At 37.7% G+C, this 71,921-nt stretch overlaps 5 protein-coding genes and 1 long non-coding RNA gene across 9 annotated transcripts in view; 3 read left to right on the plus strand and 3 right to left on the minus strand.

Moving 5' to 3' along the window:
- Positions 1-1,598, plus strand: part of LOC111798001 (S-adenosyl-L-methionine-dependent methyltransferases superfamily protein) — a 4,080-nt gene extending 2,482 nt beyond the window's left edge. The window contains exons 4-5 of the mRNA XM_023680934.2: positions 786-904; positions 1,074-1,598. Of these exons, the coding sequence (XP_023536702.2) occupies positions 786-904; positions 1,074-1,272 (318 nt within the window). The 3' untranslated portion in view covers positions 1,273-1,598. The remainder of the gene's footprint in view (positions 1-785; positions 905-1,073) is intronic.
- A 4,334-nt stretch (positions 1,599-5,932) lies between these two features.
- LOC111784364 (vacuolar protein sorting-associated protein 41 homolog) lies at positions 5,933-29,030 on the minus strand. 4 transcript variants are annotated; one of them, XM_023665084.2, is made up of 21 exons: positions 28,789-29,030; positions 28,061-28,172; positions 27,153-27,487; positions 23,702-23,971; positions 23,440-23,619; positions 21,994-22,257; positions 20,815-20,947; positions 20,637-20,727; positions 19,437-19,539; positions 18,072-18,175; positions 17,909-18,002; positions 17,657-17,812; positions 17,522-17,584; positions 17,354-17,419; positions 15,927-16,127; positions 8,216-8,293; positions 8,035-8,154; positions 7,860-7,940; positions 7,696-7,781; positions 6,767-6,848; positions 5,933-6,681 (listed from the first exon to the last, which is right to left on the minus strand). In XM_023665084.2, the coding sequence occupies exons 3-21, from the start codon at positions 27,408-27,410 to the stop codon at positions 6,238-6,240; spliced, it is 2,874 nt and encodes a 957-aa protein (XP_023520852.2). In that variant the 5' UTR covers positions 27,411-27,487; positions 28,061-28,172; positions 28,789-29,030; the 3' UTR covers positions 5,933-6,237. The 4 variants fall into 4 exon arrangements, with proteins under 4 accessions (XP_023520852.2, XP_023520851.2, XP_023520854.2 ...); XM_023665083.2 differs by having other exon boundaries at positions 28,784-29,030; XM_023665086.2 differs by lacking the exon at positions 28,061-28,172.
- A 2,862-nt stretch (positions 29,031-31,892) lies between these two features.
- LOC111784360 (large ribosomal subunit protein eL34) lies at positions 31,893-33,148 on the minus strand. Its single transcript, XM_023665079.2, has 4 exons — positions 32,990-33,148; positions 32,755-32,834; positions 32,219-32,328; positions 31,893-32,137 (listed from the first exon to the last, which is right to left on the minus strand). Exons 1-4 carry the CDS (start codon positions 33,066-33,068, stop codon positions 32,044-32,046), a joined length of 363 nt encoding a protein of 120 aa, XP_023520847.1. The 5' UTR covers positions 33,069-33,148; the 3' UTR covers positions 31,893-32,043.
- A 1,753-nt stretch (positions 33,149-34,901) lies between these two features.
- On the plus strand, positions 34,902-37,801 carry LOC147791885 (uncharacterized). Its single transcript, XM_087125583.1, has 4 exons — positions 34,902-35,033; positions 35,998-36,589; positions 36,859-37,052; positions 37,367-37,801. Exons 1-4 carry the CDS (start codon positions 34,902-34,904, stop codon positions 37,799-37,801), a joined length of 1,353 nt encoding a protein of 450 aa, XP_086981709.1.
- Positions 37,802-40,805: 3,004 nt separating this feature from the next.
- Positions 40,806-43,138, plus strand: LOC147791886 (uncharacterized). The gene is made up of 2 exons (XR_015421758.1): positions 40,806-41,234; positions 42,727-43,138. It is a non-coding gene; the product is annotated as an uncharacterized LOC147791886 (long non-coding RNA).
- Positions 43,139-68,305: 25,167 nt separating this feature from the next.
- Positions 68,306-71,921, minus strand: part of LOC111784365 (uncharacterized) — a 6,404-nt gene continuing 2,788 nt past the window's right edge. Inside the window, exons 4-8 of the mRNA XM_023665087.2 lie at positions 71,077-71,221; positions 70,774-70,992; positions 69,709-69,928; positions 69,418-69,613; positions 68,306-69,166 (exon numbers count right to left, since the gene is read on the minus strand). Of these exons, the coding sequence (XP_023520855.2) occupies positions 69,058-69,166; positions 69,418-69,613; positions 69,709-69,928; positions 70,774-70,992; positions 71,077-71,221 (889 nt within the window). The 3' untranslated portion in view covers positions 68,306-69,057. The remainder of the gene's footprint in view (positions 69,167-69,417; positions 69,614-69,708; positions 69,929-70,773; positions 70,993-71,076; positions 71,222-71,921) is intronic.

Below are 71,921 nucleotides of genomic sequence, written 5' to 3' on the forward strand. Positions count from 1 at the left end.
CTCTTAAGAGCCGCTAGTACTGCAACAAAAATTTATTTTAATTCACTATTAGCCTAGATGATGAATTTATTATGTCTAGGCCTTATGCGAAGAAGGAAGACTATGATATCAATGGGCATCTATTGTTGAATTTACCTGACCCAGTGGTACTCTAATGTAGTTGTCTAGTTGTATTCTTCAAAATCCATGATGACTGAACTGATGGGGCTGAAACGTGGATCATTTGTCTTGATAGGCTGAGTTCTCCATTCAAGAAATTTGTCAAATTGATTGACAGATCAGTAGGCAGAAAGGGCAGTGGCTCTTCTTTTCAACTCCTTTTATAGGGGCACGCGTACTGTGAGATCCCACATAAGTTGGAAAGGGGAACGAAGCATTTCTTATAAGGGTGTGGAAACCTCTTCCTAATAGACGCGTTTTAAAACTTTGAGGGGAAGTCCGGAAGGAAAAGCCCAAGAGGACAATAACTGTTAGTAGTGGGCTTGGGTTATTACATGTATACTCACTAGAAATGCAAGGATTTAGAAACACTCCTTTCTCAATAGTTTTGCTATACTGTTTTCACCTCAATTCGAAGATGTTCATTGTGGAGGTCTTCATAGCCGTAGTTATAACATAAATACTTCCATATAACAGCCTTATTTAACTGGATCTGTTCACTTTCTAAATTAATACTATCTATTCAAACATTGTTTATCTTCCTCAGTTCTGTTTTCTTTTCTTCACATGAAATGCCTTCTAGTTTCTTGGAGATATTGCATTCTAATTTCTTGGAGAAACTACAGTATATCTGGGAGCAAGCTGAGTTCGACATCATTGGACGTAAAACAAGGATTAGCCTCCATTTTGATCTTAAGAAGCAGCAGAAGAAGCTTCGCCATGCATTTTCATACAGCTGGAGACTGTAAGGAAACCTTTTCTCTTTTCCATGAAATCAAATTCCATATTTGTAAACCATAATCAACTTGACTGCTATACCAAAATTTGAAACTATACGTTTAAATTTCATAGCCATTTCTTTATACCATATCTAGTGGCCAAAATTTTGAGATGATCTTTGTACATATGAACAGGTGGTCATTACCAGAGATCAAAGACTGCTTGGAAGAGGCTGGATTCAGATCCATCCACATTTGGATTCGGCAGATGCCGGACACCGAAGAGATTAGAAGTATAGAGGGGTTTGGCACAGGAAGTGAAGTGAAATATGAGGAGGTCGAAACTTTTCAACAAAAGGATTCTTGGAATGCATATATTGTTGGTGTTTCATAGTTTTGAGCACCCAGAAATTCTATGATCTTGGGCATTCGATTTTCATGTCGTTTTCGTTGGTGTCGGAAACTGCAGTTCTGCCTTTCTATAAAACAAAACTGTAGTAGCAAGGGAGACAAGGTAGGCAAATAAGGTATTTCAAGCTCATCCCATGATTGCTAATGTTCTCTTTTTTAGTTCTTACAGTTCATTGGTCAAAGTTCCTCCAATATGAAGTGATTTCTTAGCTGCAGTATGGTATACCTTACCACAGTTCTAACTGTGATTTTTCCTCCACGGTTCTACCTATATAGCTGAGTGCAAATTCTAATTTTTATTTTTTGGCATCTCTGAAGTCTCGTATAGTTTTGTTTATTTGCATTGATAAAATTCTTCACCTTTAATGATTGCTAAGGTTGTTGCAAATTCTCCACCTTAATGTGCAAATTCTCATCAAGGAACAAGGACAACCTAGGATGCATTGTTATATGAACCTTGTGCAAGTGGGTCACATTTTGACCCAATTAATTTATAAAAACAAATGTTTAATTTATTTATTTATTCAACAAAATCTAAAAAACTAAACTGATTAATGAGTGGAGGGGTAGGCCAAGGAATGTTAATGAGTGAAGCAGAGATGGACATGCCTTTTTTTTGTCCCTGTCCTCACTTCCATTTATTCCAAAATTTTATGTTCACCACCTGGCTTTTTAGAACTCCAGTGAAGCAGATTGGGTTCGGTTCAAGTGAATCGGTTTGGAACGATTCACTCGAACCAATCCATCTTCACGACCGCTTACTCTTGCCCAACTCATTCTTTCTCTCATCGGTTCTTCTCCCATAGGCTCTGATTGCTTTTGTAACCTTCATTGATCTTGTAGAGCTCCTCATGCTGAATCCATAGAGACAAGTATTGTTAAGTATCGTGGAGAATCGAGCAAGATATTAACATTTGAAACTCACAAAAACTCAAGATCTGTACCTTCCAGCTTCGACCCTGGTCTTCTTTCTTGCTTGTTTTTACCTACTAATTCCTTCTTAGAAAGTGTTCAACCCACTCCCACGAAGAACTCATTGTAAAGGGTGAGATGATCTTTTATGTGGCAAGTTCTACTCACGTGTTGCTGGGACAAGTTCTTGTTTTTGATGTGGCAAGTACTACTTCTAGAGCTTGTGTGGGTGAAGGAACTAAATAGGGGCTATGATTGAACTTAGGCTCCATGACAATTCCTATGAGATGGTGAACTTGCAAGATAAGAATAAGACTCATATACAAGTGGGATTGTATGTTGTCCTAGTTTCTCAACAAGGGAGGATTTGGAGCCATGTCAAGTCCAAAACCAAATCTTGATACACGATAGCTTTGAAACAAGATTGGAGCTTTGAGGCATGCTAGACAAGGTTTGGAGTATGCTTGAACATAAGTAACCAGATTAACTCTTTCATAAACTAGGGTTGAATTTTAGGAATTTCTTTTTATTTATGATCCTCGACTCATTTTAGGACTTCTCCAAAATATTTCAAGAAATTTTGAGTTTGAAAAGTTCCGGAATCAAGCTGCCAAACACGCCCCAACATGTAAGTAATTGCTTAAACATTTCTTGAAGAGATACTTGTAGGATCAACTAGGACTTGAGGGAAAATGACTATGAGCATGTTATATCTTGATTAAAGCAAGAAATTAAAGATCTCATTTGAGCTCTTGTGCTCTTAAGACTTATGCTACTTTGATTTTGATTTTGATTGTTTTGAATGATTTGTTGTGATTCTAGCAAAGTACGAACAAATCTATCAGGTTGATATGCATGTTTTATTCGGAGAATTTTCTTGTTTAGATTCTCTAGAAAGCATGTTAGGATGTTGGAATACCCCGTTATGCCCATGATTGCTTGATTGTATTATAATGTTGTGTCCTGAGTATTGTACGCCTAAGCCTTAGCCTATGTTTTGCTATGCTTTGGTTCTTGAGCCACATTTAGAATCGTTTATAATGGTATACTATGTAGGGACAGTTAGAACACAACACCTGATTGTGAACTTATCTCGACTAATGAAGGTTTGTCTACCGAGAGAGTTTCAGTTATGCTTAATAGGAAGTCTGTCTTGTACTATTTAGAGCCTGGAATGACATAAAATATAGAGCCTATTAGGTGTCATTGAGGGAGCTTCTAGTTAACATTTAGTAGTAGACACATATGGAACCTATTAGGGAGACCATAGCGAGGTTGCTAATAGAGATACTTGATCCATACTTGTACGATCCACCTTAGAGCCCGGGACTTGATGAGGGCACCTTTGGCTCGTACGCCCATCGCGTATTGACTTGAATAGACAAAAAGATTAGATATCATGCTTTTAAATAGGGTAAATATGAATTATGTAGAATGTCTAGGCTGTACAATTAGCTTTAATGATGAACCCTCTATAACCTATGTTTAGTTCTAAGGGTATAGCCAAGCTAAGGACCACAAACAATACAACGCCAAATAGCAAAGTACCACTCCACATAATAGACCCAACCTTGCCTGGTATGTTTTAGTTCGATCTCATATTTTCTTCACTTCAATTTGTGGATGCCTTGTTCTGAATAGCGGAATTTGACCATGTCGCAGGGGATGTAGGAGAATGTTGGGATTGTCATGGGGCCGAATCTAGATTCCAAATCTTGAACATGGATGTTATTAGGCTCACGATATTATTGCCAACTATATGGCCTAGCAATTTATCTAGGGGAGTGCTTTAGGATAGAAGTAAACACCTAGATGGGATCCTCATTCCATGAACTCGTCTTGAGAGGGACGAGAGACCACAAAGATATATAGACTCTCAGAAACAAACCTTCATGTATGTGTCTTTTCGTGATCTATGTTTCGAATAGCTCGAAAATTAGATCGTGATATGCAAATAGTAGATGGTCGTGGATATCTCTCTCCGTTTGTTCTATCTTTTTTCAGCCTCTTAACCAACAACAATGCTACAATTGAGAGTAGTTGGTAATGGTTGTTGGTTACGATGAAGAAGAAGCCTTTAAAATATTAAAAGAAAACTTTTCAACTTTGAACTAAAATTAATGAAATATTTTATTCTTAAAATTATCGTTTCATATTAAACTAAAATCTCCCACCCAAAATTTAAAATTTTAATTATCTTAATTAAATATTCTTATATCTAATTTACTCAAACTAAATTTCAAACAATATCTCAATTAACTCAAAATTAACTCATAACCTTATAAAGAATTTGTGAGTGGTCAAAAGTCTACCATAAATTCTTACTTGAATCCAAAAACGGTGTAGATTTTCTTAATTTGAGAAATTCTAAAAAGGATTAAAAAAGATTAAAAAAATAAAAATAAGCACTTTCAGACCATGTGTAGTAAACACACTCAACCCCCAACTTTCATCCCTAGTACAAGTATGAGTAGTGAAGCTATAGAGATTTGTGGTTGGTTGTTGACCAACGAGAAAGAAAGATGCACAAACGAAAAAAAAAGGGCGATGCCACAAAGATAGCCAACTCGATTATCAAAAAAATAAGGATACGGGTGAAGATTTGGCACCAGATATCCGGAGGTGTGGAAAGAGTTGCTGTGAAAAGTGGAAAAACACCTTTATTGCATCAGTTAAGAGTTTGTTTTAGTGGTTTAAATTTATTCGACATAATTTAACAAATTTACGTTCTCACATAATTAAGAGTGTGTTTGGAATGACTTTCTAAATATTAAAAATATATATTTTTTTAAGTGTTTTGAAGCACTTAAAAAGTCATTCCAAACAGATTCTAAGTCGAACTCACAAAAGTAAATCTAGTTTTTGAAATAATAATTGAATCTATCCTCTTCTTCTCGAGCTACTTACTCTCTCTTACTATTGGTTCAGTTCGAAATGTGGATCAACCAAATTCAATCAAAGAAGTGCAAAATTGGCAAAACGATTAGTCATTGTTTAGATCCGTCGGAAATCAAACTTAGTAACGAAATCAAAGTAATATCTTCCCTTTTGTCCCATAGTAGGATAATGGACATAATTGGGCAAGTGCATGTCAAAGAAGAAGGCAAGTAGTAACTCCTAATCTACCATATATTAGGAGTATGCATATACCTTATTTTCTAGCCCCGTTTAGACTATCTTCTAGTTTAAACACTTTATTATGTTTATTTTTTTTAAGTAGTAATAAAATGTCACATAATAACATTTTTCAAAAATATTTTAAATAAAAATTTTGTTTGATTATACTAGAAAATAATAATATTAATAATTTGGTAGGATTTTATATTTTATTACATATTTTAAAGAACTTCCATTAATCCCCTATTAAGATAATCCATACCTCAAATGTTTCTTTGAAAATAATTTTTAAATTAATCTAGAGCATTTTCATTTATTAACATTTCAAAAGAAAACACAAATATTAATCGTCTAAAATTACTCAATAAATAACATTATTAATAAAATTACTCAATAAATAACATTATTAATTAAATTTAGTTCTGATTTCTATTCAACCTATTCTAAACATTCAGACGTGTTCGTAGCTTATTTATTATAAAAAGTAAAAACTTATTTATTAACAAGATCAAAAGTTCAATGTCATATCTGGTCACAAATAAGATATACGTATTATTGACGTTACAAAAAGTTAAGTCTCATAAGAATTAACGTGGAAAAAAAAAATAGTAAGATACAAATGTCAATCACCCTCAACCCAACTCAACTTTTATTCACACATCTCAACTCCGAACCCGAGCACATCACAGCTTTGTATTTAAAAAAAACAAAAAAAAAAAAAAAAAAAAAAAAAAGAAAAAAGAAAAAGAAAAAAAGAAAAAAAGAAAAAAAGTCACTACAACCATCAAAACAAAATCTTCTTATCTTTAATTATATGAACATCGACAAAGAAATATAAATGGCAATACAAGCAAGGGATCGTAGATAGATAGCCTGTACATACCTGCATGATGATCCCAAATATGCATACAAAGTGCTTTCAACTCTTGGAAGCAGCAGTAGTACATAAGATACAACGCATTCTAGGACCGCCCGCATCTGTATCATCCTCATCGTCGTCCTCAAATTCTCCGTTATCATAATCGAAGTCCGATGTCGAATCATGCCGAGTCTCTCCACTCCCTTTCTTAGCATCAAGATTGGAAGTAGATTCTATAAGACAAGTCTCATGGTATGCATGACAGCAAAAGAACACAATGACTGACATATTTTGTATAGAAAAGGGATTAAAACATATGCAGCATCGAGCGCCTCCCCGAGTTTTCGACTTGACCTCCATCATTCTAGCACTCACAGATTCCTGAATAGATTGAAAAATCTTATTTTCGCTTCTTTTCCCACGTATTTCATCTTCTTCGTTGCTCAAGTAAATTCCATGTCTGGCCTCATTGTAGTACTTAACCAATAGATTCACAGTGTCAGCCTGTAGAAAATCACCCATTACTTACTATCCGCAAGCACAAGGTTCAGTTCTAGTGATGCAACAAATTTGTTTAGCATGAAAATACCTTCAAAATATCATTACATCCATGTCTAAGACTCGTTTCCGTCCTGTAGTCGGTAATGATTTTAACTAGCCGATCCCTAAGCCTGAAATAGAAATAATGAAAATAATTTAGATCATATTTAGATCCAAATGAAAAAAATGGTAATAATTTTTTTAAAAAAGTAGAAGCACTTTTAATGTGTAATGCCTCAAGCCGGAGATTCGGACTAGGATTCAAAATTCAAATCAACCATCCGACGCCCCTGGCATTCTCCTGCAACTCTTATGATCTGGTCACCCTACCTACTTGTATGAACGGCTTCTAAGAGTGACGATTGTTCACACAAACCAACTCAAGCTCTTTCAACATGTTTTTTCCTCGCTTATATGCTTTCTATTAAGAGATTACCCAACATAGATTTGCTCCAAGCCGATCACAGTTAAGTTTGGAGTTCCTACGATTGAACCACCAAAAATGAAAATGCACTTTGTTCGTATAGGTAGTAACTATCAATTCTTTGAAAACTTTCTTAACCAAGCCTTGCATAGCCTGTGGATCGATTGGTTTGTGTGAACAATCGTTCACTTTTAGAGATTACCCAACATAGATTTCTCTAAGCCGAGCACAGTTAAGTTTGGAGTTCCTATGATTGAGCCACTGAAAATGAAAATACATCTTGTTGGTATAGGTAGTAACTATCAATTCTTTGAAGACTTTCTTAATCTGCCTTGCATAGCCTTTGATCCCTCTCATTTGAATGTGGTATAAGTTCTTATATGTACCCCTCCTATACTCTAAATAATGTCTCAACAATCAACTAATAAACAACTTGGCCAGCTTAAGAGATCATATAGAATGAGAGCATAAGCACATTACAAAAATATAACTAGATAAATAATAGCCGTATGAATGTGTAAAAAGCAATGATAACAGCAGAAATTGAAACTAACCGAGGTATCTCTAAACCATTGGGAACCATGTTGACAATATAAAGAGGATCTAAATTACCAACTGTGTGCTCCAATAACATACCAACCTGTGAATAATGGAGGACAAATCATTTAAAATAAATCAGTGTATGGCAATTTATGCAAGCAAAGAGCATCCATTATACCATTTCAGCCTTGTGAAGACATAGCTTTATTAATTCTTCCCAAAGTTCATCATCATGCTGCATGCTAACAAACTCCACTGCCTGTCCATGATTAAAACAAAGTCTTAACCTGATCTCAAAAGTGAAGAGATTTCAAATGGAAATGAGAAGTTTCTATCTGAAAGAAGGGAAGTACCTCTTCGATATCTCCTAATTTATCAATGATGACAGACAGGGCTTGTTTTGCGTTTCCCATTCTACCAAGAATAAAGACTTGCTCCCTCAAAAGATTTTTTTTAATGCAAATTTCATGTGCCTGAGATGTTCACAAAGTCATAAACAGACGGAGAATAACCACTATAAACAGAAATTCTAACCTTCTCAAGCGTATAATGTTGACTACTACGAAGGAAAGGAAGCAGCATCTTTATGTCATAGTCAGCATAAAGCTCCACCTACAAAAGTTTTGGAGGTAAAGAAGAAGCAATTTATTAAATAGGAACAAGAAAGCTCTAACTACAAAGAAAACACTTATTTTGTTTATAAACAAAATGAGTCAATCATCTCTCCACTATCATTTCTTCAAGTATAAACAAAACCCAAAATATTAATTCCACTGTTACCAGACAACTAATCTTTTTTCTTTTGTCCCCCACCCGCTCCAAATGATGGAAGTCTGATTGAATTCTTTAGGCAATTTTTCCGTCAAATTCTAGGTGAGAAAACTTTCATCATATTGGAATCAACATTTTCATCGTGTTAGTATCAACAAATCTTGGTTAAAGGCTAGCTGGAAGACAGAAACGTTTCATTTGGTTGGCCCATTTAGGTAAACTAAAAACATTGTTGAGAATTGGTATTTGAATTCTGTGGGAATATCTAATCTCCAGTTTTCGTATAGTTTGTCTTTTGCTAATGCCTCTGTTTCTTATACAAAACACACACCGTGACCAGAATCCCATTAAAATACCCTACAATGGTGTTCAATAATTCTATAGATTTGATTTTGTTGTCAGATGAAGAACAATCTCATTTATTCCTAGGTTACACCTAAGGTGGTAAGATTTGGGAGCTGCTTTTCTAGACTTTAAATAGTTCATAGGAGAATACAGTTCAACTTGTGGTGTGTGTCGTTGAAATGCAGTCAAAGATGTTCTCCAAAGAATATGGTTCGCAAGAGCCCAAAACTTTTAAAGAAAAAGTCCGAGACCAATTGATGGATTTTGCTAAAAGTAATGCTTCTTTACGGTGGATTTTGACAAACCAATTGTCGTTGACCCTAAATTTCCCTATTTCACCTAAAGCTCCTGCAAAACATTTAACGGGACATTTAACGTGGAATTTAAGTAAAAAACCCTTATCATAAATTCAACATTAATTTCATACCTCATGGAATAAACAAATACAAAAAAATTTCATACCTCATGGAATAAACAAATACAAAAAAATTTCATACCTCATGGAATAAACAAATACAAAAAAATTTCATACCTCATGGAATAAACAAATACAAAAAAGAGGAAAACATTACTGAATTATATGCCCTATACTAACGTATGACTTATTAAATACAAATACGACTCCATCTATACTAACCTATATTTTATTAAATACATATACAACTCAACTTATACTAACCTATACTATTACTAAATGCAAATACAACTCAACTTATACTATTAAATTTGAAATGCGAATCTATCTCATGCATGTATCACGATCTCGGGGTTGCGGTGCCTTCGTCAGCCTTACAGGGGCACCTTGCCTTTATCTGAAGAATATATTCATGAGGCTTGAGTATTTAAGAATACTCAGTAAGCGACCCCCTATCGGGGTTATGATGCAAGAACATGCAAATGCAATGACGGGATCTATCATAACAGTTTATTTCCTATGATACTATCCTAACGGGCAGTTGGATGTGTACTTTATACTCTACACACGGCCCACACGTGTGAGTGTGAACCCACCAGAGCATGCTCGCCCGACAAGGAAAGGGGCTCAACGGTGTGCGAACCGACTGGTGGGTCCATACTCACACTTGTGGGCCGTGTATAGGAAATGAATTACACATCCAAGCTGCCCATTAGGATAGTACTGTAGGAAAATAGACTGTTATGATAGGTCCCGTCATTGCATTCACATGTTCTTGCATCACAACCCCGATAGGGGGTCACTTACTGAGTATTCTTAAATACTCAAACCTCGTGCTACTACATTTTTCAGATAAAGGCAAGGCGCCCTTGTAAGGCTAACAAAGGCATCACAACACCGAGACCGTTACATGCATATGATAAATTCGCATTTCTAGTATAAGTTAGTATGGGTTGAGTTATATTTGCAAGTATATATTGAATTGTATTAACATTTAATAAAATATAGGTTAGCATAGGCTGAGTCATATTTATATTTAATGAGTCATATTTATATTGTAATGTTTTTCTTCTTTTCTTTGTAATGTTTTTCTCTTTTCTGTGTGTTCTTTTCTTCTTTTACCATCGAATTTAAAAAAATAAATGAGGTATAAAATTAATGTTGAATTTATGATAGGGATTCATTAGAGTAAATTCCGCATTAAATGTCCGGTATATATACCGTAGTACTATTAATATATAAATATACCGTAGTACTATTAATATAATTAATATAATCATTACTAATTGAGGGCTTTGAAATATTCAACCTCGGACTACATAAACTCAACCCATTTTTTCTACCCAATTACTAATCATTTAAATCAGAATCATGAATACTTTTTTTCTTTAACAAGAAATCAAACTTTTCATTGAAATAATGAAAAAGATGGTTAATGCTCAAAATAAAAACTCCAACAAAGGAGTGAACAAAATAATAACAGAACATGAGCAAACCATGCTAAAAACCGAGCTACAAGAAATTACTATAAATGAAAACAAGCTAAAATCCAAACTACAATTCAAAGACTAAATAAAAAATTATGAACAATATAAAAATGCACTCCAGTTAAGATAAATATCTTGGGTAGAAAAACCAGCAAGATGATCCAAAATGGAACTTTAGGAATGTAACGGCCCAGACCCACTGCTAGCAGATATTGTCCTCTTTGGGCTTTTCCTTTTGAACTTCCCCTCAAGGCTTTAAAATGCGTATGCTAGAGAAAGGTTTTGACACCCTTATAAAGGGTGTTTCGTTCTTTTCCCCAACTACTGTAGGATATCACAATCCACCCCCCTTCAGAGCCCAGCGTCCTCATTGGCACTTGTTCCTTTCTCCAATTGGTGTGGGACCCCTAACAAATCTACTCCCCTTCGGGGCCCAGCGTCCTTACTGGCACACCGCCTTGTGTCTACCCCCTTCGGGGAATAGCCTCCTCGCTGGCACATCGCCCAGTGTCTGGCTCTGATACCATTTGTAACGACCCAGACCCACCGCCAGCAGATATTGTCCTCTTTGAGTTTTCCCTTTCGAGCTTCCCCTCAAGGCTTTAAACGCGTCTGCTAGGGAAAGGTTTCCACACCCTTATAAAGGATGTTTCGTTCTCCTCCTCAACCAATGTGGGATATCACAAGGAAGAGGTCTTAAGGCGAGATGCTTCAAATCTTTCGGACCAAGAAAGTTGCTTGTGGTGAAAATCTATTTGATTACTTTTCATCCATAACTCAGAAATAATTGCCTTCACCGCATTTATGCACAAATAAAATGAGCTTTGGAATTCACGACATTGTTCCTCAGCGTAAAATGGAATACCCACTCGACTTTGAACAAAGCAAAAACAGCCAAGAAACATAAAGAACAAACTGAAGGCAGAATGGACTTGAAAGGTATTTTTCTTTGCAACACTTGGGTAAGACTGCTACCTTCTAGCATAACCCACAAAAGAATGTTGATTCTTTTGGGGCATTTGAACTTCCATAAGGACTTATAAAGCTCCTTCTCCAACGGACTTGAGAATATCAAACAAAGATGAAACCGAGAATGTACCTAAAGGATCAAGTGACCAGGTTCTAGAGTTTTCAACCAATAGTAACAGTAGAAAGTTTACTCAAAAAAGTCCGTAAATATCCAGATTCCTCATCCTTCAAAGCTCTTCGAAATGTAATGTGCCATGAACTAATTTGAACATCCCAATGTAAAGCAACCCAACCATTTCGAGTAGAATTAATAGAAAAATAACCGAGGAAAGCAATACTCTAAAAAGAGTTAAATAACCAGTGAACCTCCCCAAAATAGAATCCTTTTCCTATTTTCCAATTTAAAATGAGCAATGTTTTCAAATGGAACCATGTTTTAGAAACATTCGACCAAGGGCTGCACAAACTCAGACTATTTAATCAACCGGAATGTCAAATATTAATATCAGACCCATTGATACAAAATAAGACTTCTTAATCATGCCACAAGGACTTAAAAGGTGGATGACGAGATTGTACTCTACATATCCCAAGTTGACAACAAAATAGAGTTGCATAAACTGAACTCAATTACAACTCATGTTTCATTAAAAATAAATCAAGCTTCATTTCTGTAACTAGAACTCAAGCTACTTCAAACTGCCTCAAGTGGACTTCAATTACTCTTCGATTGGATAGGTTACAAAGGTTACTTGATTGAAATATTAAATCTCATTGTATTTTTCAGTTTTAAAGTATTATTTTTTATATTTGGAGTTATAATTTAATTAGTGACCATTATGATGGGCATGAGAGTTACAATCTTCCAATTGACTATAGGTTAGGGTTCATTTTCAAGGCTAAATAGTCCTTCATGTTGCTGTTTTACCATTAAGATTTTGGAGATTTTAGAGATTAAAATGAAAAATGCAAATTATGCTTTTTAGGTCATGAGCTTATTCCTTTGCATTTCTTGTGACTAGATTTGCATATAAAAGTCATTCAAGTAGTCTTGATAAAGCAATCTTGTGGAGTATTTCAAATGTTGAGTTTAGAAACAAGTTTTCTTTATACTAGATATTGCTACCATGTAAATTTGGTATATCTTCTTCCTTGGGATTAAATCATCTTGATTTGGGGTTCTAGCATTTATGATCTAGGGAATTGCATATTCATAAGGGTTCTTAGATCCAATTGGCTGGGATTTACAAATCATTTGGTATCAGAGCTACAGGTTATAGATCGAACATGTCTCCGTCCAGACTTGATTTGTTTCAACTTCACCTTCAATAGAAAACTCTTCATCTTCCATAACCTTATAAACTCCTTTTAAATCAATTTCGTTAGCAAAATCCTTTAACTTAAAATCACTATGGACCAAGCTTGGAAGAACTAATGAAGCAATATCCCTAAAACGAAGAGAAAAATCACCAAGCTTCTTATCTGTGACCACAATCTCCACCAGAAGAAAGCCACAGTTTGGAAAGAGATACTGACTAATCCCCAAAAGTGTTTGCCAATTGCTTCAAGCATACATCGTTCCAAAATGGCAAAGATAAATTTTTTATAACAATCCAACCTCCATACCCTTCGATAAACCTGGGATGAAAATGGCATTTACAGCATTTACACACCCAATTTTCAATTTTCAAATGAAGGTTTCCAATGAATCTCCATTTTCCATCAAATTTCATTTTAGAGAAGCTGTCGTCTAATTTCACCAAATGCTTTGTGATCCATAAAAGGATTAAGAACAATCTTAGATTGAAAATATTCTTCCAATGCTGGTCTTACTTCCATCCATGGGCAGTGGAGCAAACATCCCAGAACCCCACAAAAATCATTGAAACTCATTCCCATCAATCACTTCTGTATTTTTTTTTATTTTTTTTTTCTTACCCAAAAGGAAGATTTGTTCATCTTTATCTTTTGAGCATTTAAATCACGAGAAGCACCTCGTTTTGAAGACATCACTTCTGCATAATTTCTAACAGATTGCTTGCTTTTACTTTCATCTGGCTTTGATGTCTTCCCCAACACCTCTTGTATTTGCATCCACCTTGGATGACTCTCCAGCCACAAACTGCTTGGAACACACATTTTCCTCATATTTGGAGAGAGTCTCTGATCATTTCCCAGAAAACTGACTATCCTTTCTAAAACAGGCAGGAACATGTGTTGTTTGCCTTCTTCCACCAGATAAAGGTCAAATTTCACCCTCAGAAAACCAACCTTGGAATGGTCTAAACTTGCATACATAATGGTTCCATCAACATTTCTGTTTTTCTTCTGAAAGAACGAATGCACTGGAGATTGCAATAAATCTACTAAAAATGTCTTCAAACCAACACAAATGGGAAATGGAAAGTTGAATCTTCTGCTAAGATTTAAAATCTTCAACGATAAACATATCATTTTCATACCAAAAACAATAAAAATATATTTCAAACACTGCAGCTCTTAATCTCCATCATGAAAAAAAAAAAAAAAAAAAAGAACACACCCTCCAGCTCAACACCACCAAAAGGGAGAAAGAAAGGAAGAAGAATTAAATAAACTAACCTCAGTCAAGAAATTGGCAACTAGAAATGACTACCGAGGACGATGGAAGATGAAAAAACGGGGAAAAGAATGCAGGATGGACGAGACGAGAGAGGAGAGGGCATTTCTAGTCCTTCTCTTTTCTTTTTCTTTTATTATATATATATATATATATATATATATATATATATATATATATATTGTGTGTGTATGTGTGTGTATGAAGATTGTTATGATGGAATGTTTATTGCTAGTAATCAGAACCATGAATACTAACATGACCTTCCTCCACAAAGAAGAAGGCCCGTGCATAATGCATCATCCCCATTTAGCTGCCAAACTGAAAGATGCTTCGGATGTCCTAACCGAAGACCCAAAATAATTCATAGGTAACAATTCAATCTTGAAGAAAAATGGAAGACTCCATACAAGAATTAAATGGCCACTGTTAGGTTGCTCTACATAAGGATAGTCAAATCTTTTCTGGAAGTCCAAATGTCCCAAAAGAATAATCAATCTTTTGTGGATCATGCTTAATGGTCATCTTAATACTTCAGAAGTTTTGCAAAGGAAAATGCATTCAAGTGTATAATGCCATCAGTTCGCTCTTTATGTTTTGTGGCTGGCGATTCCCTCAAACATGTGCTCTTCGGTTGTTGCTATTCCAAATTCTGCTGAAATTTTTTCGTTGTTCACATTTCACTTTGAGGAACAATGTTTTGCAACAAATTGCAGGCCTTTCTTTGAATTCCAAAGCTAATTTCTTTGGATTAAAGCTGATTTCTTTGGATTAATGCAGTTAAGGCTATTCTTTTCGAGCTTAGGTTGGAAAGAAAACAAAGGGTCTTTCACAACAAGCAACTTCCATGATTTGAAAGATTTGAAGCTGCCCAAGGCCTCTTCTTGGAGTTCTCTATCAAATCCTTTTGCTGAATTTTCTATTCAAGACATTTATCTCAACTGGAATGCTTTTTTATATCCTTCATAGTTCCTTCTTATGCTTTTTGGTTTTGGTTTGGTTCATCCAGTGTGGTTTTTGTTGTATCTGTTACTCAAAATGGTCTTTGACGTATTTGTTATTTCTTCTCTTTCATACGCTCCTTTTGGAGTTTGAATTTTTGAGCATTAGTCTCTTTTCATTATATCAGTGAAAAGTTCTATTTTTGTCTTTGGTTAAAAAAATGAATTAGGGGCTCTTTTGTTAAGATTGCATTGATTGTCGTTAAGAGTGGTGGGGATGTTTTCTTTGTATGTCTCCCTTAGTCAGCAGTGCAATCATTTCTTGAATCAACGGAAAGTATTCCTTGTCAAAAGAATAAATATGATGACGATAATAAAAATAAATGCTTATTTTTTCTATATTGACTCGTTTATTTAATTTCTCTTTTCCTGAAACTGATTGTGGATGTTCCATTTTTCTCTTTTTATTAATGTCTTAATGGCAACTGACTATGGAGCTGTTGATATGAACTTTTACTTCTTAAGTATGCATGTTTAATGCATGACATTATATGAATGTATGGTATGTGCCTTCTCAAATTAATGCTAGATGTAATTTTATTAATATCACTCGCAAATTTGTCACATCTCACATTAAGGTGGAGAGATTCATCATCAGCATGTGTGAAAACATGAGAACCAAGTCACTGAAAGATAACTTAATTTTAGTAGTTTGTACCTGAATATCATGGAAATCCTTTCCAGCATGTGGATTTACTTCAAATAAGGAGTGCAGATATAGGTGCATGAAATATCTGAAATCACACTTATCACCGGCTTTGAAAAGTTGTGAAACAACTTCGTTTGGAGGAATTAATTCCTTGTTCTGGATAAACAGTGGAACTGCACGCTTGCAATCTAGCATCATGAGTTGAACAACCTACAAAAAGTGGGTGAAAATAGAAAGGCCGTCATACATTTTAAAATGAAAATAAATAGAACAGTTAACTAATGCGACAAGAATTGTAAAATTGTTCTCTCTAAAAACAAAATTTTTGAGCACCAACAATTTACTAAGGAAAAAAAAAACTAAAGCACAGACCATATTACCAGACTCCAAAGCCAAACTCTCGAGTAAAATTGTTTTCAAAATTTTGGACAAGAAACAATGGTACAAATTACAATAAAAGGAAATGAAATCCACATCCAAAATTTAAAAAAAAAAACCCTCCAATGGGATAAAAGTGAGCTCGTGTTATAATTATTGAAAGAGAAGGCGTGCTTACACCAAGTTATAAACAAAAAAAGACAGGTGCATAAAGAGTTTCAGTCATCTCTACTTGACTTGAAAATTTTCATGGTTTCGCTCATTACAGAGGACCAAATAAAGGCTATATTGCAGTGAAGCCGAAGGATCTTCTTTGAATGATTAAAAGGGTGATACATAAAGATCAAAGAAAGCCAATCTTTCATGTTGTTTGGTAGAACCACCGTCCATCCAAAGGATTATACAAACAAATGAATATAAATTTAAAACAGAAAAATAAATTTAAGAAAAAATTAAAATAAAAGAACTCTTAACAGATTTTTCAAGTGACAAGAAAAATAATTTTGAATCCTTCCTACAAATAATGTTTAAACAAAAGAAATTCAAAAACCATATAATATCATCAGCCCCTAAGAGTTCCATCACTTTGAGCTAATGTAAAAATTGATTTTTCTAATTAAGAGAATAAAAGTGATAAAGGAATGTGACAACATTATCAAGAATTGTTCATAGAACAATTCCATACAACCTCTTTTAATTAGAAGATTCTTCTTTTTTTTTTTTCTTTTATATTTGTATGTAACCGCGGCAACTTGTACATATCTCAATTGATCTTACAAGCAAGTGCCTAAGCATAGTATATTTGATTGTCAAGAAAACTGGTAGGAGATTATATTGTAGGTAAGATGGTCACCATGATTTGAATCTATTCCCTTAAAGCTCTTTACTATTTTCACTGCCCCAATGACCACTCGCCAATTTATGATGGTTAGAAAATCCTATCTTCCAAGATGTGTTACCGGAAAACTGGTATTTTATAACATTACCACAAACTTAATTTCCTATTTGAAGAAAGCTACAAGTAAACTACAGGGTTGCCTAATCTTGAATTCTCATACCTTTTCACGAATGGCCTCATGTAGATTGTACTTCTCAATAAAGTCAAATATATCTGGCTTCAGAAGCTGAAAATAAGGGCAGAATAATTAAAAATATATTGATAAGGGAAAAGTAGTAAGATCGAGATCCAGTTATTTAACGGCGAGAGAGCACAAATCTGTACATACATCAGCATAAAGCAAAAAACCTTTCTCATACTGCCCATCTATGACGTACAGCTCAGCTAATGCCTGATGCAGGAAAGAAATTAGCTTACTGCAATACACTTTGTGTATAAAAATAACAGAAAAATAAATATTTACTTCTTTAAGAGCATCAGTCATAGAAGAAGTGTTGAACTGAGGTTCTATGGCGGAGATAACAGGCAAGGCCGAATAAATCACTGGTGGCCAAGACTTAACAGTCGTTAATAGATCCTTATGAAACAATGGATTCGAAGCAAGAGAAACGAGAGCCACCTGAAATTACAAGGGAAAAAAAAGTGTCGTGTTCAAGTGGGTAATAAATAAATCTCTTAAAGAGAAAAATATTAGAGAAATTTTCTTCAGACTAACCTCATAGGCAGTATCACGCAATCTGGGGTTTTCTGTTGGTATATATGGAACCAGTACAGGAAGTTGACGCAAATGAGCAAAGTGGAAAACCCATCTGTACAAAACCGGTTTCTGTAGTTATGCCAGTCAATGAAGAATGGTATAAAGGCAATCAATTAATTACCTCTCCCACGCAGAAACAGAGCCTCGCAACAATTTGGGACACAAAGATGCAGCTTCAGCATATTTTCTCTCCACAATCAAGTGATCAAGATATCTAGACCCCACCTAAACTCGAGATGAACAAAAAAGTATTACTCTCTCTTTTCTTTTCTTTCTTTTTTTCTTTTTTTCCTTTTTCTTAGAAAGGCAGCAGAAATTTTTCATTGATAAAATAGAATTACACTTAAACTACGGGATCCAATCCAAATGATTATAATTAGCTGATAACTACAAAAAATTCGCCAAATAGACACTCATCAAGAAGCATTAAATCTCACTCCATCCCAAACCTCTTTTTGTGACCTCTCCACCCATCTATAAATTTTACTGTTTCTCCCGATCCACACTCCCGCAAGATAGCAAAATAACAAATAGCCACAATACCTTTCGTTCATCACAATAGGGCGAGTTTATTACAATCTCTTCAACAAAAACCAACAGTCCCTACTTGGCAACACAACTACTTCAAACAAACTAAAGCTCTGAGTCTAGAGGGAGTAAGCAAACTACCAAGATCCTCTTAAATCTGTTTAACGTCTACAAAGCAGACAACATTGTGGAAACCAAGGAAGAGTGTTGGTGGATACAATCCGGGGTGTTCACTCTACCATGTAAGACTTCTTATTCTCTTTCTTAGGGACTTAACCTTCCACAGAGAGGAGAACACTTAGGTCCCAAAATGGGAGAAGATGAACAAAGGGTGGAGAAAATGAGTGAGTAGAGAAGCCCCCAGACAGATTAGGATCCCAAGCTCACAAATCCCTTGTTCCTATGGCAACACCCACGAAAAACTTTCAAGATATGGCAAATAAGGCTTCCAAACACGAAATATATATATGTGTGTGTGTGTGTGTGTGTGTGTGTGTTTGTGTATTATACCGTTGGATAAGACTACCTTAATATTAGCAACAAATATTATACGGTTGGATGTTGAGGGCTTCTAGAAAGATTGAAATACCAGGGAAATTACAAAGGATGGATTTTTTTTATTTATTTATGAGAAATGGACCTAGATAAAAGTTGTCAAAGAAGAATAACAACCTAAGAAGGGCCTTAGGGATGAGGAAGGATCCTAAGCCTAGCAAGAGGAGTCATATAAAAGACCTCCACCAATCTAAAGATAGGAATAGAGGCAATATTGGGGCTTAATCCATATGTTACAATGACTGGATGCAAGCATCCCACTGGAACTGCGTGAGTATGCAATATTTCAAATGCAGATGAAGTCTTTATATGACAGAGAGAGCCAGGAGTTCTTTAAGAAAACGAAATAATGATATGTATGCATGCAAGGAAGAGGAGAAATAAATGGGCTGAAGGAAGGTACCTCGTCAAGGAGTTCACTTCTTCCTTGACCTGCTTCAACTGCTTCCAAAGCTTTTTCATGGAAGCCATGTTCAAGAAGCCAAGCAATATGATCTTCAGCATCCCTAAGAATGATTAAAACATGCAATCGTGAAATCAAACAGATGCAGTGTAAAAGATAAATGGTGTAGGTTTTTTCTCCTATTATTTAAAATGACATGGTGAATCTATTAGAAATGTTGCAGTTGAGAAGGATCGAATTACCAACATTTTAGAGATAGTGTACTACCATAATTTCCGGTTAAAAATCAACAAAAATGTTCCTTGTTTGGGACAAATCTTTTTGATAAGAAACAGAAATTATTTCATTGATGTATGAAATATATTACAAAAGGAAGACCTATCTTTGACTAGTTACAAAAAAAATACCTCCAATGGGTCAAGTATGTAAGCTATAATTACAAAAAGGTGGAGAAAGTTTACTTCAAGACAAAGCAAGAGAAGATGTAGCTCCATAAAATAATGAATGTTTTGTTGTTTATCTTTGATGACACGGCCATTTCTTCCTAGCCATAAGTTCCAGTAAAAAGAATACACGAAGGGGTTGTTTGGGGAGTGGGGTTGAATTGGGTTGGGAAGGGTTTAAAACCCAACGCCTTGTTTGGGTTGCTGATATAATAACTCGGGGTTTAATAACCCATCACCACCAATTTAAATAACCCAGCTCCACTAAGCTCTAAGCCCCACACGTTTCCCTCTCTCTCCTCTCTTCCAACTACGCGTCCTCCCTCCACTGGGATCCCAATTCTGTATTTGCTACCAAACACATATCTGAAAACATGAAATACAACTCACATATTTCATCGTACAATATCAAACCTCATATAGCAACATATTTCAACTCACCTTTCAAAATATAAAACCTCATACAACATGTTGTTCGTTGAAATACGTTGAAATATGTAAAAAAAATTGGTATATTTAAATGAATTATTTGGCATCCTAACTTAGACTTAAAAAACAATTTTTTCAAACTTTCAAGATTGGAGGTGTAATGTGTATTAAAATAAACTTCTTTGGAATATTAAAATAAACATTTTGTCATTTTTGTTTCAGGAACAACTCTCAGTCATTTTTTTAGTATGGATACCCAAGAACTAATAATCATGTTGACAATCATTACAACCTCCCACTTACGAAACAACACAGATTAAAAACGAACCTGGGCTTCGCAATAACTATATCTTTTGGGGATACAACATAGTACAGAGGTTCATCACCAGCAGCCCACTGACCACCAGCATAGCTGCTGCCTACACTGACATAAATAAGTATTTGAACATTTAAGGCAATTTACCTTGTGCTAAAAAAATAACATTCATCCATAGATATAAATTAACCTGCGAAAGGAGCATGTGCAAGGGAATAGTCCTTTGCCTTGTAATGCTCGAAACCATGTACAGGTAGGGCATCAGTGGATAACTCATCATTGTTCCACGTCACAATACGAACTTCCGGTCTTTGGGCGTTTCCCTACTTGAAAGTGATTTTAAAAAGTAAGATTACAATAACGCAGCAAAGGGAGTAACCAGCAACTTCATGAAGAAAAATGAGTAAGCGATGCAATCATAAAATACAGAGCTCTGGTCATGCTTTTACATAAGAAACACATAAGAGGAAATATGAAATAGAAGACAAACAATAAACGACAGACAGTTTAAAAAATTGTTTACACTCACTTACATATACCATTCACTCAAGTACAGTTAGACAGAAGAAAGCAGGATATGTAACAAAATAATATACTCATTGATATAAAATGAAAAAGGCCTTTGGTTTCTCATGAAATTTGACAAACCATGCCACTAAACAACTACCAAGGAACTAATTCAAATAGGTTCGTCTCTGATTACAGAATCTGTGATACAAGCATAGCACAAGTTGTCTACTAAGCTCTCAATCATAGTACATGAGTACAATTGGAACTAACTAGAACAAGAAAAGTCACTAAAAATGTGATGTCCCACATTGGTTGGGGAGGAGAACAAAACACCTTTATAAGGGTGTAGAAACCTTCCCCTAGCAAATGCGTTTTAAGGCCTTGAGGGGAAGCCCGAAAGAGAAAGCCCAAGGAGGACAATATCTGCTAGTGGTGGGCCTGGGTCGTTACAAATGGTATCAAAGCCAGACACCGGACGATGTGCCAGCCTTCTCGCTGTTCCCCGAAGGGGGGTAGACACGAGGCGGTGTGCCAGTAAGGACACTGGGCCCCAAAGGGGTGTGGATTTGGGGGGGTCCCACATCGATTGGAGAAAGTAACGAGTGCTAGCGAGGACGCTGGGCCTCGAAGGGGGATGGATTATGATGTCCCACATTGGTTGGGAAGGAGAACAAAATACCCTTTATAAGAGTGTGGAAACCTTCCCCTAGCAAACGCGTTTTAAAGCCTTGAGGGGAAACTGCTAGCGGTGGGCCTAGGTCGTTACAAAAAACTTGTACAAAAAATAAAATTAGAACACATTAAAAGCCTTGTGCTGGTAAGACTGGATAGATGTACATTCAGCTTGCCGTGAACGCACCTGACGGGAAGGAGCAGTTCTACTAAAATCTTTTTCACCTTCTTCCCCGGGAATATAAGCGAGAACAACCAGGAAATCCCCAAATGGAGCCATTCCTGTGATTAAATAGCTGGTTTGAAAAGATGCCACTATATCAACCCGGTTCATGCTAGACATTGGAACGAGCCTACTACTCTGTGTCCCATTGGCTGCTCTATTCTGATTTGTTCTAATTGATGCAATCTTCACTGATGTTCCCCAACCAATGACCAACAGAGTATCATCCTGAATGAACATTAGAGAAAATACAGTAAGAAATGATACTAAATAAAAGATAGTAAAGCTAATCCGATGCCGAGGAAAGCACCAAGTTATTTTTTCTATTCTATTGTAAAGAAAAAAGGTTCAATAGTCTGTTTATTAAATACCTAGGTTTTTTTCACAATTAAAATACAGGAAATAATTATCCATGTACATCATTTTTTCTTTTTAATCCTACCAACAGGGTTATTTTATTCTAAGAAAAAAAAATACGTTAATTACAAGTATTTTATTACTAGAAAATGAATAGTTGGGAGGAGAACATAGTCATTTTTTCAGTCCCAATGAACTAAATGTAGCTATTTGTAATTAATTGTTGATGAACAATACTGATCTTTAGTCTGGTACTATGTAATAATAATATATATGCATCGATAAACAAGAAACAAACTTCTTATTGATATTTGAAAAGTTCCACTGGCGTTCAAGAACAAGAAGTTCTTTAGACATATACAAATCTTTCCTCGAACTAGAACTTCAAAAGACCAGAATTTAATTATAAAAAAAAAGCACCCCAAATACAACTTACGGTATTAGCAAGAAAATCAGAAAACTGTAAACTTCTGCATAAAAATGCGGCTATTGTTTCTGTTTGTGACGTGGCTTGATATGAAACCCCATCTTTTGAAAATAAGGAAGGAAATGAGGAGGAGATTGTAGACAGTGCAGTTATTTAGCTTCGAGATGGCGACCCTTGTCTAAAATATTTTATGTCATAGTTATCAATTTTCCTTTTTTACAAGCCTTAAAAAAGATAGCATCATAGCAATTTTATGTGAATTCATACATATATATCTATCCATATATACATATATACATGTGTGTGTGTGTGTGTGTATATGTATATATGTATGTATATGTATGTATATGTATGTATATGTATGTATATGCATGTATATGTATGTATATGTATATATGCCATGTATGTACACAAATGGGCGGCATTCTTGTAAATTCCTTTCTTTATTTTCTAGAGGATGCCTCAAGCTCCCTCATGATTTTTTTAATTTCTAAATACAATTTCATTTGTTAAAAAAAATGGGGGCGGTAGCTACTGCAGCCCTCAAGCACCTGCAGTAGCATCCACTTTAGTTACTTTCTTGATAAAGTACAGTATGGCAACAGCATCATGAAACTTTAACAAACCTGCCAGACTAACTGAGGGAGCAAAAGTTCAGGACGTGGACTTCCTCTCGGTCTTTCAATAAATGTAATTCGCTGATCATTTGCAGCATCATAAACCTTAACGCCAGCATCATTTGCCCAAGCAATAAGGCTTGTTCTCCATTTCACTGCATGTATTGGACCTTCACCAGAATGCAAGACCTGAAAATGTAAGCAAACTTAGCAAGTCTGATACAATACATATTTTCTCAACAGAGTGAAAAAACAAAAAAATCTTAAGAACCTGGTCTTTAAATCCTAGCCATTTCTTTGAATTCAAATATAAATGGCCCGCTAGACCACCTGCTGCAAATCTTCTTGAAGTTTTCTTTGCATAGTCTGGGTCCAATGCAATTGCCTTCATAGGGCGATGATACTCAAACCTCATTTTCTCATCAGTGAATAGACTATTTATTACAACGGAACCATCATCCGAACAGCTTCCTACATATTCACCTTCTGTATCAAAGCTGAGATCGTTAACTACAGCAGTATGAGCAGGGAATTCCTTGACCTAGGAAAATTAAAATCGAGCATGATTAGCTCGTGTGCTAATAAATCTATCAGCCACCAATGAATACTTTCCATTCTGATGCCCAATCAAATGTAAAAATCACGTGTACATCTTAACCACAAAAAGTCAGTGTGATGATTCATAGATTTTGTTCTTTACCACAAAGTATAATCTGATGATGGATAATTGAGAAGCAGCAAGTACAGATAGGAATAGGAGACATTGTAAAATCGCAGCGCAGGTTTTTAAGACAGTATCTAATTTGGTAGCACAAAATTGAGCCACATCCATGAACGAACTATCATAATCTCAAATTTTGCACAACTCAGAACTGAAGCCAATCGCAAAACCAATTCCCAAAAGAGAAAACTTCAAATTTTTCCATCGTATCATGGCTACAAAGAAACGAAAGAGTACCATCATGTAAATTCTATCCACACAAGGCAGAAGTTTAGTAAACGAAGAAGAAGTTGTATCAGAATTTGCGTCCTTTTACACGTCCTTATACACAAAGGACAATGCCCTCTGTGAATTTCCTCACGATCTTGACTAGAGTCCTATTGATCAACAGCAAGCTGCCTCCCTCGAGGTCGTTTTCACTGAAGAAGAGGTGGGGAAGACGCTTCAGCACCTGGACTCCGACAAAACTCCAGGACCAGATGGTTTTACCTTAGAATTCTTCCAGAAATGCTGGAACTTTATGAGAGCTGATATCATGAGAGTATTCCATGATTTTTTTCGAAAACGGAGTTATTAATGGCAACCTGAATGAAACATACATATGTTTGATCTCAAAGAAACTAGATGTTCGCACTGTTGCAACATTTCGTCCCATAAGCCTCACGACCGGTCGATATAAAATCATAGCAAGGGTATTATCAGAACGCCTTAAAAAGGTTCTCCCCTTCACAATAACTGGGCAACAAACAGCTTTTGTTGAGGGGTGACAAATTCTTGATGCATCCCTCATGGCCAACGAACTCATTGACAAATGGGAAAGAAAGAAGCAAAAAGGTGTAATCATTAAGCTTGACATGGAAAAGGCCTTCAACAAGGTTTATTGGACTTTCCTCAAAAACATTCTTGTGGCAAAAGGCTTTGGCCCAAAATGGCGAAGGTGGATTAAAGGATGCATCTCATCCACAAACTTCTCCACCATCATCAATGAAAGACTGAGAGGGAAGATTTATGCCACACGGGGCCTGAGATATGGAGATCCACTATCCCCTTTTCTCTTCATCATGGTAATGGCTGTCTCAGTATCGCCTACTGACAAAAGCAGAACACGAAGAGCAGATAAAAGGTTTTCAGATTGGTAATGAAGGCTTGAGCATAAACCACCTTCAGTTCGCAGTGACACAATCCTCTTTTCTGATTTGGTGAATGCCTCTTCCATAAAAAACATGATTGAGACGGTAAAAACCTTCGAAGGATTCTCTAAACAAAATATCAATCTCCAAAAAACAGAAATCATGGGCATCAATATTAGCATATATGGTTGTAAAAAGGGAGAATAGCCGAATATGTACCTAGGACTACCTCTAAAAGGAAATCACACATCCTTTTCCTTCTGGAAGATTATTATTGAGAAAATAGAAAGAAGGTTGTCAACATGGTCATCACGTTATACTTTAAAAGGCAGAAGACTTACCCTAATACAAACCACATTATCCAACCTCCCTACTTATTACATGTCTCTATTTGAAATGTCACAAAAAGTGGCCACGGATATAGAAAGACTTTTCAGAAATTACTTGTGGAAAGATGGTGCACACCTTGTTCGTTGGAATATTATACTTCAAAAGGCGGAAGACTTACCCTAATACAAGCCACATTATCCAACCTCCCTACTTACTTCATGTCTCTATTTGAAATGCCATAAAAAGTGGCCGCGGATATAGAAAGACTTCTCATAAATTACTTGTGGAAAGGTGGCGCACACCTTGTTCGTTAGAATATTATAAACCTCCCAACAGAAAAGGGAGTCATCGGTCTTCTCTCGATAAGGAAGAAGAACACAGCTCTCCTCGCCAAATGGATATGGAGATATCATCATGAAGAAAAGGCCTTATGGCAAAATCTTATAAAGGCTAAATATACTCCTACATCAAACAAAGATCATCCTCCTCCATCTTCTACAAAAGGGTCTTGGAAGTACATAAAGAAACATCAAAATCTCATCACCAACCGAACTCGCCATAATGTGGGGAATGGGGGAAGCACATCATTTTGGACCGACCCATGGATTGAAAAAACCACGCTAGCCTTGAAGTATCCACTTTTGTACAAGCTCTCTCATAGCAAAAAAGCCACGATTAAAGAAACGTGAAATGTTGTCAACAAATTTTGGGACCTGAAGCTTGGTAGAAATCTAAAGGATAATGAAGCAACAGATTGGGCCGAATTAGGCCTTGTGCCCCTGTGATATTGTCAAACAAAGAAGACTCACTAACTTGGGGTCCTTTCTACAAAATCCTTGATGATGGACATGGGGGAAAAAATAGAAGCAATAAATCTCATGCTAGCAAAGACAATATGGAAAGGACATCAACCTAAAAAGGTGAAGTTCTTCCTTTGGGAAATAGCGCATACAGCCATCAGCACAATTGACAATCTTCAAAAAATAATGTCTTACATCACTCGCTCTCCAAATTGGTGTCCACTATGCAAGAAAGAAAACGAATCACAAAGTCACTTGTTTATGCAATGCACATACACTCAGAAATTCGGGACAACGATTCTTAATATTTCGGAAGGCATCTCACATTTCCTAGGGAGGTAAAGGATTTTTTGGATATGGCCTTAACATACCACCCTTTCAAGAACGCAAAAGCCCTATTATGGAAAAACCTCGTCATGGCTTTCTTTTGAAATCTGTAGAAAGAAAGAAATCCGAGAATATTTGCAAAAACGACACAGACCTATACAAAACTTTTTGACAATGTTGTTTACCAAGCTATAACTTGGTCTAAACTGTCTAATATTTTTACTTCCTATAGTTATACCTCCCTCATGGAAAATTGGGAAGGTCTTTTGTAAACACCATGGATTATACATCCCTCTTGTAAATTTCACTCATCAATGAAATTGTTTCTTATAAAAAAAAAATAAAAAAAAATCCCAAATGAGAAAAAATAATTAGAGTCAAATTTCAGCACCAATTTAAACAAAAGAAGCCAACCTGATTCCCCAGAAAATCGAGAATATGAATGGTACCGGCATGAGTCCCAAGCGCGATCATCCGCTCAGCAACGGCGAGGCATGAAGCGGCATCACTAGCGAGCAGCGAAGGTACACTTCCTCCCATTCTCTGATACTTGAGCCTCGGCTCCATCTCATCATCAGCTATTTCTTCTTCTTCTTCCTCCTCATCTTCCTCCTCTTCCTCCTCCCTCTCATCATCACCTTCGACACTGTTTTCCGATAGAATGGGAGCCATTGTGATGTACGTCCGATTCAGATTGTCTCGGTTCGTCACAGGAGGAAAGTTGGAGTAAATGATTGAAGTGTGGACCACTGCAAGAAAGTTGACAATTTTCAAAGGCTACAACCTTCAAAAAGGTAATGAATGAACCTTAGATATATCTTTTTTGAAAGGCTAATTCAACCTCTAAAATGTGTTGAAATAGATCCCGTCAAAAATCTCTTCAGGGGTTCATTAACCTTAAAAAATCAATATTTTGTGAAGGTAACACGTTCGTCTACAATTGCCAAATTGTGGACTGATAAAATAACTTTTAGACGAAATATTTTCCACAGGATTTTATTATCTGCATGCAAAGGTTGTAATGTTATTCTTTATCAACGATTTTCTTTGGAAAAAAGTATATATAGTTGCCCAAAGTAATTCATTTCTGAGGACTTGTTGAACCTTTGAAATATCCTATAGTAAGATTATTCATTTTATCATAAGAGTTTAATTGAATTCAAATCATGGAAATTACTTAAAAATCCCATAACCACGTAATTTTCAATACTCAAGACGTATGTTGAATCACATCAACACAATTTTAGAACGTATTGGACTGGCTACCAAAATTAAAATTGGCAAGTTCTAATTTTGATTTAGTAATGGAATTGAGTACTAACCTAGATGTGTAAAGGAAATGAACAAACGAAATAACTGCCTCCTAGGGGGCACTGAGAATTTGAATCACTTTCTCGAAGCTCTAGCGCATTCATTCTCCGGCAATGATGTTTTCTGGTACGGATGAAACAAAGGCCCATAATTGAAATTGATTCAATGGAAGCACGAAAACCCAACCCAATGCAAATTCAAGAAAATTGCAGACGATTAATTGAAAAAAAGGAAGCTCCCTTCCCGGATGGGTGGAATCCTAATCCATTAGATCTAATTGCAATCAACCGACACTAAGGCAAAACTTCTTTGTTGATCATTCAATGCGATGTATTACAGTTTTAACTATTTTAGTTAGCTAACCAGTTTATTTCTCTGTGCAATGCCTACATTTAAACATCGGTGTTAGACATTTTTCCAAGAGATATAGAAAATTGGAACACTTTCTATAGTTCTTACAAGTTACGATACATTTATAGAGAACCCGCCAATTCAGAGAAAGCCACAACCAAAAAGGAAACAACAAACATTTATTAATCACTCAAAGAATCTATTTAATCGAACTCTCGTAGTTTTGTAAATTTCACACGTTATCCGAAATTAAAAAAAAAAAAAAAAAAAAAAAAAAAAAAAAAAAACAATTGAAATGAAGAGAGATCACCAAGAGATGCAACACCACGATTATGAATTAAAAACAGAACAAGGATACCAATCGGAAAACAATGAATACTGACCTCACCTCCGATTCGAGTCAAAACAATCCACCTCCGATCGAGAATATAAAAAGAGACGGCGAATCAGGCATTTGAGAGGAGAGAGAAACCTTCAGAGGCTGGAATGAAACAATCGCGGTGGAGGCAGACGGCAGCGCCGGCGATCGAGGCAATCACTGTGGAGACGGAGGGGACAGCAACGATTCGAGGCAATTACAATGGAGGGAGAGAGAAAGTTAAAGAGATGGCCTAATAGTAAAATTAATTTTATTTTCAAACCATTTTTTATGAGCCAAAATTATATTATTTTAACTCAAAAAAGAATATGTACTTTAAGGTGTAATCTACACGGTATGATATTGTCCACTCTAATAATAAGCTCTCGTATCTTTGTTTTGAGATTCTCAAAAACGCCTACGGCGGGACTTTCATCCAACAGCTCCCCTTAATCGAGGCTTGACTCTTTTTCTTTTAAAGTGTTAGTAATTTTTTACTATGCCTTTCAGGAGCCTCGACTCCTTTTCTTTTGGAGTCCTTTGTTCGACATTTGAGGATTCTATTGACATGGCTAAGTTTAGGGCATGGCTCTAATACCAGACGAACACAACTCTCCACAATGGTATGAAATTATTCACTTTGAGCATAAGCTTTCATGGCTTTGTTTTGGGCTTCCCAAAAGGCTTCATACCAATGCAATGGAGAGAGTATTCCTTAATTATAAACTCATGATCATTCCAAAAGGACTCAGGGTAATGAAAGAGTATTCCTTGATTATAAACCCATGATCATTCCCTAAATTAGCCTTAGAGAGAGAGAGGCGCTTTCACATCTTCTTAACCTGAAATGGCAAATGGCTGGGGAGAGGAAAGGTTCCTTTTTTTAGGGTACCCCCGGGAACAGATCCAGTGGAGACGGGGTGGGGCCTATAGCTTAGAGGATTAGAGCACGTGGCTACGAACCACGGTGTCGGGGGTTCGAATCCCTCTTCGCCCACAACCGGCCAAAAAGGGGAAGGACTTTTCTCTCTGGAGGTAGGAAAATCATGATCGGGAGAGCGGACTGGGACTTTCATCCCACTTACATTACAATAATATTTGCTCTCTAATTACTGTTTGTAATTACTGTTTGTAACCCATGAAGCGAAGAAGCCCGAAGCCCACCAGCCTGCATACAGCAAATGTTAAGCCCAAACAATCTAGGTCCACGAACCCCCCGGTGCCTAGCTGCCTCGGCGCGCGTCCAAGCCATCACCCAACAACCGTCTCGTCCGTGCGGCGACATGCAATTCCTTAAGCCAGCCATCTGCATGTGGCTTGTGGTTGGCTCTACCTAGCCAATCCCCCTAACCGCCTCCTCGTGTTAGCTCGGAAACTCCGATTGACTCTATTCAGCTCGGTTTGACTTCAATTGGCTTAATTGGCTAGCTTTGCCTATTTTGGACCTTTTTAAAAGTGTTTTGGATCTAATTAAGGCCGACAAAGGTTATTTTAGCTACTATTTTAACCGATTAATTAAGATTATTTCTCGATATTTTGGGTTGATTTCAGGATAATTGAGTTGTATTAGCCCTACGAATAGATTCTAAGATCAATTGCAAAATTCATTTGAACGTCGGGTGAAATTGAACTTTATTAAGGTTGAGCTTAGGAGATGAATAGATTCTAAGATCAATTGCAAAATTTGTTTGAATGTCGGGGTGAAATTGAACTTTGTTAAGGTTAAGCTTAGGAGATGGCTAGTTTACGAATACCTAAGATCACCCTTTATTAAGGTTGAGCTTAGGAGATGAATAGATTCTAAGATCAATTGCAAAATTTGTTTGAATGTCGGGGTGAAATTGAACTTTGTTAAGGTTGAGCTTAGGAGATGGCTAGTTTACGAATACCTAAGGGCATTGAATTGAGCTTATAGTGTAAATGAACTTTATGGTTGGATTGTTTACCATCTAGGTGGGATGAAATTATCTGAATAACACATGGTATGGTGTACATGATTTATGGCTTATGGCATTTATATTGATGTTAACAATTTTTTGTGATAATGTAGGGTGTACATGATTTATATGCTAGCTAGTATGTATGTTGAGCATGTATACACCATAATGTAATAAAATGTACTATCAATATGATGGAAATGTCATGACTGTAGTCCGTCTCACAAGATATTTAAATCATGTTATGTATTAAAGTCTAAATCATGCAGAACCGCATGCCTATTATCCAGTTATGTAATGTACATACGCGTACACCCACATTATTATTTACATTCCTTTGTTGGTTTTCAAGAGGGTAAGCGTACGCTTGCCCATAGTCAAATCAAAATAGTACATTATTAACGAGCTCGCCTAATGAGTCCACGTGCATGTACATGGACCATGTGTAGAGAAGAAATATGTATCCAACCCTATCTAAGTAAAAAAGTAGAGCACAAGGAACAATCGTAGGTCTCAATGCTCATGATACATGTTGCATGTGAATACATTTCCCGACAGCAAGCAAAAACTTCATTGGAAAAATTCATGCTTGAAAGTTAATGGAATTGCGTGATTCTTAAACCTCCAGACTCATGGTGAGGAGAACAACATCTTTGAGGGAATCAAGGGTTGAAAGAACTAAGCCTATATAATTTTTAGACAAAAATTCTCAATATTTACGAATGGCATCTCACTTATAACAAAGAACTAAGCTATCTATCACGAGGATGCATTCCATAATCATAACTTTAGCTACGCTTCTTCATCGAAGCACATGAGAGCGGGAGTTGAGTTTCATCCTAAATTTCAAGATAGTGAAAATACCTATGGAGCTTAAAAAGCTCTAATGAGATTCATGTCCTCGCTTCTCAAACCATTCACACCACTCAATGGTATCGTCATGCTCTTGGCAACCTCTGTAGAATTATCTTTCAACCATATTAACGTAGGCTATTTGGCAAGAACATAGACGTGGTTGCGGAAAATACGCACAAAAACACCAAAGTAAGCACATGACGAAACCAAGCTTACATGAAAAGTGCAGAAGAGCGTGCTAAAGGATGAGGGAGAATAAAGCAACACAACTCGTACCATATTCTTGATGCGTGCAGGTAAATGAAGCATAATCAGCATAAACAAGAGTGATAAACTGATTAATTCTTGCAGAAGAAACTTGGAACGACTAATGCAACTGAAAGAATACAACGCTAATTCCAAATCATTTAAATTAAAAAGTCATTGATCCAAGTCAAAATTTGCATTCAGCATATATAAAATGGAAAAGGGTTTGTGCTTTTAACCCAGCATTCTAACTCTTGGAGGCAAGCTTTTCCTTTGCCTTCTGGATCTTCAAAACCTTTTTCACAATCTTTTGCTCTTCAACCAAAAAAGCCCTTATAATCCTACAAAATCAAAAAAGTTTTTCAGGAATGTTCAAGGAGCCGTCTATAATGAGATAGCAATGTAGTGATGCATAAACACACCTTTCCCTAACAGCACCTCCAGACAGTACACCACCATAGGCGCGGTTGACAGTCCTACGGTTCCTAGCCAGCCTAGACCTCTTGTATTCAGCAGGCCTTAAGTGAGGAATCTGTTAAAAAAAACCATAATTGAACCAGATATCAGCAATCAACCAGATAGAAATATTGTTGAGAAATTCTATGGGCCAGTTCTAAAATTCAACCTCATAATTCGATCAAAATAAAGACCGTGAGTTTCTAGACAATAAAGGAAATGCAAAAACAACAAGAACAATGCTGCCCGTAAGCCGACAAATTATGCAGAACATCCGCAAAAGAACTGGTACATAAGGTACGAGGAGCTCGCAAACCAACCAGCCAAAACTTATAAAACAAAGTGGTACATAGAACATAAGGACAGTGATCTAACCTATAGAACAGCAGAATACCCAATACTATAAAACACGAAACCAAAAAAGGTGTCAAAATCTAATTCTACAGCTCTGAAGCAACTTGTTTGATGAAAACAAAAAGAAAAAGAATAGAAATATACGCACTCCTTGAATTCTTTTTCCAGTGACAGGGCATTTAGGACCACTAGCCCTCTTCTTCGTGGTCTGGTACACAAGCTTTCCACCTAAGAATCAAGCCACACACCATCGATTAAGCAAGTGAGACCAGATCTTGCAAACAAATTCAGATGCGTAAGAGAAATTCATCAAAACAGCGAATGATGAGAGATGTAATCCGGAGAAGGCTTCGAGACACGGATGAAGAACAGTGTCTGATTACCGGGAGTTTTGACGACGCGGTGCTGGTTGGACTTTGTGGCATAGCTGTGCCGCTTACGGTAAGTGAGACGCTGGACCATCTTCTCCGCTCGTCGGAATCCTCTAAACCTGTTGCTGGAGAATGGTAAGACTGAAACAAAAGAATATCGGTATATTAGGGTATTTCAGTCTTCGATGCCCTAGATCTGACGGCTGACTGGCGTTTGTATCAACGCTCACGATCGCATGTTGTTTTAGCAAGGTTAGTTTAAAATTTTTAGGGGAAAAGTAGACTTTTTATATATATATATATATATATATATATATATATATATATATTGTTCTCCTTATTTTAAAAAATAAAATAAAATAAATTACAATTTATTTTTCATAAAAATGAAATCTAAATATTTTTCTCTCATAAAATAAAATAGTCCCTAAAATAAAAATATAAAAGAATAAAAAAATCGTTCTATCGTCATTTGTTCACAGTCATTTGTTCGCGTGATTGCACTCTTGAAGGCATCTTCTTCTCTATTAATGCACATTTGTAGTGACGACGAATAATGAGCACAAAACAGCCAGCGACAAGATTTAATAAGATTCAAATCCACACGTGATCTTCTTCTTTAATGTTGGTAAACTTTAGGGAGCGACATCTCTCGGAACCAAGACCAGTGACACTTCACATACGAGCAATATAACATGTGGAGACCTGGTCATTGATCCATTTTCTACCATTGTAATTCACATACCCTCCCACAGTGATTTTTGGGCTGAGAGATGACTTTCAACGATGACCTTACACCTCAAACAACCTCACATTTCGGCTGATTGAGCTTGGGTCTAATACGCTCGGACTCTTTTCTACTAGTTTCAACTCTTTAAAAGTGTTTAGGATTAGTATGACAGGTGAGCCAATTCCCACCGTAGAATTCTAATTTATGATTGTGACACTCCTTAGTTAGAACTAAACTTTAGAGAGCACTGTTAAACTAGTATTAAGAGGTCGTAGTAGCTTCGGCAGAGAGCAGCATTAAGCTAGTATCAAAGGGTCATAGTTGCTTCAGTCTAGGCCAACCAAGTAAGTGGCTCTACTATCCGTTTGGTTGGAAAATTTATTTTATGTATGATGACACGTGCCCAATGACTCTACACGTGTCCTTTGTGTGATATGCTTTGATATGTGATGTTATGTTATGTATCGCTATATGATATGCCAAATAATATTATGGTATAAATGAAATATCATGTTATGTTACGATAATCTGTGTTATGTTATGAGATGTCATGAAGTACTATTGTAACGACCCAAGCACATCGCTAGCAGATATTTGTCCTTTTGGACTCTTCCTTTCAGGCTTCCCCTTAGCTTTAAAACGCGTCTACTAGGGGAAGGTTTCCACACCCTCATAAAGGTTGTTTTGTTCTCCTCCCCAACCAATGTGGGACATCACTATTGGGGGGGGGGGGGAGGTAAACATGCTCGAAGCGGGTTGGCAAGGGTACAAGAGAACCCATCTTTAGAGGCCCCACTTCAAAAACAATTTGTAAATGCGAACCCAAATTCGAGAATAGGAGTTCCCCCTTTTGATCCACCGAGAGAAAATCTTGATGCTCCGGTAGTACCTAATATGACCTCAATGATGAGAAGGATGGAATCCATAACACAGACAACTGGGCAATTGACACAACTGATCCCAACCTAGTGCAAAGTGCCAGGCAAACGACCCATCACAACTAGGGGGACGCCGACGCGATAGAAGAAAGCAAGTATTTTTTAGCTTTCAAACATTAGGACCCTGAAGTATTCGAGGGAAAATCCAAGGACCCTGTCGTAGCTGAATTATGGTTGTCGACTACTGATGAAATTTTTCAACGCATGAAGTGTCCGGAGGAGCATAGACTGAGTTGCGTGACTTACTTGTTACGCAATGATGCTAAACTGTGGTGACAATCAGCCTCTTGGGCGATTGCTGCTAATGAAGACGATATCACCTGGATGCAGTTTAGAGCAGCATTCCTCCAAAAATACTTCAAACCAATGGTGCGATATAAGAAGCAATGTGAATTCCTAAGCATAGAGCAAGGAAACAAGTCAGTAGAGGAGTATGAACGAGAGTTCACCTGCCTGTCCCGTTTCTCCCCTATAATGGTCTTAATAGAAGAGCTGAAAGTAGAATGTTTTGTTATGGGCTTGAGGCCCGATGTCCGAGGGGCAGTGTCAGCTCACCTTCCACCTAATTATGCAACAACACTCCGACTTGCCGAGACGCTCGACGATAGGGAGTATCCGATGGAAGAACCCAAACCCACTTAAACACGACGGTTGACCAGAAGAGAAAGAGAGAACAGACGTCACCTACCTTCTCAAAGGTATCGTGGCACCAGGTTAAGACAAATTTAAACCAAGAGTGTAGGCAACCAAAGGCTTGCCCACAAAACACGCCACACGATAGACCACGTTGCGTGAACTGTGGGAGATGTCACTAAGGGCAGTGCAGGTTTAAGAATCGGGTATGTTTCAACTGTCACCAAGAAGGCCATGTTGTCGCGCATTGCACCCAAGAGAGAGCAACAACTAGTACCAACAGACCCCCTAGTAACCAACCGACCTCAAACCCAAGGCCAGCTCCACAACAGGGTCGAATATATGCTACCACTCGCCAGGTGGCAGAAAACTCCAACACGGCAGTCACAGGTACGCTCTCTATTCTTGGGCACTACGCTTGGGTCTTATTTGATTCTGGGTCAACCCACTCCTTTATCTCTACTAACCTTGTAAAACATGCAAGTGTAGAAGTTGAACCACTAGGGTATGGGTTGTGTGTGGGTACCACGACAGGGGTAAGTATGGAAGCCTTTGAGAGGGTAAAGGACTGTCAACTGTGTGTGTTGAACCACACGTTGGATGACGCTGATAGTCTTAGATATGACCAATTTTGACGTCATCTTAGGGATGCAATGGTTAGCTAAAAACCATGCTTCCATTGATTTCTTCAATAAGCAGGTTGTGTTCAGACCCCCTAGTCAGCCAAGCTTCAAATTCAAGGGGAAAAGGGTAGAAATAGTCCCGAAGATAGTCTCGACATTAAAGGCAAGGAAGATGTGATCCGAGGGTGCTTGGGGGATATTAGCTCAGTGGTGGAATTAGGGCGAACCAAGGCGAGCATTAACTCAGTGCCAGTAGTGAGAGAATTCGCCGACGTGTTCCCAGAAGATCTCCCCAGCCTACCCCCGGAGCGTGAGGTGGAATTCAAAATTGTACTTGAGCCAGGAACAACCCCTATTTCAAGAGCCTTGTACAGAATGGCCCCCGCTGAATTAAAAGAACTAAAGTTGCAGCTCCAAGAGCTACTAGACAAAGGCTTTATACGTCCAAGTGCCCCCATGGGGGGCCCAGTGATATTTGTGAAAAAGAAGAACAACTCTATGCGTTTATGCATGGACTATCGGGAGCTTAACATAGTGGAAATTAAGAACAAGTATCCTTTACCCCGGATCAACGACCTGTTCGATCAGTTGCAAGGAGCAGTTGTGTTCTCAAAGATTGACTTATGGTCAGGCTACCATCAGTTGAGGATTAAGGAAGTGATATCTCAAAGACAGCTTTTCCCACAAGGTATGAACATTACGAGTTTAGGGTAATGTCATTTGGCTTGACCAACGCTCCAGCAGCATTTATGGGGTTGATGAATAAAGTGTTCAGAGAATTCTTAGACAACTTCGTGAACGTCTTCATCGATGATATCCTTGTATACTCCTAGACTAGGGAACAACACGAGGAAAATCTCAGGAAGGTGTTGACCACTCTAAGGACGAACAAGTTGTTGGTAAAGTTCTCCAAGTGTGAGTTCTGGGCAGAACAGGTATGATTTCTTGGGCATGTAGTTTCACGAATGGGAATCACCGTAGACCCAGCAAAGATTGAAAAGGTGATGAATTGGCCTCGCCCGACCATAGTGACAGAGGTACGAAGTTTCCTTGGTCTAGCAGGGTATTATCGGCGGTTTGTGCAGGATTTCTTCAAGATCGCCACACCCCTCACCGAGTTGACCAAGAAGGAAAGTCGTTCACCTAGAATGGTAAGTGTGAGGACAGTTTCCAAGAACTTAAACAGAGGTTAGTAATAGCCCCGATACTTACTGTGCCGTCAGGAGATGGAGACTTTGTAGTATACAGTGATGCTTCAAAAAAGGGGTTAGGGTGTGTCCTCATGCAACATGAGAGGTTATCGCCTATGCTTCGCGTCAACTAAAAGAGTACGAGTGAAACTATCCCACCCACGACCTAGAACTTGCAGTAGTGGTGTTTGCATTGAAGATTTGGAGACACTACCTTTATGGAGAAAGGACCCAAATTCACTGACCACAAGAGTCTTAAATACTTCTTTACTCAGAAGGAGTTAAACATGAGACAACGCAGGTGGTTGGAGTTGGTTAAAGACTATGACGTGGACATACTCTATCACCTGGGAAAGGTGAATGTGGTAGCTAATGCGTTGAGCCGAAAATCAGCACACACGTCTGCCCTAATCACCACGCAAAAAGCTATCCAGCAGGATCTGGAATGCACTGATGTAGCTGTGGCTGTGGGGGAGGTCGCAACTCAATTGGCCCAGTTAACTGTACAACCGACCTTGAGGCAACGTCTTATAGATAGACAACATGGTGATCCAGATTTGGTTGGAAAAAGACGTTTGATAAATGTCAATCAGATAGAGGAGTTTTCGTTGACAAATGATGGGGGGCTCTTGTACCATGGGCGGTTGTGTGTGCCAAATGATGAAAAACTGAAGGTAAAGATCCTAATCGAGGCTCACCACTCGCCATAAACCCTACATCCTGGCAGTACCAAGATGTATCAGGATTTGAAACGACATTATTAGTGGCGAAACATGAAATGTGATGTAGCCGAGTTTGTGAGCAAGTATCTGATTTGCCAACAAGTCAAAGCCCCAAGGCAGAAGCAAGCGGGGCTATTACAACCACTTAGCATACTTGAATGGAAGTGGGAGAACATCGCCATGGACTTTATCATGGGATTACCGAGGACGACCAAAGGCTACATAGTCATATGGGTTGTGGTTGATAGGCTCACCAAGTAAACTCACTTCCTGCGAGGGAAGTCCACCTATTTCGTGGATAAATGGGCTCAGTTGTACTTGAAGGAAGTAACAAGACTGCATGGAGTACCGGTATCAATTGTGTCAGATAGGGATCCCCGGTTCACATCAAAGTTTTGGAAAAGCCTTCAAGAAGCGTTGGGTACATGGCTAGAGTTTTGTACAGCATTCCACCCATAGACGGTGTTGGATCGGTATGGCAACCCTAGAGGGGGGGTGAATAGGGTTTTAACGATAAAAGTGTTTAAACGTGATTAATTTTTCTAATGATGAAACTTTTTACAAATAAGTAAAAGATGATAATTACTATAACAAAGTAATTCAGGTCAAAACAATAATCAAATAGAACATGCAATAAATCACAATAATAATTTTGAAATTAAATAGAAAAGAGTCAGAGAAAATGACACCGTAGTTTTATAGTGGTTCGGTCAAACTCGACCTACTCCACTCCCCAAGCGCCTCTTGGGAATTTGAATAAAGAACTTTCTCGACTCTTTCCACGGATCTGAGCCAAACCGCTACACCGCTCTTTTTACGAGTTCAAGAGCAAACTCAATCCTTTCCACGGCGCAGGATCAAACCGATACAAGTATTTGAGTTTGATAATAACACACCACAACTCTCTCAAAGAGTAGATTTACAATTTGGGATACTCACAACTATTTCCTCACAATACAAAAATAATCCCTCTCAAGAATAAGATAAAAAGAAATAAACTTGTAAGCTTGGAGAGAGCAACAAACAATGAAGACTTTGAACAAATGAGGATTGGAGAATGTATGTAAGTTGTTTTTTTTAAAATGTGGGGAAGATGAGTTTATATAGAGGAGAAAAGTGGCAAAATGTAGGATTGAATATTGACCATTGGATTGTGTTAGGAATAATGGAAGGTGGAGATTAAAAGTAAATAAATAAGAAATTTTTCTAAATTCATTTATTTCAAAATTTTAATATAATAGTAATATAATATAATAATAATAAAAAGTTATGTGAGTAACGGTCAAATGAAATTCAAAATTTATTATAAATATAATAATATAATAATAATAAAAACTATGTGAGTAACCACCAAAATTTTAAAATATAATAATATAATAATATAATATTGTAATAATAAAAATCGATGTGAGTAACGGTTAGATTCAAATTTATATTTTGTAAAAATAACTTTATTTAAAAATATAGTAATAAGAAAAACTCCACCATTTGTTACTCTCCCAAAATCATAAATGTCATACTTTGATATATTTTGATTTGTCCATCATTTTGATTTTGCTGCCACATCATCACGTCGGGTATGTTGTCTCGACTGTAATTTCTTCGTTTTAGCTCTGATTTGAGTAAATGAAAAGTCGTTGAAATTGTTATTCCCGACCTTATACTGTGGACAGTTCAAAATACTGAAAATAATTAATAATTAAAAAGTAGGTTTGTTATCATCAAAACATCAATTAATTGATTGAAATTAATTAAAGTGAGATCAAGGCCAAAAAGCCAACAGACGGATGGGCAAACTCAACGCTTAAACCAAATTTTGGAGGACATGTTTTGGGCCTGTATGTTGGACTTTGCCGGTAGCTGTGTTGTTTTTTGATAATGGGCCAGGGAAATCCTTTTCTGTTCGGTGAGAGGAAATCGTTGACGGGAAGTTGTTGGAAGAAAATAAAACGAGTAAAATAACAAAGAGAGAGAATTGCTGAAATTTTGACTGTGCTTAAAATCAGGTTGTGAAATCTTCTGAACAGATTTACCTTTTTAAATATAACTCATTCTAAAAATGGCTGGAGAGTGGCCAACTAAATTTGTGCCACTTCCTACAAAATTGCCATCTAAAACTTTGGTATTCCATTCGAAGTGATTGTCAAATGGTCAAACGGAGGTATTCAATCAACTAAAGAAATCGTGTGAATCTAAATAAGGAAAAACTCAGGTTTTATCTAACAGGACACACACTTACATCTCATAGAGTTCCCATATAACAACATTTATAAAGCAACGATGGGTATGACACCTTTTGAAGCCTTATACGGGAAGAAGTGTTGATCCCCAGTGTGTTGGGATGAAGTAGGAGAACGCTAGTTGTTGCTCCCCGATTTAGTGCAAGCAACTAAAGAGGCTATCCAGAAAATAAGAACTAGAATGTGTATGGCCCAAAGCAGGCAAAAGAGTTATGCCGATGTGAGATGAAGGAATTGGAGTTTGAGGTGGGAGACAAAGTATTCCTTAAGGTGGCTCCCATGAAAGACGTTCTTAGGTTCGGGCGCAAAGGAAAGTTAAGCCCACGCTTCATTGGACCATTTGAGATCTTGGAGCAAGTGGGACAAGGAGCTTATCGATTGGCCCTACCACCTATACTTTTAAGAGTCCACAATGTGTTCCATATATCGATGTTGCGACTATACATAGCAGACCCATCGCATGTGATAGATTTCAAACCTCTACGGTTGGACAAGGGTTTGAACTATGAGGAAGAACCAGTGAAAATTGTGGCTAGAGAAGTGACGACCCTACGTAATCGAGAGATCGCGTTTGTCAAGGTATTATGGCGGAATCACTAGCTAGAAGAAGTCACTTGGAAACGAGAAGAGGAAATGATGATCAAGTACCCTGATCTCTTCCAAGCGGAAGGGATCTAGCTCAGTCGTTGTGCATTTAAGTGAAGCTTTAGAGGACAAAAGTTTCTTTTTAGGGGAGTATTGTAAGGCCCAATATAAAAAAATAATAATAAAAAAATAAAGAAACCCTAAGGTTCAACTTCATTAGTTATTGCACAAAGCCAGAGGCAAGTCAGCCACAACAAACCCTAGGCGGCCCGCTGCCCTTCCTTCTTTCTCTGTCATTTTCTTCCTTAAGCAGTTTCCACCCAACGTTCATGCCGTCCCATCGCCGACTATTTCCCACATCACCCCGTGCCCCTTCGAATATCAGAAAATTGCCACCCAGCACTCCATCGCTGCCGCGAGTGAACGCCATTGCCATCGCCAGAACCGATATTAAGAGGATTAAACGCAGCAAAGATACAACGCGGTTTCCTCTCGGGATAGATAGATTTCGAACCAACCTCTACGTGGATAGCAGACTCGATCTAAGTTGGAGCGAACCAATAGCTGTAGGAACGATTAGGAAAGGAGCTCTCCAGGTAAGTGTCCCTTCTGTTGAAACTAAATGTTTTGTTTTTGAAAAAGGGTCGAACAGATTTGTCATATGGCTGTGTGCTGTGTAATCTGATTGATTTTATGTTGTGTAATCTGATTGGTTGTGCTGTGTAATCTGATTGGTTGTGTGCTGTGTAATCTATCGGTGTGCTGTGTAATCTGTCGAGTGTGTGCTGTGTAATCTGTTGGTGTGTGCTATGTAATCGGTTGGTTGTGTGCTGTGGGCTATGTAAGTGTGCTATGTAATTGGTTGGTGGGCAATAAATATTGGGTAATTGACGACTGTTAAACACGGTATAAACTGTTGATTGTGTTTAGTTATATTTGATGATTGGGTTCGATGTGAGTTATATGACACAATATACATGGGGACCTATTGCATGCATATTATGTTTGTTGGTGGCGATGGTTAAGGGACTTGTGGTAATAGTTACACGTGTGTTTCGGGTAACTAGCCACTACTAGTTACCTTCGGTGATGATTGAAGAAAATGACTATCAAGGCAAGGGTTACACACTGTGTGTTTGTGTGTTTGGAGTAACCATCCGTCAATAGTCATTTTGAGGAAATAAGAAGGGATGTTGATTTCCTCATGGTAATGGTTACACACTGTGTGTTCCGGGTAACCAGCCAGGGATAATCATTTTAAGGAGTAAAGGCGGACGTTGATTTTCTTGTGGCAATAATCACCCGTGGTGTGTTTCGGGTGATTAACCACTAGGGTCCCTCGATTTTGGTTGATCACCTTGTGACGATTTATGTATTTGACCCCTATAAGGGAGTTCCTTACTGAGTATTTTAATACTCACCCTGTTTTTTAAAATGGTTTTCAGGCGAAGCTGTGGCACGGAGGTGACGAGTGGGATGTCAAAGTCAATCATGGGGCGACTCAAGAAGTTTATGTTTATTGGAATTTCATTTTGATGGATAGATGTTTCCGCACTTTTGTTTATTAATTTAAATTATGTTTGTGGATGCCTAGTTTATGGGAACTAGGTGGTCACACGAGATTACCTTTTGATTTTAATTTCATATGTTGTTTGAACATTTGTACGCGGCATGTTTTTAACCTTTTAAAGGGTACCCTGCACCTGATTTTAATAAATGATCGTTTTTGCATAATTTTCATTAATTTTTAAATAAATCAAATTATTTTTTGTAACGGCCCTGGCCGCTACTTATAGGATAAGTCGGGTCATTACAGTTGGTATCAGAGCCCAATTATGAGATTCTGTAGACTGCTTACATCATAAGCTAAAGAGTCGCCCATGACTGAACGACAAACCCTCGTCACTTCCAGGTACGCTTGGCCATAAAATGGATGAATATGTATGGTTGAATATTAATGTTACGTTGGCTATCATGGGGTGCTTTTATGTATGCTTGGAAGTCAAAAGTAGTGGATCATGCATATTGTGTTTGTTGGTGGCGATGGTTAAGGGACTTGTAGTAATAGTTACACGCTGTGTGTTTCAGGTAACTAGCCACTAATAGTCACCTTCGATGATGATTGTAGAAAATGACTATCAAGGCAAGGGTTACACGCTATGTGTTACGGGTATCTGCTAGCGGTGTGCTGTAGGAATGATTAGGAAAGGAGTTCTCCAGGTAAGGGACCCTCTTGTTGAAACTAAATGTTTTGTTTTTGAACAAGGGTCGAATAGATTTGTCATTGGTTGTGTGTTGTGTAATATGTTGGTTGTGTGCTATGTTATCTGATTGGTTGTGTGCTGTATGCTGTGTAATCTGTTGGTTGTGTACTATGGGCTGTGTAAGTGTGCTGTGTAATTGGTTGGTGGGCAATAAATATTGAGTAATTGATGACTGTTAAACATTGTATAAACGGTTGAATGTGTGTAGTTGTATTTGATGATTGAGTTTGATGTGAGTTGTATGACACAATATACGTGGGTTCATGAAATCCAACGTTTTACGTCTTGGGGACCTATTGCATGCATATTGTGTTTGTTGGTGGCGATGGTTATGGGGCTTGTGGTAATAGTTACATGCTATGTGTTTCGAGTAACTAGCCACCAATAGTCACCTTCGATGATGATTGTAGAAATGACTATCAAGGTAAGGGTTATACGCTGTTTGTTTTGGGTAACCAACCAGGGATAATCCTTTTAAGGAGTAAAGGTGGCGTTGATTTTCTTGTGGCAATAATCACCCGTTGCATGTTTCGGGTGATTAACCACTAGGGTCCCTCGATTTTTGGTTGATTACATTGTGACGATTTATGTGTTTGACCCCAATAGGAGAGTTCCTTACCGAGTATTTAAATACTCACGCTGTTTTTAAAATGGTATTCAAGCGAAGCTGTGGCATGGAGGTCACAAGTGGGATACCAAAGTCAGGAGCGACTCAAGGAGTTTATGTTTATTGAAATTTTATTTTGATGGATAGACGTTTCCGCACTTTTATTTATTAATTTAAACTATATTTATGGACACCTAGTTTATGGAAACTAGGCGGTCACACCCGATTGCGTTTTGGATTTTAATTTCAGTTTTTAGGCGGCATGTTTTAACCTTTTTAAATGAGTACCCCGCACCTGATTTTAATAAATGACCGTTTTTTCATTGTTTTCATTAATTTTTAAATAAATCAAATTATTTTTGGTAACGACCTTGACCGCTACTTAAAGGATAAGTCGGGTCGTTATAGTTGGTACTAGAGCCAAGTTATGGGATTCTGTAGATTGCTTACATCATAAGCTAAAGAGTCACCCATGACTGAACGACGAACCCTCGTCACTTCCAAGTACGCTTGGCCATAAAATGGATGAATATGTATTGTTGAATATTGATATTTTGATTGGTCATCATGGGTGATTTTACGTACGCTTAAGTCTGGATAATGCATGTTGCATAATGTACGAATATGTAGCGTCGAATATTGATATTTTGATTGACTATCATGTGTGGTTTTATGTACTCGTAAGTCATAAAGTAGTGGATAATACACGTTGCATAATACCCGGCTGAAAAATGAAATGTTACGAGGTATTAATTGTTGATTAGGAACGAAACAAGGAAAATGATGTCTGTCCAAGTAACAAATTGGGGGGGGGGGGGGGGGGAGGTAAACGTGCTCGAAGCGGGCCGGCAAGGGTATAGGAGAACCCATCTTTAGAGGCCCTACTTCAAAATAGTCAGTAAATGTGAACCCAAATTCGGGAATAGGAGTTCCCCCATCTGATCCACCGAGAAGAAACGTTGATGCTCCAGAAGTACCTAATATGACCTCGATGATGGGAATGATGCAATCCACGACAAAGACAACCGGGCAATTGGCACAACTGATCCTGACCTTAGTGCAAAGTGCCAGACAGACGACCCATCACAACCGTGGGGACGCCGACGCGACAGAAGAAAACAAGTATTTTTCAAGCTTTCAAACGTTGGGGCCCTGAACTATTCGAGGGAAAATCCAAGGACCTATCGTAGCTGAATTATGGTTGTCGGCTATTGATGAAATTTTTCGACGCATGAAGTGCCGGAGGAGCATAGACTGAGTTGCATGACTTGTTACACAATGATACTAAACTGTGGTGGCAATCAGCCTCTTGGGCGATTGCTGAAAAAGAAGACGATATCACCTGGACGTAGTTTAGAGCAGCGTTCCTGTGAAAATACTTCAAACCAGTGGTGCGATATAAGAAGCAACGTGAATTCCTAAGCATAGAGCAAGGAAACAGGTCAGTAGAGGAGTATGAATAAGAGTTCACCTACCTGTCCCGTTTCGCCCCAATAATGGTCTCAACAGAAGAGCTGAAAGTAGAATGTTTTGTTATGGGCTTGAGGCCTGATGTCCGAGGGGCAGTGTCAGCTCACCTTCCTCCTGATTATGCAACAACACTTCGACTTGTCGAGACGCTCGACGATAAGGAGTATCCGACGGAAGACACCCAAACCCACTTAAACACGACGGTTGACCAGAAGAGAAAGAGAGAACAGACGTCACCTACCTCCTCAAAGGTACCGTGGCACTAGGCTAAGACAAATTTAGACCAAGAGCGTAGGCAACCAAAGGCTCGCCCACAGAACATGCCACGTGACAGACCACGTTGCGTGAACTGTGGGAGATGTCACTAAGGGCAGTGCAGGTTTAAGAATCGGGTATGTTTCAACTGTCACCAAGAAGGCCATGTTGTCGCGCAGTGCACCCAAGAGAGAGCAAAAGCTAGTACCAACATACCCCCTAGTAACCAACCGACCTCAAACCCGAGGTCAGCTCCGCAGTAGGGTCGAATATATGCTACCACTTGCCAGGAGGCAAAAAACTCCAACATGGCAGTCACAGGTATGCTCTCTATTCTTGGGCACTACGCTTGGGTCTTGTTTAATTCTGGGTCAACCCACCCCTTTAACTCTACTAACCTTGTAAAACACGCAAGAGTAGAAGTTGACCCGCTAGGGTATGGGTTGTCTGTAGGTACCCCGACAGGGGTAAGTATGGAAGCCTTCGAGAGGGTAAAGAACTGTCAGTTGTTTGTGTCGAACCACACAATGAATGTGACGGTGATAGTCTTAGATATGACCAATTTTGATGTCATCTTAGGGATGGAGTGGTTAGCTAAAAACCATGCTTCCATTGATTTCTTCAATAAGAAGGTTGTGTTCAGACCCCCTGGTCAACCAAGCTTCAAATTCGAGGGGACCAGGGTAGAAATGGTCCCGTAGATAGTCTCGGCATTAAAGACAAGGAAGATGTTATCCTAGGGCGAACCAAGGCGATCATTAACTCAGTGCCAGTGGTGAGAGAATTCACCGATGTGTTCCTAGAAGATCTCCCCAACCTACCCCTGGAGCGTGAGGTGGAATTCGAAATTGTACACTAGCCAGGAAAAAGCCCTATTCGAAATTAGAATTCGGGTCGGGATCAGTTGGTTTGATTTTCTTGTGGCAATAAGCACCCGCTGTGTGTTTCAGGTGATTAACCACTAGGGTCCCTCGATTTTTGGTTAATCGCCTTTTGACGATTTATGTGTTTGACCCCAATAGGGGAGTTTCTTACTGAGTATTTTAATACTCATCGTGTTTTTAAAATGGTTTTCAGTTGAAGCTGTGGAACGGAAGTTACGAGTGGGATGCCAAAGTCAGTCATGGGGCGAACTGCTGAATGTGTGTAGTTGTAGTTGATGATTGGGTTCGATGTGAGTTGTATGACACAATACACATGGGTTCATGAAATCCAACGTTTTACATCTTGGGGACCTATTACATGCATATTGTGTTTGTTGATGGCGATGATTAGGGCTTGTGGTAATAGTTACACGTTGTGTGTTTCGGGTAACTAGACACCAATAGTCACCTTCGGTGATGACTCACATTGGTTGGGGAGGAGAACAAAACACCCTTTATAAGGGTGTGGAAACCTTTCCCTAGCAGACGCGTTTTAAAGCCTTGAGGAGAAGCCCGAAAGGGAAAGCCCAAAGAGGACAATATCTGCTAGCGGTGTGCTTGGGTCGTTTCAAATGGTATTAGAGCCAGATACCGAACTATGTGCCAGCGAGGAGGCTGTTCCCCAAAGGGGGTAGACACGAGACGACGTGCGAGTAAGGACGCTGGGCCCCAAATGGGGTGTATTTGGCGGGAGTCCCACATCGATTGGAGAAAGGAGCAAGTGCCAGCGAGGATGCTGGGCTCCGAAGGGGGGGGGGGGGGGGTGGGTTGTGATGTCCCACATTGGTTGGGAGGAGAACAAAACACCCTTTATAAGGGTGTGAAAACCTTCCCCTAGCAGACGCGTTTTAAAGCCTTGAGGGGAAGCCCGAAAGGGAAAGCCCAAAGAGGACAATATCTGCTAGCAGTGTGTTTGGGTTGTTACAACTATGTAGTGCTATGATATGTTTTGAAATAAAGAAGATCTACGATGCACAATTCCTCTGCCATGATTTGAAAGTTATGTTACGAATGAAATGATTTAATGAGAGTTTATGTACACACATTACCAAGTGTGATATGTGATGAAAGAATGAAGGTTGTCTTGTGATTTATTACGATGGAAAATATGGGGACCTTATGCATAATTGTATGTTCATGTGCATTGCAATACTTCCCTATTATGATGAATATGGATGCGTACAGTATAACACTTAAATGACCAACATTTTACTATGATGCTACGACGGTCGCTATTCCCTCTAGGTCTCCAACAATAGCCCAGAGAAGCTAGCCCAGGGGTGTGCGAGCATCGGCCCACTCGAACATGTGGATCATGTGTAGAGAAGTATTACCCGTTCAATTTGCTCGGACTGAAAAGCCGTCTTAGAGAAGGCGGTTTTAAATGATAGGTCTCATTATTCTATATGCGTTTGCATTCCCCAACCCCAATAATGAGGTCACTTATCGAGTATTTTAAGAAATACTCGAGAGATGTGCTATTTCTTATATTTCAGGTAAAGATAAGGTATAATAGCCCAAATAATAATAATAATAATAATAATTATTTTATATATATATAAAAAAAAAAACAAGATAATGATAATAATAATAATCAATAAATACATAACTAAAAATGATTACTTAAAAAATTAAATAAAACTACCCCTCTCTACACTAACCTCTCATCCCAATCACATCTTCTCTCCTCAACCCACTGCACTAACCTCTCATCTCAACCACATCTTCTCTCCTCAACCCACACATAATATCACCACACTTGGAGAGAAATTTTGGTCTGTTATTAGGTAAATCCTATCTCAGATTTCCCTTTCTTTATAATTATGGTTATAAGAAATTATTTTAGGATTAGATCTTCTTTCATTTATCCCATATTTTACCGGATTATGTAATAATCATATCTCATTCTCTCGTATCCATCTTCTTTCCTTTATCCCATATTTTACTCGATTATGTAATAATCAGATCTCATTCTCTAGTATCCAATTAATTAGATTTTTGTTGTCAGTTGTATAAATCTGACATAACAATTAATTTAAATTGACCAATAATATTAGCTTAGAAAATAAATTAGGAGTAATATTTGTTTAGAGATTGAAAATCTATTCACACCATCATAAGTAAAGATTGAAGAAAGATATTTAGTCAACTGAATTTAAAAATAAAATAGGAAATATGAAAGGACAAGAAACTCCATTAATTTTATAGAGTTTAAACTTGAAACTGATGTCATGGGCTCATATAGGTTGACTTGGATTTTAAAGGACGGAATCGAACTTTCATTAAGGATATATTGGTGACAACGACTTAAGCTAACCAAGTAAGTGACCTTACTATTGGCATGGTTATATTTGATGTTGACACGTGCCCGTGGTTCTGCATGTGTCATATATACTGATATGTGTGAATTATTTGTGAATGGATATGCTTATGATATGTTATGTATATGTTATGATATATGAATTGTATGATAATAATCACGGTACGATGTGCTCAATGATATGTTTGAGATAGGATACGAGAAGGACGCACAAAACGAAATGTAACAATAGGATTAAGATACGTTCATGAAACGTTAAGGTTAGGTTACATACCGAAGTGCTATGGATATGAGAGATTGATAAAAGAATACGGTTAGGTTATTGGTAGAAAGGGATAGGTTTGTGATAGATTAATAGAACGATAGCGTTATGATACATTCTTGTGATGATATGACTAAGGTACGTTCATGTAACGATATGACTATGATAGGTAAAGAACGTTGAGACTATGATAAGTTAGGGAACGATATGACCACGAAGTGTTTATAGTATGATATGATTATGATACGACATGTGAATGACGGATATATATATGTTGTCATATGATATGAAATATGTTATGGTACGAGATATGTGATAATCGACATGTTTATGATATGATATATTATGATGCATGAGACGTTACGTTATGTCTCCTAAATTGTGTGTATACGGCATGATATGAATGATATGAAATCACGATAAATGACATGAAATATAACCCCGTTAGAATTATGTATGATATGAGAACTGAAGAACGAGAAACGATATGATATGAATGATGAACGATATGTGAAATGATATGAAAAATGATACAATATGTACAGAACGCTAGCGGGGTTGTATTAAATGATAATGAAAACAGAAAAATGTTAGGACCTCATGCATTATTTGTGCTCATGCATTGGGGGATACTTGAAAGGCAACCCTAATCATCAGCCCAACGATCCAAGCTTTTGTTGAAGCAAGAACTCTTGAAACAAAGTAATTAACACCTCTTACATGAAATTTGGATCAACGAAGAGATAAGGCTAGAATTAGATTACCTCTTGTGATCGAAGATCTAGAAGCAAGATTTGGAAACCTTGTTCTAAATTGAGTCACTCCACAATCTAACTTGATCAAGGCTTGATTGAATGGCTCAGGTGCAATTCTACCACAAGAATTGCTTGAAACTTAGAAATGGCAAGTATGATGCTCGGATTTCTAAGGGAAACGTCTCAATTTGAGATCTGAATTACATTCATCCACGAATCTAAATTTTACATAACATATTGTGGGTATTTATAGTCTCCCGACAAAAGATGTTTGTGGACGAGATTTATTCGAGACATTTGTGGACGGAATTTATTCCCGATCCCCTTTAATCTCCACAAAAAAATAAGTCAAATTGACCATTTGACTTTTATCTAATTTATGAATTTAAACATAGTTCTTTTTAACAAATGTTGATGTGCTTGAGTGGCTAATGTGATAAGTTTGAAATTAATTGAGCTCTCCATAAACTACTTTCTTAAAGAATAAGTCAGCACCATCATCCATAAATCTATCTGCCACATGCTTCATCTTCGACCAACAAAAGTGTTTATGCAACATCTTATAAACTTTATTAATCCTAAGATGTCCCATTAAGACACCACCATATGCTTCCCTAAAAAACAAGTCTTTTATAGAACATTTAGGAATACAAAGCATACTCTTAGTAATTAAAAATTTATGAAACACATAATAATCATTGACCACTTTTTTTTGCAAGACAAGATGTATAAATAGTTCTAAAGTCTTGGTCATCTCTATATAATTCAATAATATGCTCAACTCCAAGAATTTTTGCAGTAAGAAAGTAAAGAGATCATACCTTTTAGATAACACATGAGCTACTGTATTAACCTTACCTTGCTTATACTTGATGACATACGAAAATGTTTCAATAAATTCCACCCACTTTGCATATCTACGGTACAGTTTGCTTTGACCCTTCACATACTTCAAGCTTTCATGATCAAAATGAATCACAAATTCTCTAGGCCATAAGTAGTATTGCCACACATGAAATATATGAACTAAAGCAAATAATTCTTTATCATAGGGAGTATATTTCAATGTTGGCCCATTTAGTTTTTCACTAAAATATATTAAGTGCTTTCCATCTTGAATTAAAACAACACTTATGCCCAAACCACATACATCATATTCAATTTCAATAGTTTTATTAAAGCTAGCCAAAACAAATAATGGTTTGCTTAATTTCTTCCTAAGAAAATTGGATGCATTCTCTTGCATTTCTCCCCATTTAAAAACAACATTCTTTTTCACTAAGTCATTCAATAGTTCAGTTATGGTTCTAAAATCATTTATAAATCTCTTATAGAGGCTAGCTAACTCATGAAAACTCCAAAATTTATGTGCACTTTTTGGTGTTGGCAAATCCATAATGAATTTAACTTTGTCTCTATCGAAAGCTACTCTACTTTTACCAACTATGAAGCCAATAGATTGAACTATTTCCATGCAAAATCTACCCTTATTAAAATTAAATTTCTCTTTTCCATGTGTAATCAAAACTAATTTAACATGCTCCACATGCTCAAGCCAAATCTTCAAATAGATTATAATATCATCAATATAAACAACAACCTGTTTTCTCATATATTTTCTCAAAACATTATATATTAAGATAGGTGTACTAGGAGTATTAGTTAACCTAAAAGGCATAACAAGCCATTCATACAATCCAAACATAATATTGAAAGTTGTTTTCCATTCATCTTCCACGTGCATTCTAATTTGATGATAGCCAGATTTCAAAATAATTTTTATAAATAGACACGAATCATGCAATAAATCAAGCATATCGTCTAACCTAGGAATAGGATGTCGATACTTTACCGTGATTTTGTTGATGACTATTATCCATGCATATGCGCCAAGTTTCATCTTTCTTTGGCACCAATAAGTCTCGTATAGAACATGGACTTAAACTTTCTCGTACATAGCCCTTCTCCATGAGCTCCTCCACTTGCCTTTGAATTTCTCTTGTCTCGGTTGGATTGACTCGATAAGCTGGCTTATAAGGAATGACAGTCCTTGGAATGAAGTCTATTTTATGTTCAGTACCTCTAATGGGAGGTATGTCTTCAAATTCCTGTAAAAGAGATTAAAAACAAAATTCCTGTAAAAGAGATTAAAAACACTAGGCAATGGCAAGTTGTTATAGTTAGAGACCAAATATCCTCCATTGTACATAAGTACAAAATCCGTTTTTTTGAAAGCCTTCTCACCTCTCCAATTATAGCCAAATAACTCTCTCTCTTTCTTTTTTCTTCAATTTCATCTCTTTTTTCATTTTCTTTTTTTCTCTTTGACCTTTCCCTATTTTTTCACTTAACTCTTGTTTTTCTTTTAAGTCTTTTTCCTCAAACTCTTTCTTTTCTCCAACTTTAATTGATCAGCAAATACATTTGCACAACTCAAAGGTACAAGAGTGTTTTTTCTACCATCTTTTACAAAAGAATACCTATTCAAATAGCCATCATACATACCCTCCTGTCAAATTGTCATGGTCGGCCAAGCAATATGTCTCCAGCATGCATTGGTAAACATCACAAAGAACTTCATCTTTATATTTTCCCAAAGTAAAAGATATTAAAGCTTGGGAAATTACCTTCATTGTTCCACTTTCATTGAGCCATTGGAGCTTGTAAGGTTTAGGATGATCTTGAGTTGGAATTTGCAACCTTTTGATCAACATAGTACTTACTACATTGGTGCAACTTCCACTATCAATGATAAGACTACAGGCATTCCCCTTGACTAAACACCGCGTGTGAAATAGGTTGTCTCTTTGATCATCAACATCATTCTCCGTAACTTGAGTTTAAGAAGTCTTCTTGTAATAAGTGCCAAATGAATACCATCTTCTCGTTTCTCCTCATTCTTCTGGACTTCTTCAACTAGATCATTGATCTCCCTTCCATTTTTCTCGTCTTGGTTCATGATTTTACAAACAGTAGTTTTATATGCTTAGGACCTCACACACTCAACTCACTGATTTTACACTCACGAACACTCATGTTTAACACACAAATGTAGGCTATTTGGGAAAGTGACTAATTTCTGATCAAGGTAGGTAATATAGATAAAGCAATTCTGATAGTAGCGAGCTATTCAAGACAATCAAGACAAGAAGTAATTACGTAGTAACAACAAAATAAAACAAGAAATGAACAAATAAATAAGAGACAAAGATATTTTTGGTTATAATTGCACACTGAAAAAAATGAATTCCAAAGAGAATGGTCGTGAAGATCGAACACAACAATTACAGATTTATATGCTTTAGGGAAAAATGAGAATTGAAATTTATTTGATCTTCAAATAAACGTGCAAATAGTCTAATGTTAAGGATTTATTAAGAACAATATGATAACGATTTTTTTTTTTTTTAAGATCTAAATATGATCTTTAACAGGACACTAAGAACAAAGTAGAAAGATAATGAAGAACGTTGGAAATGACAGTAAGAAAATAAATGATAGATTTAAAGAGACGATAAACACTAGCAGAAATGAAAGATAAAATCAATTCTAGAGTCAGCCACAAAGATGTAAACCTACGCTTTGATACAAAATTGATAAGGCAACCCTAATCCTCAGCCCAACGATCCAAGCTTTTGTTGAAGCAAGAACCCTTGAATCAAAGTAATTAACACCTCCTTATACGAAATTTGGATCAACCAAGAGATAAGACTAGAATTATGATCGAAGATCTAGAAGCAAGATTTGGAAACCTTGTTCTAAATTGAGTCACTCCACAATCTAACTTGATCAAGTCTTGATTGAATGGCTGGGGTGCAATTCTACCACAAGAATTGCTTGAAACTTAGAAATGACAAATATGATGCACGGATTTCTAAGGGAAACGTCTCAATTTGAGATTTGAATTACATTCATCCACGAATCTGAATTTTACATAACATATTGTGGGTATTTATAGTCTCCCGACAAAAGACGTTTGTGGACGAGATTTATTCGAGACATTTGTGGACGGGATTTATTCCCGATCCCCTTTAATCTCCACAAAGAATAAGTCAAATTGACCATTTGACTTTTACATAATTTATGAATTTAAACATAGTTTTTTTAACAAATGTTGATGTGTTTGAGTGGCTAATGCGATAAGTTTGAAATTAATTAAGTTTTCCGCGGGTAGGTTTCAATTCTATTGTTGACATATTTCTTTTGAATCTTCATAACATTTTTTTTAATCTTCTTGGCAATAGGTTCATTTGGAACACCGTGATTCTTATCAATACCTCTATTCCATCATGAGGGTACGGACGCGTATATCCACTAGGCAGTGAAGTATCATTATGTTTTACATAATGCTGCCGTGACGGTTACTAATTCTAATGGGTGTCGGCAGAAGGAGAGCTACCAGAGAAGGCTCGTCTGACAAGAAAAGGGGCCCAGCGGTGTGCGAACTGTTTGGTGAGCCCATACCCGCACGTATGGGCTGTGTGTAGAGTATATGGTACACATACAAGCTGCCCAATTAAAAACGTGACGTAGGAAAAATAGACTGATATGATAAGTGCCGTCATTGCATTCGCATGTTCTTGCATTTAACCCCCAATATTGGGGTCACCTACTGAGTATTTCTTTAAATACTCAAGCCATGTGCTACCTCTATTTCAGGTTAAGGCAAGACATTCCTATATAGCTGACGACGACATCGCAACTCGAGACCATGACACATGCATAAGGTAGTCATATTATTTTCTTAGACTTAGGTTAGAATAGGATGTTTTTTATTTAAATGTTTATTTATTTTATTTAGTCTTTTATTAGGTCATTTTTTAAAGTGTTTTCAAACCGTAAGTCCATGGCTATGTTTTAAGTTGAAGGTTATGTTTATGAAAGTTTAAATAAAGTATTTACACATTCATGTTTATGGCATGTATACAGTAGAACTTTAAATTAAGTAGAAAATTTCGGGTCGTTACATAAGGCATCCCTGTACAGATGATGACGACATTGATGACCATAGAACTTGTGCTAGGATAGTTGCATTTTATTTATTTTGTAGCTCTTATCTTTGATCAGGACATCGTTTTAATCATTTCTTTGATTTAATTATATTTCACATTGATTATTTTTCGTTGTTTTGTTTTAAGGCTTTTAATGCGAACGTTTAAGTTCATGACATCATTATAAATTATTTTAAATGAATATTTTTGCATAAAAAATTATGTCATGCATATGGAAGCAGCTCTATTTTAGTTGGAAATTAGGGTCGTTACACTTAACTTGAAGTGGCTTGAACATCGTCGCATAAATGAAGTTTGTTGTTATTTAATGTAGCATTAATTGCAACTTTTTTTTGTAGTAACGTGAACAACATTTTTTTTCCACGTCTTGCTTGAAGGTATATTGAAATGTCTTGGTTCATATCAAAATCTATGGCTTGGAATAAATGGTAATGATCTTGTATACGCTTGAAAGCTTGAAAGTGAAGGTGGTAAAGCTAGTTTGTAAGCTACCGAACCTACTCTTTCTAAAATTTCGAACGGTCCAATAAATCGGGGACTTAGCTTCCCCTTTCGTCCGAATCTTAGAATGCCTTTCATTGGAGCTACTTTTAGGAACACTGGGTCCCCCTCTTCGAACTCTAAATTCCTACGCCTAACGTCGGCGTAGCTCTTTTGCCTACTCTGTGTGGTACGCATCCTTACTCTAATTTTCTGTACTGCCTCGTTGGTGATGCAGACCAGCTCGGGTCCTACAAGTTTTCGTTCTCCTACTTTATCCCAGCACAATGGGGATCTACATTGTTTTCCATACAACGCTTCAAAGGGTGCCATCCCGATGGTTGCTTGGAAGCTGTTGTTGTAAGAGAATTCCATTAAGTGCAGTTTAGTGTCCCAACTTCCTGTGAAATCCATAACGCATGCCCGAAGCATGTCTTCCAGGATTTGGTTTAATCGTTCCGTTTGACCATCCGTTTGTGGGTGAAAGGCGGTGCTAAAGTCGAGGCGGGTACCCATCGCCTTTTGGAGTCCTTGCCAAAAGGCCGACGTAAAACGCGGGTCCAGATCCGACACAATTGACACTGGTACTCCATGCAACCTCACAATTTCTTTCACATACAGTTGGGCTCAATTGTCTACTGTATATGTTGCCTTATCCGGTAGGAAGTGAGCCGACTTTGTCAGACGATCCACGACCACCCAGATTACCATATAGCCCTTTCATGTTTTTGGTAGGCCTACTATGAAATCCGTGGCAATGTTTTCCCATTTCCATTCCGGTATACTTAGAGGTTGTAGTAGCCCGACGGTTTTCTGCCTAGGGGCTTTTACTTGTTGGCACACCTGACACTTACCCACGTACTCCGCGATATTCTTTTTCATACTTCGCCACCAGAAGTGTTGTTTAGAAGTTTTCTGAATATGAGTGTTGATTCGAGTTCAAAACATTAATTCAGACTCTCACCTCGTCTGGGTGGTGTAGTTCGTTATCACGCTAGTCTCACACATTAGAGGTCTCCAGTTCGAACTTGGGCTCAACCATTTATAAAATTGAAGAAGTTTTCTGAATATGAGTGTTAATTCGAGTTCAAAGCATTAATTTAAACTATTACTTTGTTTGGGTGGTGTAGTTGGTTATCACGCTAGTCTCACACACTAGCGGTCCCCAGTTTGAACTTGAGCTCAAACGTTTTTAAAATTGATTCGAGTTCTATGTTTTTACTTTTAACTTAACAACATTTTCACTTGTCTGAGTGGTGAAGTTGGTTATCACGCTAGTCTCACACACTAGAGGTCCCCAGTTCAAACTTGGGCTTAAATATTTTTAAAATTATGTTTTTACTTTTAACTTAACAACATTTTCACTGTTGATTCGAGTTCAAATTATTATTTTGGAATCTCTATTTGTCTGGGTGGTGTAGTTGGTTATCACGCTAATCTCACACACTAGAGGTCCCCAGTTCAAAACTGGGCTCAGACATTTTTAAAATATGTTTTTACTTTTAACTTAACATTTTCACGGTTGGAGCTTAGACATTTTTAAAATATGTTTTTTACTTTTAACTTAACATTTTCACGGTTGGAGCTTAGACATTTTTAAAATATGTTTTTACTTTTAACTTAACATTTTCACTGTTGATTCCCTGAACCTGGGCTCAGACATTTTTAAAATAAGTTTTTACTTTTAACTTAACATTTTCACTGCTGATTCGATTTCAAATCGTTATTTTGGAATCTCTACTTGTCTGGGTGGTGTAGTTGGTTATCACACTAATCTCATACACTAGAGGTCCCCAGTTCGATACTTGTCTTGGATGGTGTAGTTGGTTATCACGCTAGTCTCACACACCTAGACATTTTTAAAATTATGTTTTTACTTTTAACTTAACAACATTTTCTCCGTTGATTCGAGTTCAAATTGTTAGTTTGAAATCTTAGCTCGTCTGGGTTGTGTAGTTGGTTATTACACTAGTCTTACACACTAGAGGTCCCTAATTTGAACCTAGGCTCAGACATTTTTAAAATTATGTTTTTACTTTTAACTTAACAACATTTTCACGGATTCGAGTTCAAATCATTCTTTTGGAAGTTCGATACTAGGCTCAGACATTTTTAAAATTATGTTTTTACTTTTAACTTAACAACATTTTCACTTGTTACTTTTAACTTAACATTTTCACGGATTCGAGTTCAAATCATTCTTTTGGAAGTTCGATACTAGGCTCAGACATTTTTAAAATTATGTTTTTACTTTTAACTTAACAACATTTTCACTGTTGATTCGAGTTCAAATTGTTATTTTGAAATCTCAGCTTGTCTGAGTGGTGTAGTTGGTTATCACGCTAGTCTCACACACTAGAGGTCCCCAGTTCGAACCTGGGTTCAAACATTTTTAAAATATGTTTTTAACTTAACATTTTCACTGTTGATTCCCCAGTTCGAATGGGCTCAGACATTTTTAAAATATGTTTTTACTTTTAACTTAACATTTTCACTGTTGATTCATAGTTGGTTATCACACTAGTCTCACACACTAGAGGTCCCCAGTTCGATACTTGTCTGGGTGGTGTAGTTGGTTATCACACTAGTCTCACACACTAGAGGTCCCCAGTTCGATACTTGTCTGGGTGGTGTAGTTGGTTATCATGCTAGTCTCACACACTAGAGGTCCCCAGTTCGAACTTGGGCTCAGACATTTTTAAAATATGTTTTTACTTTTAACTTAACAATATTTTCACTGTTGATTCAAGTTCAAATTGTTATTTTGAAATCTTAGCTCGTCTGAGTGGTGTAGTTTGTTATCACGCTAGTCTCACACATTAGAGGTCCCTAGTTCGAACCTGGGCTCAAAGGGTGGTGTAGTTGGTTATCTGTTTTTACTTTAAGCTGTTGATTCGAGTTCAAATCATTATTTTGGAAGTTCAAACCTAGGCTCAGACATTTTTTAAATTATGTTTTTACTTTTAACTTAACAACATTTTCACTGTTGATTGGAGTTCAAATCATTATTTTGGAATCTCACCTTGTGTGGGTGGGGTGTAGTTGGTTATCACGCTAGTCTCACACACTAGAATTTTCATTGTTGATTCGAGTTCAAATCATTATTTTGGAATCTCACCTTGTGTAGGTGGTGTAGTTGGTTATCACGCTAGTCTCACTCACTAGAGGTCCGTAGTTCGAGCTTGGGCTCAGACATTTATAAAATTAGGTTTTTAAGAAGTTTTCTGAATATGAGTGTTGGAGTTAGGTTTTAAGTCACCTTGTCTGAGTGGTGTAATTGGTCTCTCACACACTAGAGGTCCAACCTGGCTCAGACATAAAATTAGGTTTGGTTTTCTAAGTGTTGCTTTGAACTACATTTATAAAATTAGGTTTAGTTTTCTAAATATGACAAACATTAATTCAAAATCACACACACACTAGATTCCGAACCTGGGCTGGCTATGAGTGTTGCTTTGAACTAAGTACACACATTAGATTCCAGTTCGAACCTGAGCTTAGACCAGCATTAATTCAAAGTCTCACACACCACACATTAGATTCCAGTTCGAACCTGTATGAGTGTTGCTTTGAACTAAGTACACACATTAGATTCCAGTTCGAACCTGGGCTCAGACAAGCATTAATTCAAAGTCTCACACACACAACACATAGATTCTAGTTCGAACCTATATGAGTGTTGCTTTGAACTAAGTACACACATTAGATTCCAGTTTGTACCTAGGATGGGCTCAGACATTTATAAAATTAGGTTTTAAGAAGTTTTCCGAGCTCAAAAAATTTAAAAAGTTTTCCGAATCATTTATAAAAGAAGTTTTCTAAATATGAGTGTTGATTCGAATTCAAAGCATTAATTTAGACTTTCACCTTGTCTGAGTGGTGTAGTTGGTTATTACGCTAGTTTTCAAACTTGGTCTTAGACATTTTTTAAATTATGTTTTAACTTCTTTCTTACAACACTAACTTTATGAAGTTTTCCGAAATATGAGTATTGATTCGAGTTTGTTATCATGTAAAGTCTCACATACTAGTCTTTCCAGTTTGAACCTAGGCTGAGACATTTTAGTTGTTAAAATATATAATACTCCTAAAATAAGTAACACAATGTATTTTTATATTATATTTTAATTTTCAAAGATTAAGACGAAAAAAAAAAGAAAGAGGTAGATTATGTCATAATATTGTTGTTATCATTATTAGTATTGTTAAACGTAGAATAGATCCAGTAAGATAATCTATTATTTACTTGTTACATGAATAAGTAGAATCTATGATTTCAGGGTTTGTTACCAAATCTATTATTTTTATAAGGTGATATTCATTATACACATCTATAAATACATGAGGTCGTGACCCATATCAGTCACACTGACATTCAACCTAACAAGTCTTGATACATCTTTGTTCAACCTGGATGTATCGAGAAGGGTGAGTTGTGTGCCTCAGTTAGGATTTCATTCTTTATTTCGTTCATTGGTGTCACACATAAACGTCCTTGACATAATAATCCGTCATTTGTTGACTTAGAAAATCCGTCCACTGCGCCTACTTTAAATTGGTCTAGGATTTTGCTTAGGCTTGGATCCCCACGTTGTGAGTCTATGATCCTTTGTCTGAGCGTGGGACGCACTGTCAGCCGGGCTATTTGGGCTGCCACTTCTTCGGTTACTACCGCTATGTCAGCTCGTTCGAAATCAGTTCACACTCGTGGCTCCCTTGTGATGAGGGCCGATGAGTGTACTGCTTTTTGACTCAGTGCATCAGCGACTACGTTTGCTTTTCTAGGGTGGTACTGGATATCTATGTCGTAATCTTTTACCAGCTCTAACCATCTACGTTGCCTCATGTTCAATTCTTTTTGTGTGAACAAGTATTTTAGGCTTTTATGGTCCGTATATATTTGGGTCTTTTCGCCATATAGGTAGTGTCGCCAAATTTTTAACGCGAACACCACCGCTGCCAGCTCCAAATCATGTGTAGGATAGTTTTTCTCGTAATCCTTTAGTTGGCGTGACGCATACGCAACAACCTTGCGAAGTTGCATCAGTACACAACCTAACCCCTTTTTGGATGCATCACTGTAAATCACGTATCCCACAGAACTGTGAGCACTGGGGCGGATACTAGTCTTTGTTTTAGCTCTTGAAAGCTGGCCTCACAAGTATCGTCCCAAACGAAAGGTACACTTTTTTTTGTCAATTGGGTGAGAGGCGTGGCTATTCTAGCGAAGTCCTGGACAAACCTTCGATAGTTACCCGCCAATCCCAAGAAACTTCGTATCTCGGTGACCGTTGTTGGGCTTTTCCACTTCGTGACAGCTTCTATCTTATTGGGATCTACGAAAATTCCGTCTTTAGACACTACGTGCCCCAAAAACGAAACCTGTCGTAGCCAAAATTCGCACTTGGAGAATTTGGCATACAACTTGTTCTCCCTTAGGATAGTTAAGGCTTTGCGAAGGTGCTCTTGGTGTTCTAGGTCCATTTTCGAGTATATCAAGATATCGTCTATGAACACGATCACAAACGAGTCTAAGCACTCCTTAAATACTCGGTTCATTAATTCCATAAATACTGCTGGGGCATTGGTGAGACCAAAAGACATCACCACAAACTCATAGTGGCCATATCTGGTTCGAAAGGCTGTTTTCGGTATGCCTTCATTTTTTAATCTTAATTTACATAGTGGCCTTATCTGAAAAAGTAAAGTAGCACGAGGCTTGAGTATTTCTAGAATACTCAGTAAGTGACCACCTATCAGGGTTATGCAACAATCACATGCAATGAAATGATGGGACCTATCTTTCATTTCGTTTCGTTTCGTTTCCCATACGATGCTGTCCTAACGGGTAATCGTGAACGTGTACCATATACTCTACACACAGCCCATACGTGCGAGTATGGGCTCACCAGCTAGTATGGGCTCACCAGCTAGTTCGCACACCGCTGGGCCACTTTCCTTATCCGGTGGGCATACTCTAGGAGCCCCTTATGCCGGGACCCGTTAAAACTAGTAACCGTCACGGCAGCGCTATGCAAAGCATAACGATCGTTGTCCTGCCATTGGATGTACGCGTCCGTACCCTCGTGATGGGATAGGGGTATCCCCCCAGATGCATGAACACACATAATGCATGAGATCCCCCCTACTTCTACATTTATCATTAATGATCATAACCCCCTGTCACGTTCCATGCCTCATGTGATTCTCATTTTCAATTTACATTTCATAGATATTCCTATCGGGGTTATGATTCCAGACAGTTTACCGTGTTTCATGTCATACAATTCATGCTGTTTACATTCAAATATTTCATACAATCATGCCATAATCATTCAGGAACCACATATCGTCGCATGCATAACATATCACATCAAACTAAGCAGCATACATAGCGTACATTCACGTTCACATGAGTTTGTACCTAAGATGTAGCATACAATTTAATGACACATGCAAATCCACGGGCACGTGCCAACATACAACAAATAACGTGTAACCTACGATGGGTGAGCCACTTACTTGGTAGGCCTTAGCCGAAGTACTCCCTAGAATATAACGTAAGCTCCTAGCTCCTCGTGAACGTTCTACGCTTCCATTGGTGGTTGGTTCCTATGGGTTTATTCGTCACTTTCGTTAGTATTTTGCAAACATAATTAATTCCCAACTTGAATTTATGAAATACAACCTTAAAATGATCTATTTTACCTTAAACAGGGCTGAAACTAAGTCCGAGAGGGTCAGAACGGTGACAAACTGTAAGGACCAGGTTGACGTGATGACACAAAAGGCGAGTAAAATTTTTTCCTTCTTGATAAAACCATTAAAATTTAAAACATAATTTACATTATACCAAAATAGTGCGCACACATTACTAATTTAAAATACGGCATAATAGTTAAAACACAAAATAAGGAACAGACACAAAACATTTTAAAACAAAAGGATTGAGGGCGACGGGTGAGGTTAGTCTATGGCACCTGCTCCAGAGTCCACTCCCGTCCTCGAGCAGCTCCTTATTACCTGGAAAAAAAAAATGGAGAATAAGGAATGAGTACAAAACTCAGTAAGTAGCCTACTTGTAGGCTCTTAATCGTGTTCTTGATATGCTAGGGTATCACATTCTTTGTTCTTGCTGGTTCTTGATCTTGTTCTTGTTGTAAGTACTTAGGCCCTTCTAATTCTTGTTCTTGACTTGGGGTTCTTATCTTGATCTTTCTTGAGGACCTTGGTCCTTGAATCCTAAAACCTTGGTTTTCCTTTAAGGGCCTTAGTACTATGGTTTTTTGGTTCTTGGTCCTTTGTTCCTCGTTCTTGTCTTTAGAACTAGGATCTTGATCCTTGTTCTATTTCTTGATCTTTCTCTTGTTCTTAGTACTTTCTTGGTTCTTGTTTTGTTCTTGATTCGTTCTCCAAGACACTCTCCCTAGGATTTACGGCACTAGACATGCACCTGACAATCCTGTGTCCAAGGCTTCATGCGTTCCAAGCGACACAACCTTAACCTACGTCCAAGGCTTCATGCGTTCCAAGCGACGTAGTCTTACCGCATCTTAGGGCTTGCCCCTCGATACGGTCTGCTTAACCTATGCCCAAGGCTTCATGCGTTCCAAGCGGCATAGTCTGAAAACCTACATCCAAGGCTTCTTACGTTCCAAGCGATGTAGTCTTAATACTGCATCAAGGGCTTGCCCTATAATACAGTCTGCTTAACCTACGCCCAAGGCTTCATGCGTTCCAAGCGGCCTAGTTTGAAAACCTACATCCAAGGCTTCTTACGTTTCAAGCGATGTAGTCTTAATACTGCATCAAGGGCTTGCCCTATAATACAGTCTGCTTAACCTACGCTCAAGGCTTCATGCGTTCCAAGCAGCGTAGTCTAAGTCATGAGCATGTTGTATCGTGGGAGGTCTTAGGAGGTTCTTGATTCATGGCTAAAGTAACTTACTCTCTTCTTTTTCCTCCGTGACTTTAGACTACTCCTCTTAATAGACCGTAAAGGTCACTTGTTCGGTGCATACTTGAACATGGCATCCTGCAAGTCTGCAGGGCATCCCTTCTAGGTGAGGAAAACTTGAGGCATGACATCCTGCAAAGGAAACATGGTGCAAGGCATCCCACCTAGAAGAGGAATTCTTGGGCACCGCTTGGTGGGAGGTATGGGTCACTTTGGACATGACTAGAGTATTAGCTAGCATTCTTGAGTTCCTTGTGTTTGGGGACCTTGGTCCCTCGTCCTTGAGTGGTACCTAGCATTCTTCTTACTTGGGTAGTTGTAAAGCTTGTGTGTTGTTGTTCTTGGTTCTTAATCTCGTAAGTTTCTAAGGTACTTGATTTCTTGAGGTATAAGTTGTAACTTGTATTTGTAACCATATGAACTCATCATAGTGTAAGTTGTTCTAGAAGGTCATAGATTCCTAGGGAGTTCTTTAGAGAGTTCTAGAAGAGTCTAGAGTCTTGTAATGTTTCCTTTAGGTGTTTCTTGGGTCCTAACTTGGTTTAGGTTCCAAACTTGCTCCAATCAACTTGAGACCTCAAAGATATCTTCATGTCCTTCATAATGAACCTTATAAGAAGTAGCAAATCATTTGGAGCACGTATAGACCTTGAATTTCCATAAGTAGTCCTAGGGGCATTTTGGTCATTTTACCCCTAATTCTTGGTTTTGCTACTTAACGTGTTCCAATGGCTTTCAAACTTCACCAAATCATCAAACATCATAAAATAAGATCTAATTCAGGGTTTCATAGCATTTGGAGGTCATCTAGGTCGTGAACCGTAGGTAGATATCCTTAGGGGCATTATGGTCATTTTGCACCATTTCTTGGTTTGCCTACTTATCCTTATCCAATGACTACCAAACTTCATATATAACCTCAACATACTATAGTATCCTCAGCATTAGAATTTCATAGGCAGCAGAGTTCATCTAGTGGGTTTAACGTTACCTAAATTTCGAGCAATTTGTTCGGTTCAAGGTCTTATCTTACGGTTCCTAGGGTTTTACTTTCATATATCCTAATTTCATTCCTGGTTTAGGGTTCATATGGAAATCCAAGCGATTCCTACAAGTATTTCTTAACAAAAAGTCCAAGGTGGCTACTTACTTCGTTGTCGACGTTCGGGACATCTTTTCTTGAGCTTCTGGTACCCGAATTACTTCAACTTTCCTTTCACAAACTCCTTATTGTGTCTACTTTCTCGAACTATAGAGGTTTTCATGAGAACCGGTCTGGAAGGGGGTTAAAATTGAGAAAAACCGAAGGAAGGTCGAGTTTTTGGGTTGACATGACCGGTTCAACTGAACCGGCCACGTCATCGTCTTCTTCCTCCAGACGGGAAGAAGATGCGCGCGACAGTTCGCGCCGCCGTCTGTAACTCGCCCTCCCCAACTCCTATCACGGTGTTTCTCCCCCCGATTCCTTCATGAAACTTAAAGAGGGTGTTATAAGGAAGAGCTAGGGATAGATTTCGTACCTTTTCTTGGATCGTAGCCTAAGATATTTGTTTCCAAAGTTCATCCAAAATATGATTTCTCGTCGGAGTAAAAACAGAGGATTTCTTATCGGGTAGCCAATTCTAGGGGTTTTCGAGGCTCGATTTCTTCACGAAACCCCTTCCTTATCCTTTTCTAATGCTATAGGAATTGGTTTGGAGGAACAACTTTGAGTGTGGGATCTTAATTTGGAGAAACCACTCTCGGTCTGCAAGTTACCCGACACCTCCGATTTTCGATCTCTTGGGTATCTTGTTCTACGACGTTTCAGCTCCCCATTCCTTCATAGAACTTGTGGGTAATCTTGTTTAGAAGCTATAGGAACAAGTTTGAAAGGAATTGGTGGAGAATTGCTCTCGAATTTAGAAGAAACCCGAGAGTAGGAGGCCCAAAATCTAAACACTTATTGCCAACGACTGGGAGCTAGACCTTGCTCGATTCTTGTTCCAAACGATTGCCCCAACTTCAGAATTTATAGAGGAAACTTAAACCGACATTGGGAGCTCCAGAATCGTCGTGAATTGTTGGTTGGATTTTCTGGAAAATCCGTCAGAAATATCTACTCCTATCAGAGACTCACCGACTTTGGTTTTGAATACTAGCCGTTTGATGTGATGATTTGTCCATCTTCTAGATCATATCCAATTTTGGGGAAGATCCAACGGCTGATATTTGAGTTTCGAGAGATTTTGCTCAGATGGTCACTGTAGATGCTCTGATTCTAATCATATGGGCATTTTCGTAATTATCCATTCTTCCAGGGGTATTATGGTAATTTTCAACTTTCCGAATATTTTAGTATTATTTTCTTGAAAAATCCATAATTTTTCTAAAAATCCTTCATCTCATGTTGATCATTCTTCCCTTCTTGAGCATCTTGAAATTCCTTCTAGATAAGGAACTAAAAATTCGGGAAGATCCTTGATATTTGAGAAAATGACCTTTTTGTCCTTTTCGCTTACGCTTTCATTCCCAATCCTTCTCCAAAGGTCTTGAGTCCTTAAGATTACTTCTTATGGTTTAGAAATGACTTACGAAGACCCCTTTCTTGCTTAATCCTCATAATTTCCTTCCTTGGATCCTTTGGGTCTTGCATAGGTGGCTTTCATTCGTTTTTGGGTGTTACACAAACAGGCTGAAAATAGATTTCTCGAGCCGAATAAGCCGCCGGAGTTGAGAAGCCGCCGCTGAGCCGATTGAGCAGCCTGAGTCGAGGGGAGCCGCGCTGCAGACGTGCCACGTGGCACAATCAGAGGGCGACGCGTGTGCAGGGGTCTCGGGTCGAGGCGTGGGTTATTGGATCGCTCGCAGGTCTCGGGCCGTTCGCAAGTGATGGGTCGTTCGTGGGTGACAGGCCGACTCGGCTGAAGGAAAAATGCAGGTGGGCTGGGCTGGGCGTGTCGGCGTTGGACTAGGCTTGCGGGTCTCGGGTCGAGGCTATTGGGTTGAGCCATAATTGGGCTTACGGCGTTTTGGGCTGAAGCGACTGGGCTGCGGGAGTCGTTGAGTACTGGGCTGACCTAAGGTGATTGGGTTCAGTTTGGGTTGCGGGATCCGGCCCTCGGGTCGGACTTTGTCTTCTTCACCCGATTGCCTGCACGTTTTTTCGGTGGCTTTTCTCTCTCCTCGTTAACGTCATTTCGATGTCCTTTTTTCCTCCTTTTCCTCCGTTCCCGAGTCTCTTCTTCCCCCTAACCCCGTTTTTGGTATAGATCTGGTTTGTAAAGGCCTCACACTCCCGGATCTGGAGAAGTTCAGAAATTCGACGTTCCGTCTCCCTTGCCGACGGTGTTCAACATATAGGATTCGTCTAAATCTACCCCCTGATGTGTGTAAAAGGCTTTGGGATTACTTTTGTTGCGTAAAATGGAGGTTTTGACGTCGATTTCGTATAGTTTGGCCTCGCCGGAGTTTCGTTGGATTTTTCTGTTCCTCTTCGTTTTTCTCTATTTTTTGTTCTTTGCAGGTCGTTTTAGGGTGGCTGAAGGTTGGGGTCAATTTCTGTGGCATCCCAGCCTTTGGCCGCCCTTTGTGGGTCGTGTGCGAGCGAAAACTCTGGCGTTTTCGGTTCTGCCGACGACCACTTTTTTTATCCGATCCGTTACATGACGTTACCCAATGTTGTGTAAAATTTAAGGTTATTATGATAAACTTGAGCAATATACAATTGTCATACAAAATAATCATGTTTAAGTAATAATCCAAAGAGTTTGTATATAGATAATGTTGGATGTCTTATTCTTCTAAGGGTACTGATTAAATTCACTTTGTAATTATTATAAATGGTTTTATCCAAATTGTTCATATATAATGGGTTTGTTTAAGATTGAGTCACAAAATAGTTAATCCTCCTTATAAATATGATAATTGAAAATTGTAATATTTCGCACCATGATCCTATGTGACTTGGTCTTGATCCTAAGTGAGTCATGAATAGAACCTATGAGGACTTGTTCTTTAATTTGCATAGATGAAAATAGCCGATTCAGCCCGAGGAAATTGATCCTATTGGACATACTCAATGAAGACATGGAAATTCAACTAAAAGTTTAGAATAGGAAGAAAGAGTAGTCAATATTAAGGAGAAATTAGAGAATAATTGAAATAAGATGATGAAGATGAAGCTTAAATGACAAAGATCGTAGAGATTTGAGTAATAACCTTAGAGGGATTGTTTTGTAAGGAGTAATCATATTAAACCCACGATAGGAGTCTAGTTCGTCTCAAAACTTTTTAGGAGTGTACATGGTTCGGTTTGTTTGATTGAAGGATTTTTTTTTTGGACCAGCCCAAAAGTTCAAGTTGGTTGGATTGGTAATCCAACCCAAACTGAAAAATTTTACAACTCAACCAACCCTCTATTTTTTGGTTGGGATTGGGTTGTTCCAAACTGAGAAGAGACGAGAAGACGAGCGGAGAAGATTGACAAGAAACACATAGTGGAGAAGTCTGACGACAAACACAGAGCGGAGAAATCCAACGAAAGTGGAATGAAGCACTGAGTGGAGAGACAGTCGGCGACGATGTCCAACGAAAAACACAAAGACGAGGTTGAGCAGAGAAATATGAACTGAGAAGAGAGTCCGACAGAGAGATAAAGAGGCAACTAGCGAGCGATGTCGACGTCTACCATGAGATGAGAACAACGTCAACGGAGAAATAAAGAGGCGAACGATGAAGACGAACGCTGTGAGATGAGAACAATGAAGACAAAGGGCAAAGAGACACTGATAACAATGGAAAATTTAGCATGCTTACCTCATCACTACAATTATTAATTCAATATCATGTATCAAAGAGAGAGAAAAAGAGCAAAAAGATAATTATTAATTGAATCTCGTGTATCGAAGAGGATTGAGAGACCGTCAAAACTTTGCTGAGTGCAAACACGCCAATTGTAGGTGCAAGGCTGCATGGGAGTGGGCCTATTTTATTTTATTGAATGTATTAGATTGGGCATTGACGTATCAAAAGCTTAACAAGTAGGTGTATTGTATTTCTTGGACGTTCCACACTCTCATTGTGAGATCTCACATCAATTGAAAACGAAACATTTTTCATAAAGATGTGGAAAACTCTTTCTAGCAAACGCGTTTTAAAAACTTTGAACGAAGCTCAGAAAGGACAATATCTGCTAACAGTAGATTTGAGCTATTACACTCATCCTTTGGGTGCTCGATTATGCTAATACCTTAGCTCGATTGGCCAAACATTGGCAAGAGTTACAATAACTAAGAGAGAGCTGAGTTTCATACATCAATGCTTTGGAAGGTAAAAAGATTTCATTATAGATTCCTCCATGCTGAAAATAAAAGAGAGGAGCAAAAGAGAGAAATAAAGACATGCTTAAATTAATGGAAGAGGAAAGTGTTACAATGTTTCCAACAAAAGAACTGTAAAACAAGACAAACAAAGGAAATTAAACACTGTTGAGCTATTATTTTGCACTTCATCTCCTTATTGGTTGGGTAATGCAAGAACATCAATGGAAGATGCCGACACATACCTTTATTCTCATACTTGAGTATCTTTCACATGCTTGCACTCGCACTCTAGGCAGCGCCGGTATTAAAGTCCTAGGATTCCATCATCTTCAACCTCAACACACTAAATTTCGTGTCAAAATAAAGACAACAGGAGAGAAGGGTTCGGGATACAATTACAAAACTAAAAACAAATTGTAACGATTTGCTTTTCATACATGTACTCATGAATCCATCTTATCCAATATAGGTGAGAACACAATTGAATCCAAGATACATCCTTCCTACTTGATTAATGCAACACAGTTAACTAAAATCCAATTTATGTTATTGTCATGTCAAGTAATCTAAAGCTGATCAGGACAAATTGCTAAAAGAAAAAACTATGAATTTGCATGTACACCAAGAACTAACATTTAGCTTTTATAAATTCAGTGCATACAATTTACGATTACCAGTCACCTCGGGCGACTCCATCGTACTATGAGTATCGTATGAGAGGCACTTGCCAGTTTCTGCAGCAAAACCCATCTTCGAAGTACACAAGCAAGAACACCTGTGAAGGGCAGGGAGTGAAGAAAGAAAAGCCAAACTAATTATCATCAACTTTCTGCTTCTTCCAACGGTATGCAGCTTCAAGGATCTTGAGATTTGTAGTTTGCGCTTCCTCGGGGAACATGTAATCTATGTATTCCTCAAACCTGCCAAAAAAATAGTAACATAATGCTTCCGCACAGTGCACCAAATGGCTCTTAGGTGGACGAATGGGAAAAAAACTGAAATACATAGATGATAATCTCTTCTTTTTTTTTTCTTTTTTTGATAACTTGGTGTTGCAGGAGATAGAAATGGAAAATAATCCCCAAATTTAAACGGTATAAAGAATGAAATTTGTCAACTAGTCAACTAGATAGCAATGATGCATGACATGAACATTAAGTTAATGACATACCCAGCCGGACCATCCTCAGTAGCAATTTGACGCCTCTTCTTAAGTTTCTTTGGAAGCTTAGGCTGCACTAAGCTGACATCACCAAGTTCACCGAAACTCGTCTCCATATTCAACCATTCCTCAAGGAGCATAGCTCTCTCCTCTTTCAACTCTGGTGCTGAATTTCTGTAGTATGTAACAGCTTTTTCAAAGACACCTGAAGCATGAAACTGTCAGTCTTCATTCTACTTGAGGGATGACATAGCAAAACTATTGACCTAGAATGAATAAAACAGTAGCAGGCTTCCTTACGTCTAGCGTGTTGAATACATTGTTGCTTCCGTGCATGGAGATGTTCCTGCACATCGTCTTCTGGTAATTCCAAAAGCCTGCTGTCATCCTCCATAGCTGATGCCTCAAACTTGGCATAACTGATCCACACCTTCAAGTGTTTTGTTCTGTCTAGAAGTCTCTCATACAGCTCTCTGGTTCTTTCAAATTCATGCTCTGATATCTCGAAATCAATATAGGCCTACATCAAATAATAAAAATAAGATTCAAATCAACCTCTAACATTCATGATTCATATTTCAAATCAGTATAGTCCCGTTTGATAACCATTTGGTTTTTTTACTTTTAAAAGTTAAGCCTGCAAATACTATTTCACTTATGAGTTTCCATGTTTGTTATCAGCATTTTTAATGTTTTAAAAAATTCAGCCAAGTTCTTGTTTTTGACGAAGAATTCAAATGTTTTCATGAGAACTATGAAATCCATGGCAGAAAAATGAGGAGAAAACAAACACCATTTTCAAAAACGAAATGGTTTTCAAATGACACCTAAACAATCAATATTTGTTAAGAAGGGCATAAATAGAACAATCAACTCAAGTGCTCTTCACGCATCAGAACACTGTTTCCAAGGCACATATACATTGCATTTTTTTTCTGATAACATTTTTTTTCTGATAACAATATTTAACAACTTCAAGTCCATAGACCTTAAAGTAATTCATGCGCCCATACACGTTGAATTGGTTATAAACCTCTTATGTCTAGTTGGCAATAGCATGTAAAACAGGGTTCCTATGAACCAATAGATGCTATTTACACATAGCACATGTGAAGAAAGAAAAATATTAGTTGCTCCAACAAATCTGACCTAAATAAACCATGCAAGAGAGTGAGAGGTCAAACTGGTAAATGAAGAGGTAAATAGTTTCAAGATATATGATAACTTAGAAAAATGAAAGAACTTGACAAACATAATTAAACTATTGGTCGAAAAAAAACTATAAAGTTAAATGACATTTAAGAAGAAATGGCCAATATGCACACTAAATGGAACCTTCAACTAAAGGAATAATTCCTGAATTACCTTCCACAACACCTCTGGCATATCAAGCGCAGGCTGTGCAATTGCGAGCTCAAATATAGACCTGGCTCGCTCGGTTTCACACAGAGATCTCTCCAACTCTGCATACTTGCTCCATGCATAACAATTTTCAGGTGACCACACAAGATATTTTTCATACAATTTACGGCATCGATCTATATTTCCCAGCTGCAGCTCTATCTCTATATACTTCTTGAAAATCTGTTATTAAATAAAATAATAAAATAAACAAAGGAGATAATGTTTCAAACAAGAAAAAAGAAGAAGTGAAAATCTATATGTTACCTTATCTTTAGGAGCCCTTCCAATTGCATTGCCTAGTATTTGTCGGGCACCTTTTAGATTCAACTGTCGTATTTCAAATTGTGCAGCTAATAGCCATATCTTTGCAAATGAAAATTTCCCATGAGGAATCAAATTTAGACACTCCCTGCCAAAAGTTATGTTGAATAAAAAAACTGTTTTATATATGTATAACATGTATTAATGATAATCAAGACGGTATGTAATATTTTTCCAAATGATTATATTGCATATTTATCAAACAAACTCTTCACGAGAGAGACCGTAATATAAAAGGAAAATATACTTTTCCCTAACTTGGACATTATCAAACAACACAGAAAGAATTATAGAAGATTCAGCACGCTTCTTCTTCTTCTTTTTTCTTTTTTTATTTTGACCAAAAATGATCAGTTTCAGCATATCTTCTTCGACAAATTTGTGAATTTTGGTCATCGACAGCAAAAGTAAACTTTATCATTTTCATAATTGTCCCCTTAATATGAGTCAAGTAATACACTCACCCAATCTAATTGAGAAGGAGAAGCATGTACTACGTGCCATACCATGACTATGGGTGGACTTCAAGATGCAAACACAACTCGGCGTGGACATTAGAAGATAAATTCAACTATCCAGCCTTAGATGAAGTGAATAAAATCTAAAATCAATAATAAGTTAGAGCAGTTTTATAACGTTTCAAATATCCTACAGTACCAGAAAACGATTACAGATATTAACATCATCTTAGAAAATTTCTTTCCTTCGTTGTTCTCAAGGAAAGTTATTCTTTTCAACAAATAACATCTTAGAAATTGCTATACTGATAACCATGAACAATTCAGCAT

The sequence above is a fragment of the Cucurbita pepo genome, chromosome 7 (assembly GCF_057944985.1).
Source record: "Cucurbita pepo subsp. pepo isolate OVF chromosome 7, ASM5794498v1, whole genome shotgun sequence".
Classification (NCBI taxonomy): domain Eukaryota; kingdom Viridiplantae; phylum Streptophyta; class Magnoliopsida; order Cucurbitales; family Cucurbitaceae; genus Cucurbita; species Cucurbita pepo.

What these genes read in the sequence shown, in the direction of transcription:
- LOC147791885 (XM_087125583.1), top strand. Translation starts at nt 34,902, where the DNA reads ATGATGCTAAACTGTGGTGACAATCAGCCTCTTGGGCGATTGCTGCTA. An exon ending in GGTGCGATATAAGAAGCAAT is followed by an intron (nt 35,034 to 35,997) that starts GTGAATTCCTAA and finishes CAGACCCCCTAG; the next exon opens with TCAGCCAAGCTTCAAATTCA. An exon ending in AAAGTCGTTCACCTAGAATG is followed by an intron (nt 37,053 to 37,366) that starts GTAAGTGTGAGG and finishes TTCTTTACTCAG; the next exon opens with AAGGAGTTAAACATGAGACA.
- LOC111784364 (XM_023665086.2), bottom strand. Translation starts at nt 27,410, where the DNA reads ATGGCTCCCATTCTATCGGAAAACAGTGTCGAAGGTGATGATGAGAGG. An exon ending in AGGATTTCCATGATATTCAG is followed by an intron (nt 8,294 to 15,926) that starts GTACAAACTACT and finishes AAACTTTTGTAG; the next exon opens with GTGGAGCTTTATGCTGACTA. An exon ending in AACATTATACGCTTGAGAAG is followed by an intron (nt 8,155 to 8,215) that starts GTTAGAATTTCT and finishes TGAACATCTCAG; the next exon opens with GCACATGAAATTTGCATTAA.
- LOC111784360 (XM_023665079.2), bottom strand. Translation starts at nt 33,068, where the DNA reads ATGGTCCAGCGTCTCACTTACCGTAAGCGGCACAGCTATGCCACAAAG. An exon ending in CCGCGTCGTCAAAACTCCCG is followed by an intron (nt 32,835 to 32,989) that starts GTAATCAGACAC and finishes CTTGATTCTTAG; the next exon opens with GTGGAAAGCTTGTGTACCAG. An exon ending in CTGGAAAAAGAATTCAAGGA is followed by an intron (nt 32,329 to 32,754) that starts GTGCGTATATTT and finishes TTTTTTTAACAG; the next exon opens with ATTCCTCACTTAAGGCCTGC.